The 60,948-nt window shown below is 43.2% G+C and overlaps 1 protein-coding gene across 3 annotated transcripts; it reads right to left on the bottom strand.

Annotated features, from left to right (window-relative positions):
* Positions 1 to 5,808: 5,808 nt before the first annotated feature.
* CCSAP (centriole, cilia and spindle associated protein) lies at positions 5,809 to 27,807 on the bottom strand. 3 transcript variants are annotated; one of them, XM_001146289.7, is made up of 4 exons: positions 27,672 to 27,807; positions 26,844 to 27,273; positions 11,545 to 11,813; positions 5,809 to 10,218 (listed from the first exon to the last, which is right to left on the bottom strand). In XM_001146289.7, exons 2-4 carry the CDS (start codon positions 27,223 to 27,225, stop codon positions 10,042 to 10,044), a joined length of 828 nt encoding a protein of 275 aa, XP_001146289.1. In that variant the 5' UTR covers positions 27,226 to 27,273; positions 27,672 to 27,807; the 3' UTR covers positions 5,809 to 10,041. The 3 variants fall into 3 exon arrangements, with proteins under 3 accessions (XP_001146289.1, XP_054515885.1, XP_054515891.1); XM_054659910.2 differs by lacking the exon at positions 27,672 to 27,807 and having other exon boundaries at positions 26,844 to 27,325; XM_054659916.2 differs by lacking the exons at positions 26,844 to 27,273; positions 27,672 to 27,807 and adding an exon at positions 25,101 to 25,483.
* Between the last annotated feature and the right edge of the window lie 33,141 nt (positions 27,808 to 60,948).

Below are 60,948 nucleotides of genomic sequence, written 5' to 3'. Positions count from 1 at the left end.
TATGCAAATTGGTATTTTCCATAAGACAAAAGAAAGCATAAAGGAAAGCAATGGGCTGTATAAAATATTCACAAAATGTCTATCCGAAGATGGATATCAGATATATAGAGAGACCCTAACAAGATCAGTAAGACAGAAAGAAACTCACTTAAAAAAATCAGTGCGCTTTTCTACGTTTTTTTCCAAAATAAAGGATTGGCAAAGCACATAAGCAGACCATTCATCAAAGAAGTAAAGATGACTGATTAATAAGAAAAAGATGGTAACATCACTAATAATCAGTAAGGCCAGGCACAGTTCATGCCTGACTTTGGGATCCCTTGAACCCAGGAGTTCGAGACCAGCCTAGGCAAAATGGCGAAACCCCATCTCTACAAAAAATACAAAAATTAGCTGGGCGTGATGGCACGTGCTTGTAGTCCCAGCCGCTTGGGGGGCTGAGGTGAGAGGATCACTTGAGCCCAGGAGTTCAAGGCTGCAGTGAGCCGTGTTTGCGCCCACTGCCCTCTAGCCTGGGTGACAAAGTGAGACCCTATTAAAAAAAAAACAGTAAAATGTAAATCCTTGCATTCCTGAGGTTGATATGCATGGCTTCTTTTTTAAAAATGTTCAGTCTTACTAGAGGTTTCTCAATAATTTTTTCGAAGCAACAGCTCCCGGCTTCATTCATATTCCATTTTTGTTTTCAATTTCATTGATGTCTGCTTTTTGTCTTCCTTTGTTCTGCTAGTTGTGGGTTCATTTTACTTATCGTTTTCTGTTACTGTGGATGCTCAGATTATTGATCTGAAACCTTCTTTCATAATAAAAGCACTCAATGCAATAAATTTCCCTCTAAGCACTGCATTATCTGTGCCCACATATTTTAATATGCTATAATTTCACTTTTCTTCCCTTTAAAATATGTTCTCATTTCTCTTGAGAATTCCTGTTTGGTGATTTATTTATGACTATGTTGTTTAACTTCCAGGCAATTTCAGATTCTCCTGTTATCCTATTACTGAATTTTAGTTCAATTCCATTATGGTCAGAAACATACTTTGTATGATTTCAGTTATTTTACATTCGTTAAAGTTTATTTTATAAACCAGGATATGGTCTTAGAGATATGTTCCACGTGGCCTTGGAAGAATATATGTATTACGCTGTTGTTGGGTGGAGTGCTATAAATGTCAGTTACAGCCACTTGATTAATGATACTCAGTTCTTCCATCTTGGCTAGTTTTCTATTAGTTCTATTACTGTTAGGAGTATTGAAGTCTTCAACTGTAATGGTGAATTTGTCTAGTTCTCCTTTCAGTTGTCAGATTTCCTTCACATATTTTGCCTCAGCACAATCTTCTTTGTCATGTTAGCCTTTTTCCAGTAATTCACCTGTCCACCATAGCCATCTGCTTCCTGTCATAACCCTGCTTTCCCTGGGCGTATGGAGAATCCTATGTTCTATTGTTCTATACTGTCTCACTTTTTAGGGATTATGCTTGCCTCACTTACAGTAAGTCCAGCAAGTTTTAGAGAGTGTCGCTATGCTTGTGCACTGTGGACACAGAAGCTCATACACGGTGAAGTTCTGCTGCCAGGTGCGAACACCTTTAAACATGCTGCGTCTTCTTGGTGAATTGACCCTTTTATATAAAAACCCTCTTTATCTCTGGTAATTTCCTTTGCTCTGAAATCAACTTTGCTATTGCTTTCTTTTTTGGTTAGCGTTTTTATGGTCCTTTTTCATTATTTTTATTTTTTTTGAGACAGAGTCTCCCAGGCTGGAGTGCAATGGCGTGATCTCAGCTCACTGCAACCTCCACCTCCCAGGTTCAACCAATTCTCATGCCTCAGCCTCCTGAGTAGCTGGGATTACAGGCATGTGCCACCACACCAGGCTAATTTTTGTATTTGTTTTTGTTGTTGTAGAGACAGGGTTTCACTGTATTGACCAGGCTGGTCTTGAACACCTGGCCTCAAGTGATCGACCCTCCTCAGCCTCCCAAAGTGCTGGGATTATAGGCGTGAGCCACCACGCCCGGCCTGGTCCATCTTTTTCTGTCCTTTACTATTAACCTACTCATATGGTTGCATTTAAAATGAATTTGTTGTAGACATCATATAGCTGAATCATGTTACTGTCTTTTAATTGGTGTGTTTACACTATTTACATTTAATGTAGTTACTAATGTGTGTGGTTTCTTTTTGTTCTCTGTTTTTTGTTCTTTGGTTCCCCCTTCTGTTTTCTTTTGGGTTATTTGAACTTTTTGTTGTGGTGGTGGTGGTGGTGGTGGTGGTTGTTGAGATGGAGTCTCGCCCTGTCGCCCAGGCCGGAGTGCAGTGGTGCGATCTTGGCTCACTGCAACTACCGCCTTCTGGGTTCTGGGTTCAAGTGATTCTCCTGCCTCAGCCTCCTGAGTAGCTGAGACTACAGGCACCCGCCACCATACCCGGCTAGTTTTGTATTTTTAGTAGAGACAGGGTTTCACCACGTTGGCCAGGCTGGTCTTGAACTTCTCACCTCAGATGATCCACCTGCCTGGGCCTCCCAAAGTCTTGGGATTAACAGGCGTGAGCCGCTGCACCCGGCCTATTTGAACGTGTTTAGTATTCCATTTTATCTATTATGATTTTGACTATATCTTTGTATAAAGTTTTCAAAGGAAAACAGCCTATTTAGAACCGTTTTTGTCACTTAAATATGCTTGGAATACAGAAACCTTCCCACCATGTGGGTCCCTTTACTCGCCCCTCTTTCTGTTACAGTTGTCTTATATATTGCATCTACATAGGTTGGAAACCCTATCAGATGATGTTATATTTTTTGCTTTCAACAATCAAACATGTTATAAAAACTCGAGGAGACTAGTCTATTCTAGTTTACCCAGATAGTTGCCATTTTGGTTGCTTTTCTTCATTCCTGATGTTGCAGGTTTCCTTTTGGTGCTGTTTTTCTCTGAAGGACCAGCTGCCTGTGCAGTTCCTTTGAGCAGGTCAGCTGCTGCCATTCCTCTCTGTTTTCATGCATCTGACAATGTCTTTATTTCACTTTCATTCCTGAGGGATACCTCATTGGCTAGGAATTCTGAATTGACAGTTATTTTCTTTCAGCACTTTAAAAAATGGGCCACTTCCTTCTGACCTCCTCGGTTTCTGATGAAAATTCCAATGTCACTCAAATTGTTGTTTCCCTACAGGTAATGTGTCATTTTTCTCTGGCTGTTTTCAAGATGTCTTTTAGTTTTCAGCAGTTTATGATGTGTCTGGGCATTGACTTCTTTGAATTTATCCCGTTTAGGATTTACTTAGCTTCTTGAATCTGTAAGATTTCACCCATCTTGGGAATTTTTCAGCCATTAATTATACAGATGGTTGTAAAGCACTGCATTTTTTTTTTTTTTTTTTTTTTTTTTTTGAGACGGAGTCTCGCTCTGTCACCCAGGCTGGAGTGCAATGGCACAATCTTGGCTTACTGCAATCTCCACCTCCCGGGTTCAAACGATTCTCCTGTCTCAGCCTCCCACATAGCTGGGATTACAGGTGCCCACCACCATGCCCAGCTAATTTTTGTATTTTTAGTAGAGACGGGGTTTTGCCATGTTGGCCAGGCTCGTCTTGAACTCCTGACCTCATGATCCGCCCGCCTCGGCCTCCCAAAGTGCTGAGATTACAGGCATGAGCCACCACTGCACTCTCTTTTATCCATCTGTGACATGACTGTGAGACCTGTCAGTATCATCCCACAGGTCCCTGAAAGTCTGTTCATTTTTCAGTGACTTTTTTCTATTCATATTGGATGATTTTATCAATCTGTCTTTCTCTTGTCATCTCCATTCCATTGAGTCTATCCAGTGAATTTTAAAAATGTTATAGTATTTTTCAGTTCTAATATTTTCCTTTGGTTCTGCTTTATATCATCTATTTCTTTACTGATAATTTCTATTTTAATGTTTCAGGAGTGATTGCGTCTCTGAGCTTTTTATTATTAACTACTTTAAAGTCTATAATGGCTTCTGTTGTCTTTTCCCATTAGAATTATTTTCATGGTTCTTTATATGCTGAATAATTCGGGATTGTATTCTAGACATTTGAATGTTACATGAGGAGACGCGGCTTTTAAGTCCTATAGAAAATGTTGATACTATTGTTTTATTATAGCAGGAAATTGATCTGGTGAGGCTCAGGCCGAAAACTCCAACCTTCTGTGAGTTTTGGTCCCAATGTCACTTCACTTTTCAAAGCTTTTGCAGAGCTATTTGGACTCATCCCATATGGGCCCCATCTTGTGGTCTGAGGCCTGACAGGGCTCACCTGCAAGCTCGGTTCTCTGCTGTCTTTGATATGGACTTAGGATCAGCTCTACCCATAAGCACTGTGAACATGTGAGTAGGTGGGGAAGGGCTCAGGTGTTCATTAAAAACTTTGTGGAGTCACTTTCTTAAGCTCTTCTCTCTCTGCTCTCTCCCTAGCACTTTCTAGTTCCCTGGGGCTCCCCTTTTTTGGTCCTGTGGCCCAAAATTGCCCACTTCTGCAATTAAGCCATATCCTTCAGAGAGAAAAAAAAGCGCATCAGCTCAGCCCTGCGCTCTTGGTGATGCAGCTGTACTCGGTGGAGATGTGCGAGGCTGTCCCTCAGGCTTCCGACTCCTGCAGGCTCCCACTGGCAGCCAGGGGGTGACCTGGGAGCTTCAGCACGAAAAAATGGGGAAAAGGAGAGGTAAGGGGGGCATTTCCCCCACTCTCTGAGCTTCAGCTCTTCCTTCCCCTCCTGTCCCTCGAGCCAGGCTGCTTCTGGATCTCCGCACCACGGTGCTCACGTCTGTGTTTTGGCCTGTGTTAAGGCTGGATGATACATGAAGAAGAAGAAAAAAGGAAGACTCACCACCACTTTAGTGGTCCTTAGAAGTCTAGTGTACCCAATCTGTGCGTTGCTATTTACTTTTCAGAGTCCTCAAATAGCTGTGTGACACAGTCTGTCCATATTTTATAGATGTGTTCAGTAAGAACAAAGTGGGGGAAATGGGTGCTTCCTCCATCTTCCTGGAACTAGAATCTTCCCTAAGATATTAAGGGAAAAAAAAATGGAGAATGTCTATTGTATTATCCAATATTTGTGCAAAAACAAATGTGTACATGTATCTCCATAGATAAATGCTTAGAAAAAAGGTCTGCAAGTTTACACACAAAACTTAAAAATGGTTTTATTCTAAGAAGAGGAGTAGAATTTCGATGAGCAGGGAACTTTCACTTTTAACTCTACACTTTTTTTTTTTTTTTTTTTTTTGAGACGGAGTTTTGCTCTGTCGCCCAGGCTGGAGTGCAATGGCATGATCTCAGCTCACTGCAACCTCTGCCTTCCAGGTTCAAGCGATTCTCCTGCCTCAGCCTCCCGAGTAGCTGGGATTACAGGCACGTGCCATCACACCCGGCTAATTTTTGTACTTTTAGTAAAGACGGCGTTTAACCACGTTGGCCAGGCTGGTCACAAACTCCTGACCTCAAGTGATCTGCCTGCCTCGGCCTCCCAAAGTGCTGGGATTACAGGCGTGAGTCACCACACCCGGCCAACTCTATACTTCTTTTTGAGTTATTTTAACCATGCACTATTACTTTTGTAACTTTCAAAACCATAAGAAGATGTGATGAAAAAGACTGGGAAAAATTATAGCTCAACTCAAAGTGTACATACACTATCTTTTCCCGGACATAACTAATGTGTCTTGTTAAACATTTATCTACTGAAAAATCCATTTAGGAGTCAATATGATCATACATTTTCTTCAAGTCATTTATGTACTAAGCAGAATTACTTCTCACAAAAGAGTCTCAGATTGTAATGTTAATTAACTTTATTCACATTTTTCCAAGTAAATACAATATTAACTAAGCTAAAAACAATACATAGTTCTTAGAAAATACAACCCCGAATTATTGTGTGGCCTGGGCTTTGTGATTATATGTGCCCAGCCTTTGTTCCTCCAGAATTTTAAAGTGAATGCAGTGCTCAAAACAAACTTACAATAGCACAGGGAAACCTTCCCTAAATAAAGTTTTGTTATTAGAAGAGAAATCCAAAAAGAGGCCTCTACTGCCTTCATTCAAGTGTCGAGAATTTCAAAATGGAAATAATATTTAAAAGAGCAATAGATTTTTTTCCATCTCACACTAGTAGGCTTGAAGGAGGCAAATTTGGACCAAAAATCTAGACATAGCTCCTTGCATAGGGTTTGATATTAAGCACACGCTTGCACTGAATAACTCCATATCCACCCTATAGTACAAAAATTCATTTCAAATGCAAACACTGTGCAATGACCAGGTCATATTTTTAAGATCACTCTTTAAAATATCATTTTACTGATCACAAAATTATATAATAAGGATCTTATATGGGTTAGGTATTAAGTTTGATACCAAAGCAACTATAGCATCAAGCTACATAAATATTAGCACCATTTTTTATCTAGTCCAGTGAAATGTAAAACTATCCATCAAACTGTTTTTTACCAAAGCAGTCAACAAGAAAAATTGTTTTACTTCTGATATATGCTTTGCTCCTCCTCCTCTTTGCTAGTAATACTTTTGAACACTTTAAAGAAAGTACAGTCGGCCCTCTGTATCCGTGAGTTCTGCATCCATGGATTCAACCAAATACAAATTGAAAATATTTGGGGGAAAAAAGGATGGTTTCACTTGTGCTGAACATGTACAGGCTTTTTTTTCCTTGTCATTATTCCCTAAACAATATAGTATAACAACTATTTACATAGCATTTACATTGTATTAGGTATTTTAAGTAATCTAGAGATGATTTAAAGCATACAGGAGGATGTGTCTAGGATATATGCAAATACTACACCATTTTGTAGAAGGGGTTTGAGTATCCATGGAGTTTGGCATCCTAAAGGAGGCCTGGAACCAATGCCCCATGGATACTGAGAGGCGACTGTACCATAACATTCCATTTACAAAGTCTGTGCCCAGAACAGCATTATCAACCTGAAAAAGGATAGTGGAAGACCCTACAGATTTTTTTTTAACTTAGGAATTGTGCAGAATTATCTTCTGGAAGTTATGGCTTCTAATAACAGCCATGTTGCTTGCTCTCGTTCTTACAATTTAGTCAGCTGAGTTCAAGTGACCCAAGTATAAATACCCTTCAAGTTGCTAGCAATTGATCTTCGATGAAACACAATGACAAAGATATTACATATGAAATGGTATAAATATGTGCCTCCTACCTAATACGCAAGTAAGATCACCTATAGCCTATTATACATTTATTCATTTTTAAAATGAATCTTTTGAAGATCCATTTATTCACATTTTCCCAAGTAAATAGAATATTAACTATAACTACTAACTATAATCTTTTAAAGATTCATTTAAAAAGTGAATAAATGTGCTTAGAAATTTTAAGGGGGAGTAATATACATAACATACATATAACCAGAGGTGCCAAGTATTTTAACAGCTCCTAACTAAGGGCAGTTAAAAGACAAAGAATCGATTCCTGTTCACTTCTCCTCCCGCGGACTTAATGTCCAGCACAGTGCTAGACAATATTGCTTCAATATTCTATTACTTTTATATTAAAAGCAGTAACAAAATCAAAAAGCATATTTATGACATTGTTTTAATTAAGAAGTTAAAATCAAAATTTTAAAAAGAGTTTTATGTAGCATTTATTTTAAATATCATTGGGTTCTCCGTTTCAGACTTTTTCAACATGAAAGGTAATTTTTAAACTGTCTCACTGTCTTGCAGGTTGTCCCAAGAATTAGGAACATGATTACAACCACATTCATTTCTAGAATGAAAAGAAAGAATTAGGACCATCAGACTGTTAACAACTATCAAATTTTCACAGGTTCAAAAGGTAATTGACACTCTTTAAAAAAGAAAGAAAAGAAACCCTAACCAACTAAGGACTTGGACATAAGATGAAGGCTTATAATTCATACTGATTTATTAACCATTCATGCACTTTAAAAGCACTTTAAAAATCCCATTCATTTGTCTTCCACTTAAAAAGAGGAAAAAATTGGCCAATATTTGCCTTCTACGTTTTATCTCTGTCTGGAGTTTTAAGTAGTAAGTACATTAAATATAAGTTTGTTTTCTAAACAAGAGAAAAGTCTGGCGGTTCAAAGTCTAGAGGAAGTCGGGTTTCTAAGGCAGTCCGTCAGTGTGGGGCCTGCACCACTCTCTAAGGCCGTCTTTCCTAGATTGTCAGCTGCAACACAAGCCTGAGCTGGATAGCTAACACCGAACATGCAAGAAGCGACTTTAAAGGAACAGTTTTCACAATCAGCTAGCTACACCATCACAAATTGCCACATTAAGGTGATCTTTAGGTACCTGTGTCGTTTAAAGACTTTAATAATAGTTAATACCAAAATTCACCAGTTACTAGCAAGGCTGTTTTGGACAACATGTAAAATTTCCTCTTTTGAAATATACATCTCAATGATTAGGAGAGATCTGTAAGGAAACAAATTCACCTCAAAACTATGCAAATATTTAAAAAGTTTTTTTAAGCTCACAATACTTCAGTATGTGTTTTCAAAGCTTAAACAGTTATCATGTGTGAAGAGTTTATGGGGAATGAAAGCAATATGTTCTAAAAATTGACTATGGTTTTCCAAAGACCCAGAGAAAAATACTAAGGTAATACTCAGCCTCACGTCCACTCACACATCTTCGGGTGCCAAGCTGGCATAGGCAGAGCACCGTTATCTCTTATAAGGAACTTAGCACATATCCTTCTAGCAGATTCTTGTCTCCACAGGATGGAGAAGACATCATTCATTTGATGGAAACCAGTGTTTGTTAAAACCATTCTTCTACCCCCAAAGCAAACATACTAAAGAGAAGGAGCACTATTTACATAAATTTGTGCCTACCCACACGCCACCATTCTCTCCCATTAAAGTGTAGATAAGATCTACTGGCTAGGAATCAAAGAGTAACGTATTTCAACCTAAAGTTTGAATACTGTACATCATCAAGACTTTGTTATTGTTAAGTGCTATAAAGAAAAAGAGAAAGTAGGGGTGGGCAGTCTATCTAACAGGCATCTTCACACTGGTCCCCATCCCAGTGGAACAAGCAATGCCAATGTACCAAGTGCAATTCCAGATTGTAAGTTTGAAATGTCATTGCCAGCCATTACAGAAGAGGCAAAAGTCCACAGTGGGTGTATGCCAAAAGGTCAAGTGTGACAAGGGACTGAATCCACAGTATGTATTCTTAAAAAAAAAAAAAAAAGCAATAAAAAAGTAAGTCTTTGACTACTCAAAAGAAACTTTACTACTACTGTACACACATATTGTGTTGTGTGCACTTCGTCTATTGGAATGTACTTGAGCTATTAAACTATTAAATAATAACTGCCTAGATGATCACTGAAAGAGAAAAAGAGACCCTCGCCCAGCCCAGATAATTCTTAAATATCACAATCTACATAAAGATACTGCTGAACTGAAATACAAATAAGTTAAAAATTTTCAGGAACTAGCAAAGTTCTAGTTTCATTATACATGGAATCAGTAGTAGTGCTGACACTCATTTTTGACTTGATATTCTTTCACAAACAAAACGGCATATAAGGAAAACGAGTCTTATGCTGTAGGATGGAATGATCTTATAGCTATGGAATCTGGAAAGTTATTTAGAACAAGATGATAATAGGCTCTACCTAAGCTTATGAAAAGAATACTGAACTGTAAGCATCTGTTGCCATTTAAAGGCATTTGGTGTCAGTATCTTAAAAGATTAAGATGCTTTAAAACAAAAACCTTATAAGAATATCAAAGATTTAGGGAATTATCTTCATAAATAACCAAATGTCTATGGCTTCAACTGTCTGCCCTACTGCCGAGGTAGGTGACCAATATTCATCAAAATAAAACAATCTTTTACAAATTCCCTAAAAAAAACCTTGCATAATCAGTTGGTTTCTTAAACCTGTGTCCAGTTTCTTTTGATGGTTTTTGTTTTGTTTTTCCTTTCAGTCATTTACACTTTTTAAAAGAGGCTGTCCACGCAAGTGTTTCTTTAAGCTCTTGCCGAATAGCACCTCATGTATTCTGTCATCCACGGGTTCTCTGAGGAGGAAGCCTTCATCTTTCTGTTCTTCTCCACATCCACAGAGTGAGCTCGCTGCCTTTGAGCAACCAGTTTCCTTTTTTCCACCTGTCTTCTGTTCTTGGCTCGTAATGCTGATTCATGAATCTAAAGAGAGTTCAAAATAAAGGATAGTAACTTAAGGGGCTATTATACTAATGTTCAACAAAGGTTGCAATGAAGCTGGCTACTGCCAGGTCAACTGCAGCAGGGCAGAGTCAAGCCCTGCCTCTCTATATAGTTCTTCTTTACATAAAACCTTCCACAGAAGAGCCATTCTCACTTGATGCTGTTCTCACTTGATTCATATCAGGGATAATGAAACTAAGCAACAGCAAATTAAATGTTAGACAGAAATGGTAAGCAACTAATTTGCATGTGCCTCTAGAGTTGGCTCTGGAAAACTGTCCGAACTGCTTAGCATTAAACATAAGTATTTAATTAAAGACTTATAAACAGCTCATAAAAAGCAGGGAAAATAAAAACTTTAAATGTTTAACATCAGTATACCAAAGACATCTCAAGAGATTTTACCACCTAAGATGTCTTATACTACAGATAAATCCTGTTAAAATTAATCCCACGGACTTCTTAGAGATCTTTTGTTAAACGGCAGCTTTGTTGTCTCAAATATCACTCCAAATAACACCATCTGCTAGGGTTCAGATGTCTGTTCAGTGAAATTTTCATTATGCTGTTTATCTAGAACTCAAGCAGTTTGCAGTTTCACTTTCTGCTTCCTTAAACGCATCCTTTGCTTTAGGCTATCATAACAGTATTAACGCTAACATACATGTTTTCTGACTACACACATGAAGGTCCTCTCATCTGAAATGTTTCCGGGTCTTGACACAGGAGAGACAAGCTAAGGCTAAGTCAGGGGAGGACTAAAGCTCCTGAGAGTAAAATGCATTCGTTATGGATGAACAGGGGAAATGCAGCCATTTGAATTTAATCAGAGGAACAAAAGGGAGTCTCTGGCAGATGCCAAGCAATCAATCAATCAGACAAACCAAAGATAAAGAAGCGCCAGGTTATCGAAGCTGAAGGAAGCTGAAACAGCTCAAGAGACCAGTGGCAAATCCAGATGGGCCGTCGCCAGCCTTGGCTGTGCTGCTCCTCCTGACCTTCCGGCCCCCCAGGAACTTGTGAACCCCAACTCCATCTACATCTTTGCCTGGCTTGGTGTCACTAAACCCTTCTGGGTAACTCTGAGCCAAAACCCCTCGCTCTGCAGGCCACCAACATGCAGAATCCTCCTTTGGTTCATCAGAGGCTCCATTCTGGAGTTCCCCACCCCACCATGCTATCCCCTAAGATCTCCCATGGGCCCAAAGCACCCAGTGGCCAAAGGACACGATGCCCGATGACAGGCGCATGGCCCAGCTCGCCACTCTCAAAGGGAACACAGAACCACAAGGGCCCAGAGCGCACCTCGTGCACAGGAGCGGACGCACAGACGTTGTGAGTCTTCTGGCTTCCTGTATCCGTCTGTTTTTCTCCCCAGCCATAAAGAGCAAATGGATGCTTGTTTTCTTTTATTTTACTCGATGATCTTTGGGGACTTTTGACCGCTTTCCTGTTTCCTCTAGCAAATAAGGCACTTGGTTGCTGTCGAGGCTCAGTACTGGTGGGTGATTTGTCAGTCTCTCTTGTTCTGGTTTGTTGTTCAGGTTTATCTTCTACATCTTTCACCGGCAGTGCTTTTGAAAAGAGATAAATGAGATGAAAATACTTTGAAATCAGATTTATACATAATTAAAATATTTATGTTGAAAAATCATAATGCTTAATTAAGACAGTAACATTTTCACTTATGGCTCAACTCATACGATGCACTTAAAGTAGAAATACAGGAACAAGTTAGCATAATTTTCAAACCATTTATCTCATTTTAAAATCAACAACAAATATACCAAGATTGAACCAAGCTTATTCAAAAGCAACCACTGCCACTCCGATTCTGAGACTTAGCATCTGGAATGTTAAAAGATAGAGAGCACCACACCCTAAGGGCTTTCTCCGCAATCCCCCAAGATAAATCCAATCATCTCAATTTTGCTTTCCTTCACGGAAAGATCTGGATTTGTGGTCATCCTCCAGCAGCTGCAGGAGGTTGCTGTTTGAGTTACTCCACCCGAAAATGCTCCTTAGTCCTTCCGTGCTCCTCCTGGGAGCCGCTTCCTTCATTCAAAAGCCCCTCCACACAACAGGGAGTGGTTTCCATCGTTACCACCTAGGTGCACAGCCAGGCATTCCCTGTGGGAAGAGTTAAAAATGAGGGCCCCGGCCGGGTGCGGTGGCTCACACCTGTAATCCCAGCACTTTGGGAGGCCGAGGCGAGCAGATCACGAGGTCAGGAGATCAAGACCATCCTGGCCAACATGGTGAAACCCTGTCTCTACTAAAATACAAAAAAAAAAATTTGCCAGGCATGGTGGTGCACACCTGTAGTCCCAGCTACTCGGGAGGCTGAGGCAGGGGAATCGCTTGAACCTGGGAGGTGGAGGTTGCGCCACTGCACTCCAGCCTGGTGACAGAGAAAGACTCCGTCAAAAAAAAAAAAAAAAAAAAGAGGGCCCCAGTTTTAAGGGGCTTCCCCAACGCTTGCAATGGAAATTACTCCATGAAATCAGGCCTGGGTCTGTACCACAGCCCTAAATTCTGGGGAACCCCCGGTGGTGAATGTGGCTGCCCCACCTAAGGGGAACCTCAGATAGCAAGGATGTACTCCAAAAACTATCTATTCCCCTGAATTACCTTTTATGATTTTCCTGTTTATTATTTTGTAAGCCTTTCTTTTTATGAAATCAGTACGATTCAGTATAAACACTTTGTGAGCCTGTGTTTGCTTCCACCTATGGTTCTGCTGAAGTAAGAGTTCGTGACGGGCCTGTGGCTCCACCTGAGGTGCCCCAGTTGTTTAGGCCACAGGAGACCCTTTGTTTCAGATGCTCCAGAGTTTTGCTCTCAGTCATGATTTTATTTTTTTTGTTTCATTTTTTAGAGACAGGGTCTCACGTGTCGCCCAGGCTGGAGTGCAGTGGTGCGATCATGGCTTATTGCAGCCTCAACCTCCTGGGCTCAAGTGATCCTCCCACCTCAGCCTCCTAGGGAGGTGGGACTACAGGAGTGCATCACCGTGCCCAGGCAATTTACAAAAAAAAATTTTTTTTTGTAGAGATGGGTTCTTGCTGTGTTGATCAGGCTGGTCTTAAACTCCTGGCCTCAAACAATCCTCCTGCCTCGGACTCCCAAAGTGCTGGGATTACAGGCCTGAGCCACTGCACCCAGCCATCGGTGATGATTTTATAGATTGCTATTACAATCTATATAAGGTCTTATCACCTCTGTAGGACAGAATTTTGCCATTACTTTCAGTTGTGACTCTTGTCTATTTCTACTTCCCTTTAAAGTTGAGGGAACCGCTGCATGGGCAGTGCATGCAAACTGGCACATACTTGTAAGAAACCTTTATAGGTCATCTGCCACGTCTGCCTTCAGTGATGACCTTGACTCTAGCAAACCATTACATCTATTACTAAGCATTTGAAGGAACAGACACTTCATGTCTGAATCCGGGTGTCATGTTCTGCATTGGAGTGCATCATCTCTTTAAACCCAGCACTGGAGTTGCTGGGGATGAGGCAGGACACCAGCCTTCCATTTCATGAGACGATATCCATTCACTGCTCAAACGTTTATCTGAGTGATGTGTCCACACGCTCTCTCCTCCTCTTCCCTGGTGTTTAAGAAGAGGAGGAAAGAAGAGATCATCAGGACCAAGACTAAAGGGAAAGAGAAGTGGGGAAGTGCAAGAACCTGTGCAGTGGCACAGTGATACTGAGAGAGAGAGAAAAGCAGCCACCCAGGTCATCTTCACTGATTCACTTCCCCTCTCTTCTTCCTGTTCCAGGCGTGTCTAGCCCAGATCTCTCAGAGAAGCCTGCCCATAGAAGGCAATAAGGATTTCATTGATAGGACAATCTGGGGCTAGCCAGGCAGAGAACAGGAAAGAGAATTCCAGAAAGAGGGAATGGCTTCTTCAATGGCATGGAGAGAAGAAGAAAGAGGGAATTATAAATAGTTCAAAATAGCAAGAACATACAGTCTATGGATGAAGGCCTGGGGTAGATAGTGTGGGGGAAATAAAGGCTTTCTATGCCAAACTCAGGCATTTTTATTTTATCTTGGAGATGAAGAATCATCATGGGAGGACTTTAAGCTGAAAACTAACATGGTCCTATTTGTATTTTAGGAATGAGGCCCCTAGCTCCACACGTGGAGGATGGGTGAGATCAGAAATAGGGGCAGAGAGGCCAGTTAGAAAAACACACTGATCAGACCAGCTGGGAGGTGGTGCCAGGATGTTTTTTTTAACAAGGCCCCTCCAGCCAGGTACGGTGGCTCAACCCTGTAATCCCAGCACTTTGGGAGGCCAACGAGGGTGGATCACCTGAGGTCTGGAGTTTGAGACCAGCCTGACCAACATGGTAAAGCCCTGTCTCTACTAAAAGTACAAAAATTAGCCGGACATGGTGGTACATGCCTGTGATCTCACCTATTTGGTAGGCTGAGGCAGGAGAATCGCTTGAACCCAGGAGGCGGAGGTTGCAGTGAGCCGAGATTGCACCATTGCACTCCACCCTGGGCAACAAGAGCAAAACTCCATCTCAAAAAAATAATAATAAATAAATAAAAACAAGGACCCTCCAAAGCAGACAGCCCAGCAACACTGCATCAGACTGACAGGTGGACAGACAGACAGACACCATGAGGACACCAGGAAGGACCATGTGGGCACTCGGTTCTGTGGCTCCTGCAGGTGTTCTGAGTGGATGGTCATGCTGTCCTCTGACATAGGCCCCCTAAAGGATGAGGAAAGGGTGCTTGTCACCTTGGATGCAAGACACTCCTGGTCCCGGCAGCCAGACCTTCAACTGGAGCTCAGGAGAGAAGATGGCATGGAGATGAAAGCCACAGCTCCCGGTGTGGACCAGGTCACCCAGAAGAAACACAGAGCCGGAAGACAGGAGGTGCAAACAGGCCCGGGGACACCGTCATTTAATGCAGAGGCAAAGAAAGGAGAACCCGAGATGGGAGCAGAGGAAGGGTAGCAAAAGAGTAAAAAAGAATAACCAGGAAAGAGGCTGAGCAAAGAGTTTCAGAAAAAGAAAGTGCAGGCTGGGCGCGGTGGCTCACGCCTATAATCCCAGCACTTCGGGAGGCCGAGGCGGGCGGATCACGAGGTCAGGAGATCTAGACCATCCTGGCTAACACGGTGAAACCTCGTCTCTAGTAAAAATACAAAAAATAATTAGCTGGGCGTGGTGGCAGGCGCCTGTAGTCCCAGCTACTTGGGAGGCTGAGGCAGGAGAATAGTGTGAACCTGGGAGGCGGAGCTTGCAGTGAGCCGAGATCACGCCACTGCACTCCAGCCTGGGCAACTCCATCTCAAAAAAAAGAAAAAGAAAAAGAAAATGCAATTAACAGTCCAAAAAGTACAGAGACTGGTACAATAAAGATGAAGAGACTTTGCCTTGTCAGCTCGGTGGTCACTGGTGCCAGAGGGGAGGTGGGGGGTGGGGGAACCAGACCCCAGCTGGCTGAGGACTGAACAGAGTGGAGCCTACCCATCCTGGTTCTTGGGGGCTACTGGACTCACCCTCCCCACTAAGGATGACCTGGAAAAGCTAAATGAAATTCAAAAGTGACCCCAGGCTAACAAATGTCTATCAGGTACCCAACACAAGAAACTAAAATCTTCTCAGGAAACCCTTAGACCTCAAATTATTCCTAGAAATAGCTTTTCCAACACAAAGACCAGTGTGTTGTAAAGATAACCGGCACACAGGAGGGTAGGCAACGAGGGGGACCGGGAGAAGCAAAAGGCCTGAAATCCAAGGAGTCTTATTCAGACTACAAAATAGCTGTGCTTATAGAAAAAGACGGAAGAATTATCTGCAACAGGAGGAGAGAAAAGATGGAAAATACAGAAGAGAAAAGGTAAAACTCATCACCGTAACATTAATATTTATAAAACTCTTTTGTAAAACTCTTGAAATAGTGGCTGGCACAAGAGAAGTGTATATAAGTGTGGTATTATTATATACATGTGTGTGTCTCTGTGTGTGTTCGTTTTTGTCCATAGTTCGTGGCTCCTAACTCTCATAGCCCTTGTTCCAGTCTTTTGTTATAATGTTGGGTGTGTTAAACCTCAGGGGCAGGCCCCCAGAAACCGAATCTCTCCTGCTCTCCTTTCCCCTGCCACTAGGCAGGACTCTAATCTTCCACACCTTCCAATTGTAGCTAAGCTTGGGAGGTTCCTGGAGGCTGGCGAAACAGCATGGAAGCTTCTCACCCCTTTCCCCATATCTCACCCTGTTCATCTCTTCATCTGTGTCCTTTCTAATATCCTTTTCTTCTTCTTCTTCTTCTTCTTCTTCTTATTATTATTATTATTATTATTTTGAGACAGAATGTTGCTCTGTTGCCCAGGCTGGAGTGCAGTGGCGCGATCTCAGCTCACTGCAACCTCTGCCTCCCGAATAGCTGGGATTACAGGTGTGTGCTGCGCTCAAGCAATTCTCTCACCTCAGCCTCCCAAATAGCTGGGATTACAGGCGTGGGCCACAATGCCCAGCTAATTTTTGTATTTTTAGTAGAGACGGGGTTTCATCATGTTGACCAGACTGGTCTCGAACTCCTGACTTCAGGTGATCCACCCGCCTCGGCCTCCCAAAGTGCTGGGATTACAGGCGTGAGCCACTGCGCCCGGCCTCTAATATCCTTTATAATAAACCGGCAAACATTAAGTGTTTCCCTGAGTTCTATGAGCCACTCCAGCAAATTAATCAAACCTAAACGGGGATCATGGGAACCCCAGTTTGAAGTTGGTCGGTCAGAAGTTCCCAAGGCCTGGACTTTCGACTGGTGGGAAGGAGGGGGCAGTCTGTGAGACTGAGCCCTCAACCTGTGGGACCTGACGCTATCTCCAGGCAGACAGTGTTGGAACTGATTGCTTGTTTGCTGGTGGGAAAATAGCCCCACATATTTTGGGGCTATTTCAGAAGTCTGTGTTGATTGTTGTGTGACAACAGAGGAAAGAGCTTGAGAGTTTTTTCCAAACAATAAGTGTATGTTTCTAAAATCCTGTTTGAAAAAATAGTTTAAAATAAAGACTTCTTCAAGCAAAAACAGCATTATCCACCAGTTATGGTGGAAGATTACAATGCCCCTTTCTTAGTAATTGGCAGAACATTCAAATAAAAATAAATTCAGTCTCAATTTATAACTGGCCAGTCCAATACAATAGCCATGAACCACACGTGGTTACTAAATATAAATTTTAATTAATTAAAAGTAAATAAAATTAAAGATTCAGTTCCTCAAGTTACACTAGTTATCGTTCAAGTGCTCAATACCCACATGTGGCTAGTGGCTACCCTGGTAGACAGCGCAAATGGAGAACACGCCCATCATCACAGAGAGAGCTGTACTGAACATCTGATTTTTCAAATGTATTTAAACAGAATTAATAAACTTGACCTAATGGATATATATAGAACACTGAACCCAACAACTGCAGAATATAAATTTTTATCAATCATATATGGAACATTTATAAGAATCTGCATATCCAAGGCCATAAAGAAATCTTAAGATATTTACAAAATTGAAATTATATAGAATGTATTCTCTAGCCACAATGTAATTAAACTAGATACAACAAAAAAACTTCAAAAAATCCCTCCCAGTTTTGAAACTTAAAAACATTTCTAGGCTGGGCACGGTGGCTCACGCCTATAATCCCAGCACTTTGGGAGGCCAAGGCGGGCGGATCACGAGGTCAGGAGATAGAGACCATCCTGGGTAACACGGTGAAACCCTGTCTCTACTAAAAATACAAAAAAATTAGCCGGGCGTGGTGTCAGGTGCCTGTAGTCCCAGCTACTCCGGAGGCAGAGGCAGGAGAATGGCGTGAACCCGGGAGGCGGAGCTTGCAGTGAGCCGAGATCGCGCCACTGCACTCCAGCCTGGGCGACAGAGCGAGACCATCGCAAAAAAAAAAAAAAAAAAAAAAAAAAAAAAAAAAAAAATCTAAATAACCTATAGGTCAAAGTGAAAACAGGGTTGCACAAAAATGTGAAGGTACTTAATGCCACTGACCTGTACACTTCATTTATTTATTTATTTAGAAATGCTCCCGGCCAAACTGGACACTTTAAATCAGTTAAAGAAGGCCAGGTGCAGTGGCTCACGCCTGTAATCCCAGCACTTTGGGAAGCTGAGGCGGGTGCATAGCCTGAACTCAGGAGTTCAAGACCAACCTGGGCAACATGAGGAAACCTCATCTCTACTAAAAATACAAAAAATTAGCCAGACATGGTGGCGTATGCCTGTGGGCCCAGCTACTCAGGAGGCTGAGGTGGGAGGATCACTTGAACCTGGGAGGCAGAGGTTGCAATGAGCCAAGATGGTGCCACTGCACTCCAGCCTGAGTGACAGAGTGAGATTCCATCTCAAAAAATAATAATAATAATTAACAAATAAATAATAAAATGGTTAAAATTGTAACGTGTATTTTATGTATTTCAGCACCATTTTCCAAAATTCCAAGTAGTGGTAATAGAGGGCATTCCTTTCTTAATTCTGATATTATTAGAAATGTTTCTAGTTTCCTCATTGAGCATAACGTTTGCATTAGGTTTTTTTGTTTGTTTGTTTGTTTGTTTTGAGACAGAGTCTCACTCTGTCACCCAGGCTGGAGTGCAATGGCACAATCTCAGCTCACTGTGACCTCCACCTCCTGGGTTCAGGTGGTTCTTGTGCCTCAGCCACCCAAATAGCTGGGATTACAGGCGCATGCCACCACACCCACCTAATTTTTGTATTTTTAGTAGAGATGGGGTTTTGCCATGTTGACCAGGCTGGAATATATGTTTTCTTTAAAAAATAAATATTTCCTTATGTGGATACTATACACAAATGTTAAATTTTATGATTTTTTGTGACTATTTTTAAAAATCATAATGAAAATTTGAAAATGAGTTTGAATAAAAATGTTACATGGCAAAACATGTGTGATGCAGCTAAAGCAGTTATCAGAGGGAAATTTATAGCCTGAAATGAACATATCAAAAAAGAAAGGCAGGGGGCAAAAAAATCAATGATAAGCATCCATCTCAAAAAGTTAGAAAAAAGCAAAATAAACCCAAAGAAAATTAAAGTAAGGAAAAAATAATAAATTAATGAAAATATACAATAAAGAGAAACCACAAATCTTTAATGTGGGGAAAAACTAAACAAATTCACAAACTTCTGGCAAGTCTGATCAAGAAACAGAGAGGAAAGTAAAAATAAAAATCAGTTAAAAAATATAGCAAATTGGAGGGTTCAGGTTAAATATGCACTAAAAACCTGTGCCTTATAGTTCCTTAAAGCTTATAGTCTCTTCCTCTCCAAATCCTACTAAAGGAAGGAAAAAAAGGTATAAAGCCACAAGGACAGAGAGCAAGGGAGGTGATGACATCAGGCAAAAGGCATCAATAAAATTTGGAGGAAAAGAAAAGCAACTGAAGAGGTAAAAATGGCCTCACAGAACTGAGTAGGATGAATCCTAACTGCCAGAGGGGAAAGGCCTCCAGGACAGAAGCTGAGCCCTAGAAAGAATCACATGAGCCAGATGTGGTGGCTCACGTCTATCATCCCAGCACTTTGGGAGGACAAGGCGGGAGGACTGCTTGAGCTCAGGAGTTTTAAGACCAGCTAGGCAACACAGCAAGACCTCATCTCTACTAAAAATTAGAAATAAAAAAATAGCCAGGTATAATGACGCACACCTGTGGTCCCAGCTACTCAGGAGGCTGAGGCTGGAGGATTGCTTGAACCCAGGAGGTCAATGCTACAGAGAGCTTAGATCATGCCATTGCACTCTAGCCTAGGCAACAGACTGAGACCCTGTCTCAAAAGAAAGAAAAAAAAAATGAAAGAGTTGTATGAGGTGCCAGCTTCGTCAGAAGGCTAGTGAAGTGGATTCTCTTTTCCAAAAGTTCAGCATCAATCAGCACCCCAGCCCTCGTGCTCTTCTGACTATAATATGGACGTGCTCTGTTGAGAGTTGGAATCCACAGGTCCTCCCCTTGAACCTGGGCAAACTTTTATATTAGGTTGGTGTCAAAATAATTGTACCAAGTAATAACTTCCCCAGTGAAGGTAAAATGGGGTGAGAAAGGGCCTGCAGAGCTCCTGAGGATAAAAGAGAAAAAGCAACGCAGCATCCACCTGGGTCTCTCTCCGGACGCTGTCCTTACAGGTCAGCCAGTGTGTTCTGAGGAAGGCCAGGCACAGGAAGAGGTCATGCATGTGAGGGTCCCAGCAACAGCCCAGCCGGGTCCCTCCAGCCTGGAGCCTTCCAGTACAGGCTGCAGACAAGGTATCTCACTGCCCAGGGCCAACTTCCAGCCCAGGAAACCAGAGCAGCAGCAAAGGAGGACAGCAGGCCGGGGGCCTCCATATCCAGGGGTTCTGCATCTGCAGGCTCACTCAACCATGAATTGAAAATATTCGGGAAAAATAAACAAAAAATAATACAACAATAAAAAGTAATACAAATTTAAAATATAGTAGAAAAACTATTTACATAGTATTTAATTGTATTAGGTATTATAAGTAATCTAGAGATGATTTAAAGTATCCGAGGGATGTGCACAGGTTATATGCAAATACTACACCATTTTATATAGGGACTTGAATATCCAAGGATTTTGGTATCCATGGGGGTATCTCGAATGCAATCTCTCCCAGATACCAAGGGACAACTGTTTTTACTAGTTTTAAGCTACTAATTTTCAAGGTAATTTTGTTACACAGCAATTGACACTTCTATATTCTTTCCCCTAGCTCATATGCCAGGTGGTCGCTCCTCTCCTACCCAGGTCTGTGGATTTCAGTCTCGAGCGGCAGAAGCAGGGGAGGCTTGGACTTCAGATGACCCCAGGGACAGGAGAAACCAAGGGAAACAGCTTCCTGAAAACAGAATTAGGTGAAAGGCCTCATGGTAAAGGAGACCCCTCCTCGGCACCTTCCTCCACCTCTGTTCCCAGGATGCTGGTGCCAGGCTTATTCCCCATGAGACAGGAGACTGCAGATGCACTGTCTGGGCAGCTCACTCAAGAGACGCTGGCAGGTATACATGTTTGCAGTCCCCAGAGGAACAGCTGGGTCCTCAGCCAATTACAGAAAACAGGCATCCCCTGTGCACAGAACTCCTAAAAAGCTCTTCCAGGCCTTACTCTTAAATATGAGCAGACAGGCTAAGAGCAAACATCTGAGTACATCCTCTATTAGTAAGGAAGAGACCAAAATTATGCAGAAAAAGGCAAGGCAGGGAATGGAAGACAGCTCTGAAAAGATATTTCTGGCCTTTTTCTTTTCTTTTCTTTTTTTCTTTGTAGGTTAAAAGAAATCTGAAAACAGAATGCTATTTTTTTTTAATGTAAAGAACATTATGGATCAAAAATAGATGATCTCTTGGGAATTTAAAGCTAAGGTGAGAATTTAAAATTTCAATAGAAATGTTGGGAAATAAAATTGAAGGGTTCTCCCAGAAAATAGAACCAAAAAGTCCAAATTCCAATGTAGAAACATTTTTAAGTAAAAATGTTAGGGGACTGATCCAGGAGGCACACCATCCAACTAAGGATAATTATAGAAAGAGAAAATAAAGCATATGGAGCAGAGAAAATTATTTTTAAATAGAAAAATAGGAAATATCACTGAACTGAAAGAACCTTCCAGAATGAAAAGGGCCAGCCAAATGAATGAAAAAAGACACACACAGGCACATCACAAAATTTCAGAACACCTCCTAAAAAGATATAAAGAATCTCCTAAAAGTTTCCAACAAAACAACAAAAACAAACATAGGGGGGTCACACACACAAAGCAGGTGTCAGAATGGCATGGTCCTTCTCAACACTATGACCTGAAGCTAGGATTCAGTGTTATCGTAATGCCTCAAATGCTGAGATTTCCAATCTAGAATTATCTACCTTGCCAAAATATCAATCCTGGATATAATAAAGGCATTTTCAGATATGCAAGGTTACAAAATTTCTAATTCCCACGCAATATTTTACAGGATCTACAGAGGATGTGTTCCATCAAAAGGAAGGAACAGGCCAAGCAAAAGGAAGACTTGAGATTACAGGCAGGGGATCACACAAAGGAGGGAAATGGTAAAGAAAGCCCAGTTCAGCAGCTGTGCCAAGGCTGGACAGCATAAAATCTAGACTGGAACAAGATCATGTATATATATATGTGTGTGTGCGTGTCTCCAAGGGAAAAAAAAATCAGATGAATAGAACACCTAATATGTCTGACAAATGGCAAGTTTCATAGTACTATCAGGCCATTTCAGGCATTAGTGATAGCTAAAATAAATAAGAAATAAGAAACTGTGATAGGCAGTGATAGGTAGCTTACTTTTTAATAAACCTATTACTGGAGTAGAAGCAAAAAACAAAAACAAAATGAGCAAACAAAAAAGTGGAACAATTATTAATTTCAGGAAAACCATAAATTTTAACAAAAAAATGTAATCAGAATATATTACGTGGCTCACCTGCAAATATTTACACAGCCATAATTCAAACACAGAACAGAGATTAAACAAAGCAATCATATAGTTAATATTGTGGGGATATGGAGAAGAGGAAATGGGTGTTGGTATGTGTCGGGGGGTAGAATAGGGAAGGCAGAGCTAAGATCCTGAGCTAAATCTTCATCTCCCATAATGGGAAGTCAGTAGATAATGTTCACAATCAAAAAGCCAACAGATAAGTTTAAATAAAAAGAGGGTGGCCAATGCTGAAAGGAAAGCGAAACTGAGTGAAAGGAGCAAGGGGCATGGGTGGGAAATGGGGCAGGATCATGTTTTTTTCATTTTAAGCAAAATGTTTTAAATTACTGCACATGTAAACTTTGCTAAAAATAAAATCTAACCTAAAAAGAAAATGTGACTATGAAGTAAGGAATCGGAGACAGTCTAGACCACTCTTCATAGCATATTGGCTATGGGAGGAAAAGAATCCCACGGTTCGCAAGCACTTCCACCCCCAAACCCCAGCACACACACACACACACACACACACACACACACACACACACACAGAATTTCCTAACAGCTTTTTAGTATCCATCCCTTAAATAAGAATGAGAAACGAAGGATCATTAGACATTTGAGAAAAGTGCCTAACATGAAAATAGAGAATTACCAGCAAAAAGAAACAAAGAGGCAGAAGTGAAAGATTGTGCTGAAGAAACACAGAAAGAGAAGAAAACAAACAAAAAATTCTAATATATATCCTCAGTAAGATAAAACCCTACATGCATCAATCAGGAACCAGATACTGTGTTGTAAAAAGAAATAAAAAGGGACGGAAAGGAGGGAGGGAAGGGAGGGAATAAATGGCAGCCCAGAAAACAATTCAAGAGCTCTTAAATTTAAAAGAAAAATAGGATCCCTCAAATGGAAAATGTAATAAGAGATTTAGAAGATACAGCTGAGAGTATCACCCAGAAAACAAAACAATAAAAGATGAAAATCTGTCAAGAAAAAACTTAGAAAATTAGAGGATAAAATGATAAAGTCTAATATCCAACTAAGGACTTCAGAAAAAAAAGAAATGGGAAAAAAAACAGAAATAAGAAAATAATTCCAGAAAACTTCCGGGAATTAAAAACATGAGTTTGTCTATAAAGACCCGCCAAATGCCCAGCAAAGCAAAGGAAAACAGATCTAGATCAAGGAAAAATGTCAGAACATAAAGGCCAAAGAGAAGACCCTGAAAGCTTCCTGAGGGGGACACATCACCTACAAAAGATCAAGATCAAGAATCATAACGAGGGAGGCTGTAACATCAGCAGTCATAACACATAAGGAGGAATGCCCCCAGAGTTTCTACGGACAACTGTTCTAACCTAGAATTCCATGCCCAGCCACACTCACCAAATTGTAAGGGTAGAATAAAGCTATCTCTTGGCATTCAAAGAAAACTAACCTCTGAACCATCCTTTCTTGGGAATCTACTAGAAGATGTGCTCCACCAAGAAGGGGTAAACCAAGAAAGAAAATGACATGAGAGGCACACGACAGAGACTCAAACCCAAGAGAGAAGCCAAGAAAGGTCTTAGGAGGATGGCCAAGGGCCCTCCCAAGATGCCAGCCAGGCAGCAGCCCACAGGAGCAGCAGCCAGCCCAGACAGAAGTAGGTCAGGGGCCCTGGGAGGGGCGTCTTAAGATGACGAGAGTGATAGTGAACCTGATGTGTTGGTTGTATTGTGAAAGAAAAAAGGGAATCATGGGAAATAGTATGGGTCAGCTTTGAGTAACTTTTTCCATGGGCACAATACGGTATATACTAATTATGAATCCAACAAACTCTATGAGGACTGTATTGAGCAGGTGTGGAGATGGGCCGTGTATGTGTGGGTGAGGAGAGCAGTAAAAAAGAATTAGTCAATAGATAATGTTAAAAACTGAAAAAAAAACAATCAAATGTCAATAAAAGCCATGTTACTTGGAGATACAGAAATAAATACCAAAGGAAAAACCAGGGTGTTATGTATGGCATAGGGCTGATGTGCTTTTGTAATAAGTCAGACAGAACTACGTGATTCTATGTGCATCTATGGCTTCAGGGAAAGTAAAAAATTTTATATTTTATAGAAACTCAAAAGAGTGCTCATTGCACTAGTATTTAAAACCATCCACTTAAAAACCAGGATATTTAATCTTGTGCAAGCAACACAGGAGTCAAGAGGGCCTTACAGGTAGGAGCAAAACAAAAGATGCTGCGATTGAGTCCTGAAAGCAGAAAACATCCTTTCTTCTTCCTGATGCCTAAACCAGAAATGTTAGCAGGGAAGAAATAACGAGAGGACGCTATATTTAAGGAAACCAAAATAATCATGAACTCAGAGCTTACCTGAGCTGGTAAATACAGGTACCATCCATATCACAACGCTGCCTAAAAATTGTATTTATATTGCATGCAAATATTTGACAACTCCATCACAAACAATAAAAGATCGGGGAGAGAAAAGCCATTTAGCCTGATAAAGTACATCTCAATTTAGCTAGCAGATCAGTACCCACAGGAATAATCTGGAAGGCATGTTCCCTACCCCCTCCACCTTCTGTTATTTGCATTTCTAGCAGTGATCACTGAAGCATCAGGATTTGTGGGGATTCACAAGTAACATCATGATGGGAGGAGGCAGCCCTGCCTCCGATGATGAGCTGAAAATAGCTGAAGATGGTAAAACCAAGAGCAAAGCAACCCGGCTCATAGCCGAAATTTCATCTCCTCCTCAGCCTCTCACAGAGAAGCCAGGAAGAGTCTGATTGGCTTGCAATCGGGTAAACAAAAATAAACACATAAATGAATAAAGTCACTGATCCTGAGCTTCCGTTTTTTCATCTATAAAACTGAGATTAGGGCCGGGCATGGTGGCTCACTCCTGTAATCCCAACACTTTGGGAGGCCGAGGCGGGCGGATCACGAGGTGAGGAGTTTGAGACCAGCCTGACCAACATGGTGAAACCCCGTCTCCACTAAAAATACAAAAATTAGCCGGGCATGGTGGCGCGTGCCTGTAATCCCAGCTACTCGGGAGGCTGAGGCAGGAGAATGACGTGAATCCGGGAGGCAGAGGTTGCAGTGAGCCGAGATCGCGCCACTGCGCTCCAGCCTGGGCCACAGAGCGAGACTCCGTCTCAAAAAAAAAAAAAAAAAAAAAAAAAAAAAAAAAAAAAAAAAAAAAAAAAAAAAAAAAAAAAAACCAGATTACAGCATGGTCTCTTTTGGGATTGTTTTGAATATTAAATGACAACATACATATTCCCAGATCAGTGACTGAATGTCTAACAGGCTCCCAATACATTTTCCATGTTTTCCTCACTCGAGCCTTTTTAAAATCCAGTGATCTGGAAGGAACCATTGGTTACTCCAGGCTGTACTGAGGCGTTCAACTGGGTCCCCAGCCCTGCAAGCCTCTGGGCAGGAAAGAAGGTGAAGGGCCATGGCTTGAAAACACGCGCAGCGCCACCGGCGCTTTCGGATCTGGAGAGGCGAGGGAGGATGGGGAGGGACGGAAGGGGAGAGGCCCTAGCACTTATAAAGATGCTCTCACAGCCAAGTTATTCAACACTCCACGTAAACAAATGCAAAATATTCTTTAGGGACAGCGTAGCGAGGTCGGGGAGTTAATACGGAAAACAATGGCCCCATTCATCAGACAAAGCTTAGCTCTGTGGTTCTTAACCTTTTGGGTTACCTTTGAGAATCTGATTAAAGCTGGGGCTCCTCTGATCAAAAATGGGCGCCTAGAAATAAGCAGATGGGACTCAGTGGTTCGCCAAGAAATAAGATGGGATTCAGAGGTTTGCCAAGCCGCAGAGGCCCGCGAGGAAAGACCCCAGACTCAGCCAGCGGCGCTTCAATTGAGTTCACCGCTGGCTCGACCGAAAGCCACCTAATTAAGGAAATAAAGGGTGGCAAAGGCTGCCACCTTCCCTATTTTGTCAAGAGAGACGGATTCTGTCAACCGAAAAAAAAAAAGGAAGAGCCAGCCCCGAGTGGCGCAAGAAATAAGAGATCAGCTGCTCAGAGCTTAGAGCAAACCGTCCCTGCGTGCAGGCCCCTCGCGCTCCCCTCCGGGCCCGGTACCTGGCAGAGCCGCGTCCTCCGCGTCCTCGGCCTCCGCGTCCCCGGCCTCCGCGTCCTGCTCCTCCGGGGCCCCGCGCGCCCGCCGTTCCGCCTCCTCCTGGGCCGCCGGCTCTACGGGCGGCGGGGGCGAGGGCGAGGGCGGGGCGCACCGGGGTGCGGGGCCCGCGGGGCCCCCGGCGCCCGACGACTCTGACGACGCCGAGTCCTCCGAGGAGCCCGCCGGGCCCCAGTCGTCCCAGAGCCAGGGCGCGTGCGCCTGCTCCAGCAGCCGGCGGCCTAGGCGGTAGTGCAGCAGCTCGCGGTAGCACGGCCCGTACTCATCCCAGCGCGGCTCCTGGTAGCGCTTCATGTACTCGCTCTTCACCCCGCTCCCCGGGGACATGGTGCCGTCCGCCGCCTCGAGCGCCAGCCGCTTCTCGCTGCCCGCAGCCTACGGGACCCGGTACACGACACAGAGGCCGCCCCGCCCCTCCGCCGGCCCTGCCCGCCGCGACATTTAAACCCGGAGCCCCGCCCGGACGGGAGCAGGGGGCGGGTCCAGGCGAGGGCGGGGAGGGGGCGGGGCGGGGGCGGCCTCACCCGGCGGCCGGGACCAAGAGCAGAGGCGGGGACTGGGGCTGCTGGGGTCGAGGGGCGCGCCGCCGGGGAGGGCTGCTCAGAGGGCGGAAGGCAGGGAGGCTGCGGGCTGGGGCGAGGGGACCGCAGGAGAATGGGGCTGAGCGGGAGGAGGAGCGAGGTAGGGGAGCGGCGGGGCCCGTGATCGGGTGGTCCTGGGGTCTCCGGAGGCGTCCCCTGAGCTAGGCGTGCGGTCCCGCGGGGCTGCCTTACCTCCTTCCCGCCGCGCCCGGCCGATCCTCTGCGCCCAGGCCCGAGGCGCGCGTGGCGCAGCAGCTAAAGCGCAGCTCGCTCTCCCGCGCGCTTTCCTCCTGAGCAAGATGTCGCCGCGGCGGCCCGCGCTCCAGCTGCAGGCGGGAGGCGGTGGCGCCGCCTCAGTCCCGGAGCCTCCACGCGCGCTCCCGGCCCCCGGGCCTCCGCCCGCTCCGTGGGGGCGGCTGCTTCCGTAAAGAGCGCGAGGCGCGGGGGTGCGGGCGTGCCTGCCAGTCCGAGGGGCCCAGGCCCAGGTCCCTGGCCCACTTATTTGAGGTGCCCGTCCACCCTGATCCCAGCAGACGCTGTCCCAGGCACGCGTCACTCTGCAGGAGTCGTCAGTTAGGGGCAAGAGATGATCCCTCCAGATATGCAGCCCCCCAGGCTGCGGCCGGGGGCGACACTCTCTGTCCTCACTCGAAACCTACCGGTTCTTCCTCTCTGTGTTCACAACACCTGTTACTCTGGCTTTAACTCCCTTTTATATCTACACTCCCCAAATTCTTTTAGATTTTGATCAAAACCATTTCACTCGCTCAGAGATCCGTTTGCACATAAAAGCTTGACAGATTAACTTACGTTGTGCAGAAGTATACAAAGTTGTCCCATTTGTTACAGTTTCAAAAGTGGCCCCACACTATTTTCCCTTTATACACGTAAAACCTTCACAGATCCAGTTACTTTGTGCAGAAGTATACAACGTTGCCCCATTTGTTACAGTTTCAAAAGTGGCCCCGCACTGTTTTCCCTTTTTGCTCATAAAACCTTCACAGATCCGGCTGAGCGCTGTGGCTCACGCCTGTAATCCCAGCATTTTGGGAGGCCGAGGCGGGTGGCTCACGAGGTCAGGAGATCGAGACCATCCTGGCTAACACAGTGAAACCCCATCTCTACTAAAAAAATAAAAAGAAAAAGAATTAGCCCGGCGTGGTGGTGAACGGCTGTAGTCCCAGCTACTCGGGAGCCTGAGGCAGGAGAATGGCGTGAACCCGGGAGGCGGAGCTTGCAGTGAGCCGAGATCGTGCCACTGCACTCCAGCCTGGGCGACAGAGCAAGACTCCGTCTCAAAAAAAATAAAAAATAAAAAATAGAAACCTTCACAGATCCAGTTACATTGTACAGAAGAATACAACGTTGCCCCATTTGTTACAGTTTCAAAAGTGGTCCTGCACTATTTTCCCTTTCTTAAAAAAAGAGCCTTGATACAGTAGCTGCAAAAAGATTTGAAAGGAAAAAACTTTTGGAAAATCTAAATATATATATAGCAGTTAAAAAGCAGGCCCAGGCCGTGAGTAGCGCTCACGGCTTCCACGTCAGGATTCCCACGAATTCACCTACTTTCTACGTGTCCGCATCCTGCCTCCCACCACCACCGCCCACCTCATCATAGCTAAATGATTCAGAGGCGGCTACTGGCCCAAATGGGGCGGGTCAGACCGTCTGCTCTGAAAACTTGAAGTTACTAGTCCAATCATTAGCACGGGATTGTGTTAATGGCAGTTTTCTGGACGGAAACTCCAGGATACCCTGCTGCTAATGAGTCCGCGGACGCCATGATTTCTCCCCTTCCCAACTTTATTTTCTGTTCCTTGACTTACATTAGGGACATTCTAATGCACTTTCCTTTTGTTTAAGCTGGCTGAGGTTGGTTTCTGATGTTTGCAACCAAAGTAGCCTTAATAAAGATTGAATAAGGTGGGGAAATGGTTATATGTAGTTCTATGGGACATGTAGGACACCATCGGTTTCAGCTTTTGCTGCATAATTCACTCCAAAACTCAGTGGTTTAAAACAGCTAAGATTTATTATTTCTTATGATTCTGAGGGTTAGCTGGGCAGTTCCTCCGCAGTTGGATTCTGATGGAGAGACAGCAGGGCTGGAAGTTTCAAGATGACCTCCTGATATAGTTGGGATAATTCCTCCAAATCTGAAGTTGAAATTGATCCCCAATGTTGGAGGTGGGGCCTAGTGGGAAGTGTGTGGGTCATGGGGGCAGATCCCTCATGCATGGCTTGGTGCCATTCTTCAGTAACGAGTTAGTTCTCACTCTTTTAGTTTGCATGAGAGCTTGTTGTTCAAAAAGAGCCTGGCATGTCCTCCTCTCTCTCTCTCACTCCCTTTCTCTCTCCATGTGACATGACAGCTCCCCTTCCCCTTCCACCATGATTGGAAGCTCCCTGAGGCCTCACCAGAAGCAGATGCTGACACTGTGCTTCCTGTATAGCCTGCAGAACCATGAGCCAAATAAACCTGTTTTATTTATAAATTACCCAGCCTCCGGTATTCCTTTATAACAGCACAAAACAAACTAGTACACCTCCCTTACATAACTGGCAGTGGGGTGGGCTGTGGGCTGGGCCGTCTTGGTCACATCCTCCAGAAGCCTGGACTGGCATCTCAAGGTCATATACATCTCCTGCTGCATTCTCACGTTCAAAGAAATCACAAGGCTAAGAGTCAAGGGAGAGAAATGAACTTCCCTTCTGCATAAGAGGAGCAGCAAATTCACATTCCAAAAGGGATTGCATACCGGGTGAAGGAATTTGCGGGCATATTTTACAATCTTCAACACAACACACACAAACACACACACACAAATATAAGGGCACTCTGGGAGGCCAAGGCAGGCGGATCACCTGAGGTCAGGAGTTCAAGACCAACCTGGCCAACATGGCGAAACCTCATTTTTACTAAAAATACAAAAATTAGCTGGACTTGGTGGTGCATGCTTGTAGTCCCAGCTACTCCGGAGGCTGACAGGAGAATTACTTGAACCTGAGAGGCAGAGGTAAGCTGAGATCATACCACTGCACTCTAACCTGAGCGACTGCACCCTATTTACAAGGGAGGCTTGCAAATATCTGGCTTTTCTAGGTTCTACACTGGCATGGGAATTCATAAAAAGTGTCAAGTAGATAGGGGATGTCTCCTGAGTATGTTTGTATTTGGAAGGGGCAGTCAGGGGCTGGGGAACAGGGGGAGAGAGAGGGAGAGAGAACAGCACCATCCAGAGACAAATGGGAAGGAGAGGGCAGTGGACGGAAGGAGCACTGTGTGGGAGGAGTGGGTACAGAGCACGTGAATTGGGGAGGAGTCAGGAGGAGTGGGTACACAGCACGTGAGTTGGAAGATCAGCTTTTTCTCAGAAGCAAGGAAGAGGGAAGTTGAGGAAGCCCTCGGAGGATGGCCTCCCCTGGCTCAGAAGAAGAAAATTATTGAGATAGGATGGGCTGGCAAGCTGAGGGAGTGATAGTGCCAGAGGCTTAGGGTGGAAGGGCTCCAAGAGGTTCAGCCACACCCCCCAAGAGGTGGACAGCCTTCATGTCCCTGTGAGGCTGCCTGTTCTGCTCCTGGCCAGACTCGGTCGCCAGCAGATTTTCTTATGTGGAATCTGTATGCCTGTGTGGCAAATATCTATTGTTTATCTTTCAGGAGTGCAGCTCCAGACCCTTTTTTTTTTTGGAGATGGAGTCTCACTCTGTCGCCCAGGCTGGAGTGCAGTGGCGCGATCTTGGCTCACTGCAACTCCCCTTCCTGAGTTCAAGCGATTCCGCTGCCTCAGCCTCCTGAGTAGCTGGGACTACAGGCACCTGCCACCATGCCCAGCTAGATTTTGTATTTTTAGTAGAGACAGAGTTTCACCATGTTGGCCACGCTGGTCTTGAACTCCTGACCTCAGGTGATCCATCTGCCTCGGCCTCTCAAAGTGCTGGGATTACAGCATGAGCCACTGTGCCTGGCCAGATCTTCCTTTCTATTGGCTCCCCAATCTCCATCAGGGGAAGATGCCCCTCCTCGCCCAGGGCTGCCTCCCATCCAGGGCTTCCTCTGCCGAAATTGAGGGCACAGATCCTCCCTCTCCTGCCTATGCCTGGATCTTGCAGCCTGGTTTCTGGAGTCCCCTTGGTTTCTCTTAAATTTCCACCCTTTCCATTTTTTCTGTGAGCCTCTTAGGCCAGGGGTTCTGGTACCGTCCATGGCCTGTTAGGTTCTGAGCCGCATTGCAAGAGGTGAGCGGCATGTGAACAATTACCACCTGAGCTCAGCCTCCTGTCAGATCAGCAGCAGGATTAGATTCTCATAGGAGTGTGAACCCTTTTTATGAACTGTGCATGCGAGGGATCTAAGTTGCGCACTCCTTATGAGAATCTGTCTAATGCCTGATGATCTAAGGTGGAACAGTTTCATCACTAAACCACCCTGCCTTGCTGCCCCACATCTGTGGAAAAATTGTCTTCCACGAAACTGGTCCTTGGTGCCAACAAGGTTGGGGACCGCCGCCTTAGGTCATTCCTAAAAGTTCCCTCTAGCTTAAGAAACCAGTCCCAAGCCAGTAACATTTGCCACTGTTCTGTCTTTTAATCTTTGCTCATCGGTCCTCATCTCATCTGCAGAACAAATTGACACCCTCGTCCATTGTGGCTGTCCTTCAGTACTGTATGAACAAGGGATCCTCTGGAGGGAGGCTTACCTCCTCTGTTCTAGAAATACGATCTTATAGGTTATGCTTATGACTATAGTAGATTTTTTAACAGCTAGACCTTACTTATGGTCAATTATGTCCCAGAGAGGAGTCCTTCCCACCCCATGAGTGCTGTCCAGTTTGGTCTTTCTCATCAAGTTCTTGTTATTTTAACACAAAGGCAAATGTATAAATGGACATGTATTGCTTCATCTGCTCACTGCTCTTCCCTGTCCCCCTGTGGTTCTCCGGGGCTGTCAACCCCAGCCTCCCACTCTGTCCCCATCTATAGGGAAAGGGAAGTGACCTGGGCTTGGCCAATCAGATCATCTTATGCCCCTGGCAACAGCTGCGCATGTGATGGAAGAATCTTTGTCTATAATTGGAATACCAAGAAGTTCTCTTTTGCTGGTGGTCTTTGGCTCAGACAATATAAGCTTGAGGCTATTAAGTGGCACTTTCTCCAGCTATAGGGAGGAAGTCCTTTTCCAGTGGGAGAAGAAGAGGCCAGCCTTCAGCAGGAAAGCAGAGCTCAAAGACAAAGAGAAGGAAAGAGAGTCCCAGTGACATTGGTTGAACCCCTGGCTCTAGCTCTGCCTGAGCCCACAAATATCCTTTCTGTTTAAGCTAGTTTGAATTTTTTTTGTCACTTCCAAGCGGATAAGTCCTGACATAATAATATGCTATTAGCTCATGTGGGAGCTGGCTGTTTAAAAGATCTTGGCATCCCTCTTGCTCCCTTTCTTGCCATGTGACATACCTGTTGCCTTTTCCCCTTCTGCTATGGCTGTGAGCTTCCTGGGCTCCCCCACCCAGAAGCAGATGCCAGCACTGTGCTTCTTGTACAGCCTGCAGAACCATGAGCCAAAAAAACCTCCTTTTTTTTTTTTTAAATAAGTTACCCAATTTCTGGAATTCCTTTATATCAACACAAAATGGACTAGTTTACAGAAGATAAGACATATTAAATATCTTAATTGGAATCAATATCTAAATGTGCTTAGATTCATTTTGAATTGAGGAGGAGTATAAAGAAACCATAAGAACGGATACAAATTAAAATAAAAGAATTTTTGTTTCCATTCTTTCTGTGGTAGCTGCTATTATCTTAAGTCCTCAAGCGAAGGTAAGGCAAAGAATGCTAACATAGCCCTGCCACATCAACAGTTGCCCCCTGCGCCCTTCTGCGAAGTATCAGCCAGCAGTGACGGTCACAGTTGTGCAGTTTGGGGGATGTAATCAGCACCCTTTCCCAATGCAGCATGTGAAGTACTCAGCTTTGAAATGTTGTTATTGGACTGAAGAAGTGATTTCAGAAAACTTTTCACAGTGGGCATCTTTGTGTGGAATGAAGACAGGTGACAATGTCAGGAACCCTACTGTCCACAGCCTTGACCCAGCTGCTACGTTCCAGTGAGGATTCAATTCCATGCACATCAGTGAAAGCTTGCTGTATCCCTGGCTATGCTGAGGGCAGGAAATATAAAAGACGCAGGTCTCAAACTTTAGGCTTATTTATTTATGTATTTATTTATTTATTTTTGAGACAGAGTCTTGCTCTGTCACCCAGGCCAGAGGGCAGTGGCATGATCTCGACTCACTGCAACCTCCGTCTCCCTGGGTCAAGCTATTCTCCTGTCCCAGCCTCCCAAGTAGCTGGGATTACAGGCTCACGCTGACATGCTGGGCTAATTTTTGTATTTTTAATAGAGACGAGGTTTCGCCATGTTGGCCAGGCTGGTCTTGAACTCCTGACCTCAGGCGATCCGCCTTCCTCAGCCTCTCTAAGTGCTGGGATTACAGACATGAGCCACCGTGCTGGGGCCCTTTTAGACTCATTTAAAGCTCAGTGGTTCCCAACTTTTGGGGGTCATATACTCTTTTGAGAATATGATCAAACTTATGGACTTTCTCCCCAGAAAAAATAAATGTACACGCAAAACATTTGCCTGCCTGTAACCCTCCCCCATGCTGGCTTATGGATCCCAGGAAAAGAACCTAGGTGCTCTGTTCCACAGACAAACAACATATAATTAGATGACTAATAGTACTAGCATCCAATGCCTTCTCAATGTCAGGCATTTTACTCATATCAGCTCAATTAATTCTCATAGCAACTCTGTGAGAATTAGAAATAGAATCTATTATGTGCCCATTTTACAGATGATGAAATTGAGGACTAGACCTAATAAAGAATAAAGAACTCGATTAAGATTACACAGCTAGCAGTGGTGGAATTGGAGCTCAGAGACGGCTGACTCTGGAGTTAATAGTCATGTGAGGTTGGCTGAGGGATAATTGGCCAGGCTCTCCGAGGCAAAAAATAGAGAAGGTGGAGACTGTGCAGTCTGCCTCAAGGCAGAGCCAGACTGCCTGAGTTTGAATCTTGGTTTTGCCACTAACTACGTGACTTTGGTCAGGTAACTTCTCTATGCTTCAGTGTCCCTAGGCATGAAACAGAGATAATAACAGTTCCTGTGAAGACCAGATAAAATTGCAGCTTATGAAGTAGTGAGAACTGTGTCTGCATTGAATAAGCAATCAATAAATGGTAGCTCTTTTTATTGTTAAGCAGGATGACCCCAGTGCTTTGAGGATGGCTCCACATACGAAGGAAGAATGACAAAGAACAGATGTATCCAGAAACACAAGCAGAGAACTGGCTTAGGGTCTTCAAACTGCAGGTGAACAGTTGTCACTAGTACTATGTAATTTAGGATAGTGAGGAATGAAGAAAACTTGGGTTCCACAGTAGAATAGTTTGCTGGTGAGTTTCAAGAATGAGGTTTTGCCAGCCACGGTGGCTTGTGCCTATAATCCCACTACTTTACGAGGCCAAGGCGGGAGGACCACTTGAGGCCAGGAGTTCAAGACCAGCCTGGGCAATGTAACAAGACCCTGTCTCTTAAAAAATAAAAGATATTACCCAGGCGTGGTGGAGCATGCCTGTAGTCCCAGCTACCCAGGAGGTTGAGGTGGGAGGATTGTTTGACCCCAGGATGTCGAGGCTGCAGTGAGCTATGATCACACCACTGCACTCCAACCTGGGTGTCAGAGCAAGAACCATCTGTTTAAAAAAATGAGGTTTTGGCTGGGCGCAGTGGCTCATGCCTGTAATCCCAGCACTTTGGGAGGCCCACGGGGGTGAATCACCTGAGGTCAGGAGTTCAAGACCAGCCTGGCCAACATGGTGAAACACCATCTCTACCAAAAAATACAAAAATTATTCAATCATGACTGGCGCATGCCTGTAGTCCCAGCTTCTCTGGAGGCTGAGACATGAGAATGGCTTGAACCCAGGAGGCAGAGGTTGCAGTGAGCCGAGATCGTGCCACTGCACTCCAGCCTGAGTGACAGAGTGAGACTGTGTCTCCAAATAAAATAAATAAAAATAAAAAATTTAAAAATGAGGTTTAATAAAGTGAGAGGGTAAACGTGAAATCTGGGAAGCTAAGGAATGTGTGAATAGTGAGGAAATGAATGTAGCTGGTATAAGTCACTCATTTAAAAAGTCTAATACAGAACCAGGCTTGTTATCATGCTGATCCCGTCATTGATGGATTAAAATAAATCAGGCCAGGCAAGGTGGCTCACACCTGTAATCCCAGCACTTTGGGATGCGGAGGTGGGCGGATCACCTGAGGTCGGGAGTTTGAGACCAGCCTGACCAACAGGGAGAAACCCCGTCTCTACTAAAAATACAAAATTAGCCAGGCGTGGTGGTGCATACCTGTAATCCCAGCTACTTGGGAGGCTGAGGCAGGAGAATCCCCTGAACCTGGTAGGCAGAAGTTGTGGTGAGCTGAGATGACACCATTGCACTCCAGCCTGGGCAACAAGAGCGAAACTCCATCTCAAAAAATATATATATATTTGTGTTTGTAAGAGAGTCATGTTGATAACTTTTTGGGGAATTATACTGCATTAGTATGCTAGAGCTGCCATAAAAAAGTACCATAGACTGGGTGGCTTAAACAACAGAAATTTATTTCTCACAGTTCTGGCTGTGAAGTCCAAGAGCAAAGTGCCAGCATCGCTGGTTTCTGGCAAAGAGTTTTCTTCCTGGCTTGTAGATAGCCCCTATCTCCCTGTGTCCTCACATGGCTGAAAGAGAGTTCTGGGGTCTCTTCCTCTTCTTATGAGGGCATCAGCCCTATCAGATCAGGGCTTAAGTCTCATGACCTCATTCAACTTTAACACCTCCTCACAGGCCCCATCTCCAAATATATAGTCACATCGGAGGTCAGGGTTTCAACATAAGAATTTTGGATTAGCGCTTCAACATATGCAATTCAGTTCATTGCACATACTTTGACAGTTTTGGATATCTCATTGAGATGTCTAAGTGGACTCAACTTCCGGAACCAATTAAACTTAATTAACCGAAAAAGTGCACTTCCTGGCCAGGTAAGCCCAGTAGCACCTTTTCTTGGCTCCTGAAGTGAGTCACAAATGCCAATAGAATTTATCTTCCTTGACTCTGTTTCTCTGTGCATCTCACCACCCGCTCCCCGCTGCCACCCTATCTCATTACTTTTGCTTCTGTTTCTGGTCCTTAGACAAATTTGTTTCCAGTTCAGATTTGCGCATGGCCAAGAATTTATTCCCCAATGGTGGCAGCAATGATTAGGAATGTAGTTTTATGGTCCAACCATTTTGTGATATAGCAGGTTGATGTGAATCTATTCTCTGCCATGTGAGATACAACAAAGAATTGGGTAAAAACCTTGCTCATTTGTCTGTCTATGAGTTCACGTGAATTGAGAAAGTACTTCATGGACGCTGGTAAGGAAAATGATGCTTTGTGATATGGACTGGCTCTGCTGTAAGCTACAGATTCTAAAACTTAGATCTACAACAAAGAAGGACTGTCTCAGAGTGTCTGTGGAAAGGACTGTACCAGATACTTCTAACTGCTGATGTCTCAAGGAACGGATTTATGGCTATAGACTTGCAAGCTGATGCGCCTAGACAACTGTCAGGATTCGGGACTGAGTGGGGATTTCCAGAACTCTTATTAGTGGTTCTCAACTGGTGTTGATTTTGTGCCCCGGGCAGCATTTGGCAATGTCCAGAGACATTTTTGGTTGTCACAGCAGGGGAGGGGATTTCTACTGACCTTGAGTGGAAAGACAGCAGGGATGCTACCACATACCCTATGAGACACAGGACACTGCCCACAACAAAGAATTATCTGGTTCAAAATATCAGTAGCGCTGAGCCTGAGAAACCCTGTTCTAGAGGCATGTGCCTTTGGTTATTCCTTAGGAAATTTTAAATTCTGTAAGGATTGGTTTAACTTGTAAAATGCAAATGATTTTTTGTTGTTGTAGTAGAATATATATAACATAAAATTTACCATTTTAAGAAAGAAAAAAAGAAAAAAATTACCATTTCAACCATTTGTAAGTGCAGAATTCAGTAACACTAAGCGCATTTATGTTGTTGTGCAAATATCACCAATGTCCACCTCCAGAATTTTCCGTCATCTCAAACTAAAACTGTACCTATTAAATGATATTTCTCCATTCTCCTCTGCCCCAAGTCCCTAGTTATCGCTATTCCATTTTCTGCCTCTATGAATTTACCTACTCTAGGTACCTCATGTAAGTGAAATTATACAGTATTTGTCCTTTGTGTCTGGCTTATGTCACTTAAAATAATGTCTTCTAAGATTCATCCATGTTGTAGCAATGTGTCAGAATTTTCCTCTTTTTAAGGCTGAATAATATTGCATTATCTGGATAGACCACACTTTGCTTATCCATTCGTCTGTCAACAGATACTTTGGTTGCCTCCATATTTTAGCTATTGTGAATAATGCTGCTATGAACATGGATGTACAAATATCTCTTCCAGACCCTGCTTTCAATTCTTTGGTATATGCCCAGCAGTGGAATCACTGTATCATATGGTAATTCTATTTTTAATTTTTTTTGAGGAACTGCCATACTATTTTTGACAGAAACTGTACTTTTTTTTTTTTTTTTTTTTTTTTTTTTTTTTTTGAGACGGGGTCTCGCATCCAGGCTGGAGTGCAGTGGTACAATGTCGGCTCACTGCAACTTTTCCCTCCTGGGCTCAAGTGATCCTCCTACCTCAGCCTCCCAAGTAGCTGGGACCACAGACACACACCACCATACCTGGCTAATTCTTGTATTTTTCGTAGAGATGGGGTTTCACCATGTTGCTCAGGCTGGTCTTGACATCCCGAGCTCAATCAATCTGCCCACCTCAGCCTCCCAAATTGCTGTGATTACAGGCATGAGCCACCACACCCAGCCACCATTTTTATCTCCACCAGCAATGCACAAGGATTCCAATTTCTCCACATCCTTGTCCACACTTGTTATACTCTGTTTTTTTAATAGTAGCCATCCTGATGTGTGTGAAGTGGTATCTCATTGTGGTTTTGATTTGCATTTTCCTAATGTTAGTGATGTTCAGCATCTTTTCATGGGCTTCTTGCTCTTTTGTATATCTTCTTTGCAAAATGTCTATTCATGTTATTTGCCTATTTTTGAATTCAATTCTTTGTCTTTCTGTCATCGAATTTTAAGAGTTCTTGGTGCATTTGAATACTAATCCCTTTTCAAGTATATGATTTGCAAATATTTTCTCCCATTCTGTAGATTTCCTGTTATTCTACTGATAGCTTCTTTTGATGAACAAATTTTAAAATTTTTTTGTAAGGCTCAATTTGTCTATTTCTTATGTTTTTGCCTGTGCCTTCAGTGTTATAGCCAAGAAATCACTGCCAAACCCAATATTATATAGCTTTTGCCCAACATTTTCTTCTAAGAGTTTTAAAGGTTTAGGTCCTACATTTAGGTCTTTGACCCATTTTGAGTTAATTTTTGTTTATGGTGTTAGGTAAGGGTCCAGCTTCATTCTTTTATGTGTGAATATCCAATTTTCCTAGCACTATTTGTTGAAAAGACTTTACTTTTCCCATTGAATGGTCTTGGCACCCTTGTCAAAAATCATTTGACCATATATCTGAGGGCTGATTACTGGACTCTCTATTCCATTGGTCTATATGTCTGACTTTTTGCCCATACCATACTATTTTGACTACTATAGCTTTGCAATATGTTTTGAAATCAGGAAGTGTGAGTCTTCCAACATTGTTCTTCTTTTCCAGATTGTTTTAGCTATTCAAGGTCCCTTAAAATTCCATAAGCATTTTAAGATGAGTTTTTCCATTTCTGCAAAAAAAACTGCTAGGATTTTGATAGAGATTGTATTGAATCTGTAGGTCATTTTGGGTAGTAATAGCATCTTATTAAGTCTTATTAATAGCATCTTATTAAGTCTTCCAATCCATTAACATGAGATGTCTTTCCATTTATTAGTATCTTCTTAAATTTCTCTCACCAATCTTTTATAATTTTACCTGTTTTTTTAAAAGACAGTCTCATTATGTTGCCCAGGCTGGTCTCAAACTCCTGGGCTCAAGAGATCCTCTCACCTTGGCCCCTGAGTAGCTGGGACTGCAGGCACACACCACCATGCCTGGCAACAATTTGTAGTTTAAATGTGCAAGTCTTTTGCATCCTTGATTAAGTTTATTCCTAAGTATTTTATTCTATTTGTTGCTATTGTAAATATAATTTTTAAAAATTTCCCATTGGATTGTTGATTGTTAGATTATAGAAGTGCAACTGATTTTTCTATGTTAATTTTCTATTCTGCAACTTTGCAGAAGTCATTTATTAGTCCTGACAGTTCTCATATGTGTTGTATGTCTTTAGGGTTTTCTATTTATAAGATCATTTATCTGCAAACAGGTAATTGTACTTCTTCCTTTCTAATTTGAATGGTTTTTATTTCTTTTTCTTACCTACCTGCTCTGGCTAGGACTTCCAATGCTATGTTGAATAGAAATAGTAAAAGAAGGCAACCTTGTCTTGTATCTGATCTTGGGGGGAAAGCTTTCAGTCATTCAACATTGAAGGCAATGCTAGCTGTGGGGTTTCATATATGGCCTTTATTATGTTAAGGAAGTTTACTTCCAATCCTAGTTTTTTTCAGTTTTTCAGTTTGTTTTGGTCACAAACAAGTGTTGAATTTTGTCAAATGATATTTTTCTGAATCAATTAAAATGTTCATAGGATTTGTTTCCTTCATTCTGTTAACATGGAGTATTACATTGATTGATTGATTGATTTTTTTTGGGGGGGGATAGGGTCTCACTTCCATCACCCAGGTGAGAGTACAGTAGCACACTATCACAGCTCACTGCAGCCTCAACCTTCTGGGCTCAAGCAATTCTCCTGCCTCATTTTTTTATTTTTTTGTAGAGATGAGGTCTCACTATGTTGCCCAGGCTGGTCTTGAATTCCTGGGCTCAAGTGATCCTTCCACCTTGGCCTCCCAAAATTCTGGGATTATAGGCATGAGCTACTGCACCTGGTCAGATTTATTTTCATAGTTGAACTATCCTTGCATTCTGAGAGTAAATCCCACTTGGTCATGGGGTATACTCCTTTTATTATGCTGCTAATTTTGTTTCATAGTGTTCTGTTGAAGCTCTTTTTTTTTGCATCAATATTTATAAGTACAGATTTGTAGTTTCTTGAGCTGTCTTTGGCTTTGGTGTTAGAGTAATACAGACCTCAAAGATTAAGCTAACAAGTGTTCTCTCCAACATTTCAGCAGAATGTGAGAAGGATTTGGTGTTAAATCCTCGCTAAATGTTTGGTCAAATGCACCAGTGAAGCAATATTGTCCAGAGTTTTCTTTGTTGAGAGGTTTTTGATTACCAATACAATCTCCTTACTACTTAAAGGTCTATTCATATTTTCTGTTTCTTCATGATTCACTCTTGATATCTTGTGTGTTTCTATGAATTTTTCTCACTGATTTCTTTGAGTTCGTTGTAGATTCTGGATGTTAGTCCTGTGTCAGATGTATAGATTGTGAAGATTTTTCTCCTACTCTGTGGGTTGTCTGTTTACTCTGCTGACTGTTCCTTTTGCTGTGCAAAAGCTCTTTAGTTTAATTAGGTTCCAACTATTTAGCTTTGTTTTTATTGCATTCACTTTGAAGTTCTTGGTCATGAAACCCTTGCCTAAGCCAATGTTTAGAAGGGTTTTTCCAATGTTATCTTCTAGAATTTTTATAGTTTCAGGTCTTACGTTTAAGTCCTTAATCCATTTTGAGTTGATTTTTGTATAAGGTGAGAGATGAGGATCCAATTTCATTCTCCTACATGTGGCTAACTAATTATCCCAGCACCATTTGTTGAAAAGGGTGTCCTTTCCCCACTTTGTGTTTTTGTTTGCTTTGTTGAAAATCAGTTGGCTGTAAATATTTGGGATTATTTCTGGGTTCTCTATTCTGTTCCATTGGTCTATGGGCCTATGTTTATACCAGTACGACGCTGTTTTGGTGACTATGGCCTTATAGTATAGTTTGAAATCAAGTAGCGTAATGTATCCAGATTTGTTCTTTTTGCTTAGTCTTGCTTTGGCTATGCAGACTCTTTTTTTGGTTCCACACAAATTTTATAATTGTTTTTTCTAATTCTATGAAGACTAATGGTGGTATTTTGATGGGAATTTCACTGAATTTGTAGATTGCTTTTGGCAGTATGGTCATTTTCACAATATTGATTCTACCCATCCATGAGCATGGGATGTGTTTCCATTTGTTTGTGTTGTGTATGATTTCTTTCAGCAGTGTTTTGTAGTTTTCCTTGTAAAGGTCTTTCAACTTCTTGGTTAGGTATATTCCTAAGGTTTTTGTTTCTTTTTTTTTTTTGCAGCTATTATAAAAGGGATTGTGTTCTTGATTTGATTCTCCACTTGGTCACTGTTGGTGTATAGAAGAGCTACTGATTTTTGTACATTAGTCTTGTATGTGGAAACTTTGCTGAATTCTTTTATCAGTTCTAGGAACTTTCTGGAGGAGTTCTTAGGGTTTTCAAGATAAATAATCATATTGTCAGCAAACGGTGACAGTTTGACTTTCTCTTTACCAATTTAGAGGCTCTTTATTTCTTTCTGTTATCTAATTGCTCTGGCTAGGACTTCCAGTACTATGTTAAAGAGGAGTGGTAAGAGTGGGCATCCTTGTCTTCTTCCAGTTCTCAGAGGGAATGCTTTCAACTTTTCCCCATTCAGTATCATGTTGGCTGTGGGTTTGTCATAGATGGCTTTTATTACATTAAGGTATGTCCCTTGTATGCAGATTTTGCTGAGAGCTTTAATCAAAAAGGGTGCTGGATTTTGTCAAATGCTTTTTCTGCATCTATTGAAATGATCGTGTGATTTTTGTTTTTAATTCTGTTTATGTGGTGTATCACATGAATTGATTTGCATATGTTAAGCCATCCCTGCATCCCTAGTATGAAACCCACTCGATCATGGTGGATTATCTTTTTGATATGTTGTTGAATTCGGTTAGCTAGTATTTTGTTAAGGATTTTAGCATCTATATTCATCACGGATATCGGTCTGTAGTTTTCTTTTTTGGTTATGTCCTTTCCTGGTTTTGGTATTAGGGTGATGCTGGCTTCATAGAATGAATTAGGGAGGGTTCTTTCTTTATCTTGTGGAATAGTGTCAAAAGGATTAGTACCAATTCTTCTTTGAATGTCTGGTAGAATTCTGCTGTGAATCCATCTGGCCCTGGACTTTTTTGTGTTTTTTTGGTAATTTTTAAATTACCATTTCAATCTCGCTGCTCGTTATTGGTCTGTTCAGGGTATCTAATTCTTCCTGATTTAAGCTAGGAAGGTTGTATGTTTCCAGGAGTTTATCCATCTCTTGTAGGTTTTCTAGTTTATGTGCATAAAGGTGTTCATAGTAGCCTTGAATGATCTTTTGTATTTTGGTGGTGTCAGTTGTAATATCTCCTGTTTCATTTCTTAGTGAGGTTATTTGGATTTTCTCTCTTCTTTTCTTGGTTAATCTTGGTAATAGTCTATCCATTTTATTTATCTTTTCAAAGAATCAGCTTTTTGTTTCATTTGTCTTTTGTATTTTTTTCTTGTTTGTTTCAATTTCATTTAGTTCTGCTCTGATCTCTGTTATTTTCTTTCTTCTGCTGGGTTTGGGTTTGGTTTGTTCTTGTTTCTCTAGTTCCTTGAGGTGTGACCTTAGAGGGTCAGTTTGTGCTCTTTCCGTCTTTTTGATGTAGGCATTTAGAGCTGTGAACTTTCCTCTTAGCACCATGTTTGCCATATCCCAGAGGTTTTCATAGGTTATGTAATTATTGTCATTCAGTTTGAAGAATTTTTAATTTCCATCTTGATTTCATTTTTGACCCAGTGCTCATTCAGGATCAGGTTATTTAATTTCTGTATATTTGCATGGTTTTGAAGGTTCCTTTTGGAGTTGATTTCCAGTTTTATTCCACTGTGATCTGAGAGAGTGCTTGATATAATCTCAATTTTCTTAAATGTATTGAGGCTCATTTTATGGCCTATCATATGGTCTATCTTGGAGAAAGTTCCATGTGCTGTTGAATAGAACAGGTATTCTGCAGTTGTTGGATAAAATGTTCTGTATATATCTGTTAAGTCTATTTGTTCCAAGCTACAGTTTAAATCCATTGTTTTTTGTTGACTTTCTGTCTTGATTACCTGTCTAGTGCTGCCAGTGGAAGATTGAAGTCCCCCAATATTATTGTGTTGCTGTCTATCTCACTTCTTAGGTCTGTTAGTAATTGTTTTATAAATTTGGAATCTCCAGTGTTAGGTGCATATATGTTTAGGATTGTGATATTTTCCTGTTGGACAAGGCCTTTTACCATATATAATGTCCCTCTTTGTCTCTTTTAACTGCTGTTGCTTTAAAGTTTGCTTTGTCTGATATAAGAATAGCTACCCCTGCTCGCTTTTGGTGTCCATTTGCATGAAATGCCTTTTTCTACCCCTTTACTTTAAGTTTATGTGAGTCCTTATGTGCTAGGCGAGTCTCCTGAAGGCAGCAGATAGTTGGTTGGTGAGTTCTTATCCATTCTGCAGTTCTCTGTCTTTTAAATGGAGCCATTAGGATATTTACATTTAATGTTGGTATTAAATTCAACATGCATTCATCATGCTCTTTGTTGCCTGTGTGCTTTTGTTTTTGGTTTTTTGCTCTTGCTTTTTAACTTCTATTTTTGCTTTATAGGTCCTGTGTGATTTATGCTTTAAAGAGGTTCTGTTTTGATGTGTTTCCAGGATTTGTTTCAAAATTTAGAACTCCTTTTAGCAGTTCTTTTAGTGGTGGATTGGTAGGGATGAATTCTCTCAGCATTTGTTTGTCTGAAAAAGACTGTATCTTTCCTTCATATATGATGCTCAGTTTCACTGGATACAAAATTCTTGGCTGATAACTGCTTTGTTTGAGGAAGCTGAAGATAGGACCCCAATCCCTTCTAGCTTGTAGGGTTTCTGCTGAGAAATCTGCTGTAAATCTGATAGGTTTTCCTTTATAGGTTACCTGGTGCTTCTGTCTCACAGCTCTTAGGATTCTTTCCTTCGTCTTAACTTTGGATAACCTAATGACAATGTGCCTAGGTGAAGATCTTTTTGCAACGAATTTCCCGGATGTTCTTTGTGCTTCTTGTATTTGCATGTCTAGGTCTCTAGTGAGGCTGGGGAAATTTTCCTTGATTATTCCCCCAAATATGTCTTCCAAGCTTTTAGAATTCTCTTCTTCCTCAGGAACACCAATTATTCTTAGTTTTGATCATTTAACATAATCCCAGACTTCTTGGAGGCTTTGTTCATATTTTCTTATTCTTTTTTCTTTGTCTTTATTGGATTGGGTTAATTCGAAGACCTTGTCTTCAAGCTCTGAATTTCTTTCTTCTACTTGTTCATTTCTATTGCTGAGACTTTCCAGAGCATTTCATGTTTCTAAATGTGTGTACAAAGTTTCCTGAATTTTGTATTGCTTTTTCTTTAAGCTATCTATTTCCTTGAACATTTCTCCCTTCACTTCTTGTATCATACTTTGGATTTCCTTGCATTGGGTTTTGCCTTTTTCTGCTCCCTCCCTGATTAGCTTAATAACTAACTTCCTAAATTCTTTTTCAGGTAAATCAGGGATTTCTTGGTTTGTTGGATCCATTGCTGGTGGATTAGTGTGATTTTTGGGGGGTATTGAAGAGCCTTGCTTTGTCATGTTACCAGGATTGGTTTTCTGGTTCCCTCTCATTTGGGTAGGCTCTGTCAGAGGGAAGGTCCGGGGCTGAAGGCTATTGTTCAGATTCTTTTGTCCCAAGGGGTGTTCCCTTGATGTAGTACTCTCCCACTTTTCTTATGGATGTAGCTTCCTGAGAGCCGAACTGCAGTGATTGTTGTCTCTTTCTGGGTCTAGCCACCCATCGAGTCTATCTGGCTCTGGGCTAATACTGGGAGTTGTCTGCACAGAGTCCTGTAATGTGAATCGTCTATGGGTCTCTCACCTGTGGATACCAGCACCTGTTCCAGTGGAGGTGGCGGGAGCAGGGTGGGGAGGGGTTGTAATTGGCCTGTTATTTTTCTTCTCTTTTTATTTGTCTCTCCTGTGATTTTTTTTTTCCTTCTGCTCGTTAGCTGTGGGTTAAGTTTTTTCTTCTTTTTCTTATTCCTTAAGACATAAACTTTCGAGATGGATTCTCACTCTGTTGCCCAGGCTGGAGTGCAGTGGCACTATCTCGGCTCACTGCAACCTCCACCACCTGGTTCAAGCGAGTCTCATGCCTCAGCCTCCTGAGTAGCTGGGACTACAGGTGCCCGCCACCATGCTTGGCTAATTTTTTTGTATTTCTAGTAGAGACGGGGTTTCACCATGTTGGCCAGGCTGGTCTCGAACTTGTGATCTCAGGTGATCTCCCTGCCTCCCAAAGTGCTGGGATTACAGATGTGAGCCACGGCGCCCAACTTGGCTGACTTTAATCTGTATCCTTTCACTGTAGTAAACTATAACCAGCCAGGTGCAGTGGCTCACACCTCTAATCCTAACACTTTGGGGGGCCAAAACAGGAGGATCACTTAAGCCCAGGAGTTTGAGACCAGTCTGGGCAACATAGCAAGACCCTGTCTCTGCTAAAAATCAAAATTAAAAAAAAAAATTAGCTGGGTGTGGTCATACGTGCCTGTAGTCCCAGCTCCTTTGGAGGCTAAGGCAGGAAGATCACTTGAGCCTGGGAGACTGAGGCTGTAGTGAGCTATGAATGCACCACTGCACTCCACCCTGGGTGATAGAGCAAAATCCTGCCAAAAAAAAAAAAAAAGAATTACAACAAAAACAAAAATAAAACAAAACAAAAAAACTGTAACTATGGATATTTCAGCTTTCAGTGAGTTCTATGAGTCTTCCTAGAGAATTATCAAACCTTGACAGTGGTCTTGGGAAGCCTCAAATTTGTAATCGGTGTTTGAAGTGAGAGTGGTCTTGTGAACCATGCCCCCTAACTTTATACTGCTACAGACTAAACAAAAGCACACAGTCGATGTGGGAATCAGAGGTTGAGAAAAAAGTATCTGAGGCTTCTGATCATATGACAAAGTTAGGTTAGAATTCCTGTTGAAGAGGTCGGATATAACAAATCCTTTTTCGTGGACCATCTGAAATTCAGAAGCTGCTGAGATAATGGTTCCTCTACATCCCCTTAGTCTGGAAAGCTGAGATGGCAATTTTTTTTATTTTTTTTATATTTACTTATTTATTTTTGAGACGGAGTCTCATTCTGTTGCCCAGGCTGGAGTGCAGTGGCGCAATCTTGGCTCACTGCAATCTCTGCCTCCCAGGTTCAAGCAATTCTCCTGCCTCAGCCTCCTGAGCAGCTTGGACTACAGGTGCATGCCACCACGCTCAGCTAATATTTTGTATTTTTAGTAGAGATGGAGTTTCTCCGTGATAGCCAGGATGGTCTCGATCTCCTGACCTTGTGATCTGCGCACCTCGGCCTCCCAAAGTGCCGGGATTACAGGCGTGAGCCACTGCACCCAGCCGAGAATGCATTTATAAGGTCCTAGTGAAGGTGAGTTTCCCAAGATCAAGCATTTGATCTTGGGAATCAGAGCTGAGACTAGAATTTGTCATGAATGGCGTCATGTTAGTCATTCACACCGGAAGAACATACATTGTATTTTGAGAGTGTGCACCTGATTTAAGCCCCTAGGATGATTCAGGGGGAATACTGCTGTCCATGATTCACAATAAAGGTGTTTCAAACACACAATTTAGATCTACAGGATGTTAAAAGACCAACAAGACTATAGCCTATAGCATCAGGGGGGCTATGGATCCTAGAACCGATGGCCAATGCCATAAGCATTCCTTGCTAGGATGTTGAAATGCACTATTTTATAATAATCATTGCTGTTACATAACTCTTTTCTCTGCAGTGGAAAACTATAATATCTGGAAAACTAGAATATCTTTCCTTTTCCTAGACAAATACTTTGTTTTCTTAAAATGGAAAGACATATACATAACACAGTAGTCCCAGTATAGGAAGAAATAAATGACTCTAGTCATGAAGCATTTACGAGAGTCCCGGGAGGCAGATTTTCCCTTTGGGTAAAGAAGAACTTTCTTACAAATTAAAAAAGACCAGAGCTGTGATTGGCTGTTCTTCCAGGTAGGAAGTAAAAGATCCTTGTTGAAGATTCGAGCCTTCAGTGGACGACTGAATTAGACCAGTGGAGTCACTCAGGAGTTAGGAGCAAGCGCTCTGCAGTCACAGAGCTGGGCTGAAACCCCGGCTTTCCCTGGCCATTCCCAGTGTCACCCAGATTAGCCATCTGCCTCTGTAAGACTTGGTTTCCAAACCTGAAAAATGTGGATAGTGACAATATCTACATCACAGAGGTGTTATGAGGAGTAAGCCAGATAACACACACTGAGGGCTTTACTGTGAGCAGGTGGTTAACCAGCCTCCACTGACACCAGCTAATTTCATTTATTTTATGCCTTTTTTTTTTTTTTAAAGCAAATGAATCTTTTATTAAAGACAATCTGATTGGCCAGGTGCAGTGGGTCACACCTGTAATCCCAGCACTTTGGGAGGTCGAGGCCTGTGCATCACGAGGTCCAGGAGTTCGAGACCAGCCTGGCCAACATGGTGAAACCCCGTCTCCACTAAAAATACAAAATTTAGTAGGGCATGGTGGTGCGTGCCTGTAGTCCCAGCTACTCGGGAGGCTGAAGCAGGAGAATCGCTTGAACCCGGGAGGTGGAGGCTGCAGTGAGCCGAGATGACACCACTGCACTCCAGCATGAGCAACAGAGCGAGACTCCGTCTCAAAAAAAAAAAAAAAAAAAAAAAGAGAGAGAAAGAAAAAAGGAAAATCTGATCAATAAAGCTTAAACAAGTGTGCTATACTTTGGATGTTTTTTTCCTCCAACTCTCATGTTGGAATATGGCCCCCAAAGTTGGAGGTGGGGCTGAATGGGAGGTGTTTGGGTCCTGGGGATGGATCCCTCATGAATGGCTTGGTGCTGTCCTTGAAATAAAGAGTTCTCACTCTATTAGTTGCTGCAAAAGCTGATTGGTAGAAAGACACAGGCACCTCCCCTCTCGCTCTCTCTCTGGCTTCTCTTGCTATGTGATCTCTGCGCATGCCAGCTCACCTTTGACTTCCGCATGAGTGGAAGCAGCGTGAGCCCTCACCGGATGCCCAGGATTCCGGCCAGCAGAATCATAAGCCAAATAACCCTTTTTTTCCTTACAAATTCTCCAGGCTCAGATATTTCTTTAGAGCAACACCAATGATCTAAGACAAAGTGAGATAGATAGAAAAAGTGTTGTTTTAGATAAAACTGAGGTGAGAATGCTCACTCTCTAGAAAGGTAGAGAAATCTACATGAGGTTTTTACTTTTTGTTCATCTCATCTGGATAAGGACAATGCCTGTGAGCATTTTCTACTCGGTCAGTGTATCAGACAAGTGTATTCACCACCAGCATCTACAGAAGGCAATTCCAGATTTATTTCTCACCCAGACAAAGAGCAGGCTCTCCGCCAGGCAGTGAGTCAGAGATCCAGGACCCCTTCTTGTCACACGGCCATCCCAACATGGCCATCCGTGGTCCCAGGGAGGAGACACACCAGCTCTTAACATCCTTGGCCAGGAAGTATCACGCATCATTTTTAGATCTGGTCACATGAACTCAACTGAAAAAATGGAAAGTGCAAGGGAGCCTGTGGGTTTACTCACTGAGCTCTGTCTCTGCCAAGGGCAGCCATCTGGGCCTTCCAAAGCGGGATGGGCCACCACACTTCTGAGATTCTGTCTGGATGCGCTGTTCCCCCTGGAACCCCCTTGTCCTGGTGTCAGGTGGCCGGGCTGTGACTTGTCGTTAAACTCAACTCAGGAATTCATTCCTCAAGACCCTGACCAGCACCAACTCTGAGGAAACACGGAGCACTTCTTCTCCCAGACGATTTTTGGCACACACTTGCATTTCAGGAATTACCTTGTGGAATCCTTGTTGTTTGCCTCTCCCTACCAGACTGCAAGGTCTTTGAGGCAGGACCTGACATCCACTCAACAGATACTGATGAAGCCCCTACTGGGTTCCTGGCACCCGTGTAGGGACAGAAGGTACAGCATGAACAAGATCTGCCCTCCAGGAGGACACAGAACAAACAAGTGAAAAAGCAAGTAGGATAATTGCTGGGATTGAAGGACATATAAACTGGGGGAAGACTTCTCTGAAGAGGGGACATTTGAGAAGAAACTGGAGCTATGCAAACATGGCAAGGAAATGAGCCCCAGGCAGAGGTGACAAAAATGAAAGGCCTGAGAGAAGAAATGCCACAGCTGGCTGGGAGAGGAGGAAGGAGAGTGGTCAGTTTGTGATGGGACCCCCGTGTCTTCCTGATTCCCACCAGCCTGTGACGCGTGTGACATTTGTGAGAGAGCAGGATTCAAGAGCTGTCATCCATGCAGTTATCCTCACTGAACTTTATCCAAGAGTTCTTAATTTCCAATCTTGCAGGAATACCAGCATTTTCAAAGCAAATCACCATCTTAAAATCATGGCTGATATTGAAATCTACTGAGAATTCCTTATCACTGAAAACTTAAAAGCAGAAAGGACAAAGCAGGAAGAAGGCCAGTAGGAGAGGAAAATTTGTGAAAAATTTTGAATTATAGTATTTTTAAAGGGTTATATTTTTCTGGATGTTAGTGCAATGTATAATGCAAATTAAAATGCATCTGGATACAGCTAATTAATTTTTTCTCCTTAATATCCACCTTTTTATTTTTTTATTATATATATTGATATGGTTTGGATTTGTGTCCCCATCCAAATCTCATGTTGAATTGTAATCCCCAACGTTGGAGGAGGAACCTGGTGGGAGGTGAGGCAATTGGATGATGGGGGTGTACTTCCTCCTTGCTGTTCTCGTCATAGTGAGAGAGTTCTCACGATATCTGGTTGTTTAAAAGTGTGTAGCACCTCCCCCTTTTCTCTCTTCCTCCTTCTCTGGCCATGTAAGACTTTCCTTGCTTCCCCTTCACCTTCCATCATGATTGTAAGTTTCCTGAGGCATTCCCAGCCATGCTACCTGTACAGCCTGTGGAACTGTGAGTCAATCACACCCTCTTTCTCTATAAATTACCCAGTCTTGAGTAGTTCTTTACAGCAATGCAATAAGGGACTAATACATACTTTTTTAATTTCAATAGCTTTTGGGATACCAGTGGTTTTTGGTTACATGGATGAAATGTATAGCAGTGAAGTCTGAGATTTTGGTGCACCCATCATCCAAATAGTGTACATTGTCCCCAATATGTAGTTTTTTATCCCTCACTCCCCTCCCACCCTCCCCGTTCTGAGTCTCCAAAGTCTATTATACCACCCTGCATGCTTTTGTGTACCCATAGCTTAGCTCCCCTCCCACTTTTAAGTAAGAACATATGGTATTTGATTTTCCATTCCCAAGTTACCTCACTTAGAACAGTGGCCTTCAGTTCCATCCAAGTTGCTGCAAAAGACATTGTTTCATTCTTTTTTATGGCTGAGTAGTATTCCATGGTGTATATATACACCATATTTTCTTTATCCACACATCAGCTGATGAGTATTTAGGTTGGTTACATGTTTTTGCAATGGTACAGCTAATTACAGGACTAATTAATGAGCATAACCAGGCTTTGACAGTTAGACATCATTATGTAGTGGCATGCTATGAAAACAGAAAACCTTTCATATGTATACATGTGTAGTTAGACCAGGAACATGAAAAGGTATAGCAATGGTCTTCAATTTATTGGGGTCTCTTTGAAAAAGTCTTGGTATTGTCAGGCACACAGTGGGTCATACCTGTCATCCCAGCAGTTTGGGATGCCAAGGTGGGAGAATCACTTGAGGCCAGGAGTTTGAGATCAGCCTGGGCAACATAGTGAGACCCTCATCTCCACACAAAAAAATAAAATAGTTAGCCAGGCATGGCAGTGCACACCTGTAGTCCCAACTATTCAGGAGGCTGAGGAGGATGGCTTGAGCCCAGGAATTTGAGGCCGCAGTGAGCTATGATCACACCACTGCACTCCAGGCTGGATGAGAGTGAGACTCTGTCTCAAAAGAAGAAAAATTCTTGCTATTTAATAACTTTTTTCTTTTTTATGTTTAAAGTTTTGAAAATGCAGAGGAAGAATTATTTCAACACCTTTAGCGTTGAGTAAGAATTTCTCTTCTTTTCTTTATGAGACAGGGTCTCACTTTTCACCCAGGTTGGAGTACAGTGGCACAATCACAGCTCACTGCAGCCTCAGGCTCCCTGGGTTCAGCTGATTCTCTCACCTGAGCCTCCAGAGTATCTGGGACCATGATGCACACCACCACACCTGGTTAATTTTTGTATTTTTATTGTAGAGACAGAGTTTCACCATGTTGCCCAGGCTGGTTTCAAACTGCTAGGCTCAAGCAATTCACCTGACTTGGCCTCTCAAAGTATTGGGATTATAGGCATGAGCCACGGCCTGGCAGGAATTTCCTTTCTCAACAAATGCAGTTTTTTAATAAATGGTGTCTGGATTAACGAGGCTTTTTTTGTTTTGTTTTCAAGACATAGTTTCACACTTGTTGCCCAGGCTGCAGTGCAATGGCATGATCTTGGCTCACTGCAACCTCCGCCTCCCGGGTTCAAGCAACTCTCCTGCATCAGCCTCTCAAGTAGCTGGGATTACAGGTATGCGTCACCAACTGTGGCTAATTTTTGTATTTTTGGTAGAGATAGGGTTTCACCATGTTGGTCAGGCTGGTCTCGAACCCCTGACCACAGGTAATCCACCCGCCTCGGCCTCCCAAAATGCTGGGATTACAGGCATGAGCCACTGTGCCCTGACAAATGAGGCTTTTGTAGGGGTTGAGATTCAGGAATTTAGAGGAATTTTAGAAATCTTCTCTTAGCCGGCCGGACATGGTGGCTCACGCCTGTAATCCCAGCACTTTGGGAGGCCGAGGTGGGCAGATCACCTGAGGTCGGGAGTTCGAGACCAGCCTGACCAACATGGAGAGACCCCGTCTCTACTAAAAACACAAAATTAGCCAGGCGTGGTGGCACATGCCTGTAATCCCAGCTACTAGGGAGGCTGAGGGAGGAGAATTGCTTGAACCTGGGAGGCGGAGGTTGCAGTAAGCTGAGATAATGCCATTGCGCTCCAGCCTGGACAACAAGAGCGAAACTCTGTCTAAAAAAAGAAATCTTCTCTTAGCCAAACTGAAAGTGACAGGTGATCATTGGTTTACCCCATATTCGTGTACTTGACACTTGACAAGTTGTCTTAGTCAGTTTGCGTTGTTATAAAGAAAGACCTGAGACTGGGTAATTTATAAAGAAAAGAGGTTTATTTGGCTCACAGTTCTGCATGCTGTACAATAAGCATGGTGCCAGGATCTGCTTCTGGGGAGGGCTTCAGGCTGCTGCTATTCGTGGTGAGAGGTAAAGGGAAACAGTGGTCATAAGGTGAGAGAAGGGGAGCAAGAGATAGAGAAGGGAGGTGCCAGGCTCTTTTTAACAATTTGCTCTCAGGGAAACTCTCGTGGGAACTGGTAAAAGGAAAGTTCACTCATTACTGTGAGGACAGATGCACCAACGTGATCATGAATACCTCCCACCAGGCCCCACCTCCAACACTGGGATTAAATTTCAACCTGAGCCTTGGCAAGGCCACACAAACCATATTCAAACCATAGCACAAGTAGCCCTCTCTAGTTTCGGAAATAGAGAGTAAAGTTTTCTTGGTTTACTTAAGTGTCACCTCACCCACTGATGGGGTTTCATCTTGTGGAATTCAGAACAGCATTGCTCAATCTGCTTCCTTTGATAGCCTCAGAGCCTTTCAGCTGTTGGAGACAGCCATATCCTATCAGTAAGTCATTCAATCCTAACATGAGAAGGGTCCTAACAGACCATCAAGTCAAACCCTTTGCATTAGCGATGAGGAAATGGAACCTCAGAAACCAAATCCATGCCCCTGAGCCCTGGCCAAGCTCACTCCTCACCTCCCCAGCCTCATCTTTGCTCCTTTACAAATGGCTTCTCCTTGGTGGGAATATGGGCATTTTCTTCTATACCGCTTCTTTATTTTTTCCTGATTTTTATAATATGCATTTTGTTGGTTTTCTTAAAGTAAAAAACTAAAAACATACATATGTTTTAAACATTAAAAAGTTTCTGGCTTGGCGTGGTAGCTCATGCCTGTAATCTCAGCACTCCAAGAGGCCAAGGCAGGAGGATCACTTGAGCCCAGGAGTTTGAGACCAGCCTGGGCAACACGGCAAAACCTCATCTCTACCAAAAATATTTTAAAAGTTGACTAGGCATGGTGGTGCACCCCTGTAGTCCCAACTACTCAGGAGGCTGAGGTGTAAGGATCCCTTGAGCCCAGGAGGTCAAGGCTGCAGTGAGACGTGATGGCACCACTGCACTCCAGCCTGGGTGACAGAGTGAAAACCTGCCTCAAAAAAAAAAAATAGTTTCTTTAATTTTGACTCCCCAGTTCTTTTTCACGTGAATTGCCACGATGTTTCTCCCATGGTTAAAAATCTGAATCCAAACTTGACATTTCTCTGGGCTGGCTTTTGACTTATTGGTCTGAGCCCATCATTCCAGGCCTGTCAAGCTTCTAAATTGAATTGGGTCATTGACATACTAGCTTTCCCTGTAAGTTTTTTATTATTTACAGATTTGGCAGCAAGATTAATATTTCTTAACATTGACATTCAAGAATAGACTAACTACTTCATTCTCCAGGATAATACTGGTCCAGTTTTTTTTTCTTGTATTATATAATTTATTATATATATATAATTACACTTGCCCCCATGCAAATTTAGTGAGAAATAAAAATACAGCAAATCTTCAAAAAGGAATGTGGAAATGACATATGGGGTAGACATATTTAAATCTTGAGAACTCTAGGATTCTAACCACATTGCAGTATTTTTGACAGTCCCAAGGTGGTTTTCTCCTTTTAAATTTACATTGTGAATAGATGTTCTGTGGTTGGAAGGGAATGTAGTGATTAAAATTTAACCTACCCCAAACTAAAATCTCTTATGCAACCACATCAAGAGATCCTTAAATATGACCCATGTTCTTGCCTTCAAGGGTTTTCTCCTCTCTTATTTTATTTTTTATTTTTAAAATTGATATATCATAGATGTATATATTTTGGGGATACATGTAATATGTCGATACATGTGTACAATGTGTAATGAGTAAATCAGAGTAATTGGGACAGTGCAGGTTATTTACTGTAGTTGTTCTTTTACCTATCCAATTGTGCTACCACCCAGACCATAGTTCTTTATTTTATACATGGGATTTTATGTCAAATGCTGTATAAAATGTTAAAATATGCTTTCTATGGGATTATTCTGAGGTATGAACCAAGTACCACCCTCTAAACAAGGAACAGTGTGAGTTTGGCATGACCTGCTCTTCTGAACTAGCACAGATTCCTGGCAATCTCTGTATTTCTTCCTAATGTTCATAAATCATATGCTCAGCAATCAACCCCAGGGGTTTTCAGGAAGCTATGTCAAGCAACCCGAGAGTTTCTTATGATCTACTCTATTTTCCTTTTCAAAAAAATAAAGAGATGCTTACCCGATTCTAATCTTTTTGGTACTTCTACCATTCCCTGTGATGCATTAAAAATCATTTAAAAAAAAGTTTCAAATTATATCCAGGAGCACGGAGCACCATCGGAAAGCCCAGTTCTAGATCATCTGGGCCTGGAGTCTGCAGCTTGGTTAAAATATCTCACTCTGCCCTGCACTCTGCTGTTACCTCAGAGGACAGCTCAGGATGCTGGGGCTGTGGGAAACTCCGGTCTCCATCGTAACTCATGAAAACTTCTCTGGGGGTATGAATTGACACAGAAAATTGAGTGCCAGTGAGTTCTCCACGCCCGGTGCAAGTTACAGCTGCAGACATTTTCAAACCAACCAGCTGGGGTCCTCAGGGACTGAACTTTCCCATGGGGCTCCCTCAAGGGCTCAGATGGCATTCCCTGGGCAGCAGGCCAGGGCAGATTAGAGGGTAAATGATACCATGTCCTCCTCCCTAAACATCCAGTTCTGGATGATGCACTTGCCGAGCCCAGCATCATCGTGTGCCGCATTTATAAATAGCTCCCCACTTCTCTGCAGTGGCTTAGGAGCCTTCCTGCACACACAAAAAAAGGGCACTCACTGGATAAGAAAGGAGAGAAATTTTACAGTTCTTTTTCGGCAGGCAGTTTGCATGAAATGAAAGTAGCAAACCAAGCACTTTACAGAATCAAGGATTTTCAGATTAATTTCCTTTGGGATTCGGATTTGGGGTTTTCTGACAACTGCGGATTATTCAGCATGTGATGGAAAAATTCCTTAGAGGTTGGGGAACTAAGTTTGAGGGGGAGATGTAAAGAATTGAGATGGAAAATAGAATATTAATATATGACTTAGTTCCTAAAGACACTGATGACCTAATTTGTTTGAGAAGCTGGAAACCCTTTCTAAGCTTTCTTTCTTTTTTCTTTTTCTTTTCTTTTTTTGGATACGGAGTCTCATTCTGTCACCCAGGCTGGAGTGCAGTGGTGCGATCTGGGCTCACTGCAACCTCCACCTCCTGGGTTCAAGCGAGTCTCCTGCCTCAGCCTCCCAAGTAGCTGGAAGTACAGGTATGTGCCACCCACCTGGCTAATTTTTGTATTTTTTTTTTTTTTAGTAAAGATGGGGTTTTGCCATGTTGGCCAGGCTGGTCTCGAACACCTGACCTCAAGTGATCCACCAACCTTGGCCTCCCAAAGTGCTGGGATTACAGGCATGAGCCACTGTATCTGGCCCCTTTCTAAGCTTTCTGATTTGCCATTGCATTCAGCCCAGTCCTCTCACAACACCTCAGTGGAGAACTCAACAGCATCTTCTCACAACCACTGACGGAGGACTAGATCCAGCTTGTCCTGAGAAATAGGAATGGAATCTACTTGGAGAGTGCCCGGCAGAAGTGATTCAGAGAGCAAACATCCTTACCTGGTGGTATTCCACCTAAACCCGGGCAGACGGTGTCCATCCACAGCTCGTAGAACACCAAGGGCTGTGGTTTGAAACACAACACATGTCACCTGACAACCGAAATGAGGGACTGAGGCGTAGGTTTATTCAGCCACTTTAGGGAACATCTGGAAAAACACAAGCCACAGACACATCTGTGGCTGTTTTTCCAAAGAGGCTTTCAGGAAGTTTTGTATTTATACATTTACTTAAAGGAGGGTAGGGGCAGGCGTGTAGGAAGAGGGGCAGACAAGTGGGAATAGTTTTATAGTTAGGTTGGTGCAAAATTACACGTAATGGCAAAAACCACAATTAGTTTGCCCCAAATTAATATATTCTTGTGAGACTTTAGTTAGTGCCTAGTAAATCTACATTTTTACATAAGAGAAAAAAGAGAGTAAAGGAAGAGTCAATTGTGCATGGAAGGTGGAGGAAGGACTCTTGACTTTGTTCTGCACCTGGGAAGACAAGCATGTAATCCACATTCTCAGTATGGAAGGAACAGACTCATTTTAGGAGCTAGACTTGGCTTGTAGACCTCAAGTTACAACTGGCATGTCCTCTTTTATGGGAGGCCAGGAAATAACTCCTTTATGAATGATCTGTAGAGGTGGAGCCCTTCTGGTCCTTCACAGATGCCTAAGGCCTTCCCTTTACCTTTCCATGGGGACCTGGCTGATGCCTAATGTCAGTAACTGCTGTTCATTTGGAAGAGGATGTTGCAATGACTCGGCCTCAGGGCTTAATCTTCACTTTTGCCTAAGTTTGGGAGGTCCTGAGATCTTCTTTTTTCCTTTACACAACCAAATTGCAGAGCTAAGGCATCCAAGATGCTGACCCATCTACTTAGCACTCTGCATGATCAGGAGTGTGAGCTCAGGGCAATGCTGCTCTAAGGATTGATTTTCTCCTGCAGGACACCACCACACTGATGCCCTTATCAACACTTACTGCTTACCACATCCCAGACACATTGTATTCCTAGGCCACTGAGCAGTGTTCTCTGCCCAGGGAGCATGCACTCCAGAGCTCAGGGCTTGAGGGCCAAGGCTCAGCAGCAAGAGGGTAGCGGAGCCAGGGTCCAGTTTGTGCTGCCCACCTGCAGGCCCACAAGAAGTGACGGTGCAGCTGGGTCAGAGCAAGGTGGGGAGCCCGATAGAAGCCCCCAGGAAGGATGAGGCCACCCAGGGTTCTGTGATCCCTTGTCCCTCTCCCTGTCTGAGGGGTGCTGTGGGGTAGGGTTGGGGTAAGCCCAGGCTTACAGGAAGAGTAGTAAGTATACTGACACAGTCTGGGCTTCAGGTCCCCACAGAACAGTACAAAACCAAGGAGTCATCTCCCTCTTGGGAGGAAGAGTGTTGATTTCTAAACAAGAGGCTGGAAATTCTCTCCTGCCTACAGTGGGACAACTGGATAATACACAGCAGAACCTCCTGCCAGAGAGACAGGGATCCACCACCTGGTGTCCACGGGGATCCCAGCTGCATGTGTGAGCCGGCTTGGTCTCTCAGGCTGACCCCGACCCCATCCACTTCCTCCCGCTCTGCCCCAGCTACACTTTAAATCATGATTATCACCTACCTATGTAAGGATCTTGGTTTCCAAACTCACCTCAGGAATCCATGAAAATACCTTCCCTGTGTCTGCCCCTCACCCTCAACTCCAACCCTAAGAGTTGGACTGTGAGCCGGGCGTGGTGGGCATGAGCTGGTAGTTTCAGCTACTCAGGAGGCTGAGCCTGGAGGATTGCCTGAGGTCAGGAGTTCAAGTCTTGCCTGGGCAACACAGCAAGACCCTGACTCTTTTTTTTTTGTTTTGTTTTTGTTTTTGTTTTTGTAGAGATGGGGTTTCTCCATGTTGCCCAGGCTGATCTTGAACTCTGGAGCTCAAGTGGTCCACCTGCCTTGGCCTCCTAAAGTGCTAGGATTACAGGTGTGAGCCACTGTGTCCAGCCAAGACCCTGACTCAAAAAAATTAAAAAAAAGAAAAAGAGCTGGCCCTGTTTTAATCCAAGCTCAGGAATCTGGGCCCTCAGACTTTACCAAGTCCTCTGAACAAACCTGCTGGCCCCCTCTGTGGTCTGCTCCTTAAAACTGCCTCGCTGTTTGGGAAACTAGGAAAAGTGGTCCTGTTATTCTCCACAGCAGCCCCCAGCTTCAAGCCTTTGGGCCCTAATATCTGAGTGTGAAGAGACATTATGAAAGAAGGCTCTAGAAGAGTGAATAGTGTTTGACTCTCTAAGTGGTCAGGCCAAATCCAGGCCTTCTCTGGCTCTGTGGTCTGCTGCACAGGCCATGCTCAGGTAGACTCAGGAACGTAGCTTGGGACAAGATGTCCTGGGTTCTGCAAGTTTGGGTCTCTGCATTATGGTGTGAGCTTTTCAAAGCCTGGGCCCATGTCTTTTACTCAATTCAACAAATATTTGCAGCAAATATTCACCAATGTAGCTGCACAGTAAAGCTAATTAAGCTTCAGTTTTAGGGACACTCATTTGCACAGGTCCCTTTCAAGACTCTGGGAGGAACTTTTCAATGCTTATGGAAAAAGTCAGGTTTTGGTGAAGTTTGCAAAAGTAAGATATCTTCCCTACCACTTTCCCTTAATTACACTTCCCTCTACATGGGATAGGGGTAGCCACAGGGGATTCAGGATCTAGCTAGAGGGACGTTGGGATGGAGATCCTTTAACTTGGATTTGGCGGACTGTTTGATGATGAGCAGGAACTGATAGTCACTTCCACATGTAGCCATCTTGGGGACAGCTCCCACGCCTCCTCCTGCCCACTGTGCTGACTCGTTGGGCGCCCGGAGGCCACGGTGCAGCACAGGGGGTGTGCCATGGCCTGAATGTCCCCTACTGAGCCCAGCACTGGGCATGTGAGCAAAGGTGGCACAACAGAGTGGAAATCAATGGTGCCAGAAGCTAGTCTGCAGACAAGCACTACGGAGACAGGCAAGTGAGCTAATTCACAAAAAGATATGTGATTGTCCTACATCTTAGGATAACATGGCTTGCAAGGCTTTTTAAAACCTGCAATTGTTATGATTTTTCACTCCAAATAAATTATTTTGAACCTTTTTTTTTTTTTTTTTTTTTTTTTTTTGGTGTTCCTTTTTCTTTTTCTTTCTTTTTTTTTTTTTTTTTTTTTTTTTTTTTTTTTTTTTTTTGAGATGGAGTCTTGCTCCTTCACCCAAGCTGCAGTGCAGTGGCCCAATCTCTGCTCACTGCAACCTCCACCTCCCGGGTTCAAGCAATTATCCTGCCCCAGCCTCCCAAGTAGCTGGGATTACAGGCACACACCACCATGCCCGGCTAATTTTTGTATTGTTTAGTAGAGACGGGGTTTCATCATATTGGCCACACTGGTCTTGAACTCCTGACCTTGTGATCCGCCCACCTCGGCCTCCCAAAGTGCTGGGATTACAGGCATGAGCCACCGCACCCAGTCTCCTTTTCTTAAAGAAATCCTCCAGGCCAGGTGCGGTGGCTTACTCCTGTAATCCCAACACTTTGGGAGGGCCAAGGTGGGCAGATCACCTGAGGTCATGAGTTCAAGACCAACCTGGCCAACATGGTGAAATCCCATCTCCACAAAAATACAAAAATTGGCCAGGCGTGGTGGCACATGCCTGTAATCCCAGCTACTCAGGAGGCTGAGGCAGGAGAATCGCTTGAACCCAGGAGGCAGAGGTTGCAGTGAGCCGAGATTGTGCCATTGCACTCCAACCTGGGTGACAGAGCAAGACTCCGTATCAAAAAACAAAAAAGAAGAAGAAGAAGCCCTCTAAAATTGTCTGTGCTGTGAGCCTATGGAAGCTGGATATGTCTCTAACTGCATGTTCAATCTGCAGACATTCTTCCAGGCAGTGAGCAAAACAGATAAGACACCTGCCCATGGGTACTACCAATGCCTGCGACAATGCTGGCACTGGGCAGATGCCTCGTGAATGTTGATGTAAAGCCAATGGCACCCTACAAGAGTCAACTTCTCGGGGCGGTCCAGGGCTAGTCCCAACAGCATTCCAGGGTCACTGGGTGTCTTAGTCTGTTTGTGCTGCTGCTGTAAAGGAGTGCCTGATGCTGGGTAATTTATAAAGAAAAGAAGCTTATTTGGCTCACGGCTCTGCAAGCTGTGCAAGAAGCATGGCGCCAGCATCTGCTTCTGGTGAGGGCTTCAGGGAGCCTCCAATCATGGTGGAAGAGGAAGGAGAGCCAGCTTGTGCCGAGATCACACGTCAAGAGAGAAAGGAAAAGATAGAGAAAGGCCGGGCACAGTGCCTCACGCCTGTAA

The sequence above is a fragment of the Pan troglodytes genome, chromosome 1 (genome assembly GCF_028858775.2).
Source record: "Pan troglodytes isolate AG18354 chromosome 1, NHGRI_mPanTro3-v2.0_pri, whole genome shotgun sequence".
Classification (NCBI taxonomy): Eukaryota; Metazoa; Chordata; class Mammalia; order Primates; family Hominidae; genus Pan; species Pan troglodytes.
Note: the sequence above shows the minus strand (reverse complement) of the source record. Positions and strands in the feature narration are given on the sequence as shown.

What these genes read in the sequence shown, in the direction of transcription:
- CCSAP (XM_001146289.7), bottom strand. Translation starts at nt 27,225, where the DNA reads ATGTCCCCGGGGAGCGGGGTGAAGAGCGAGTACATGAAGCGCTACCAG. An exon ending in GGAGGACGCGGCTCTGCCAG is followed by an intron (nt 11,814 to 26,843) that starts GTACCGGGCCCG and finishes TCTTTTCAAAAG; the next exon opens with CACTGCCGGTGAAAGATGTA. An exon ending in CGTCCGCTCCTGTGCACGAG is followed by an intron (nt 10,219 to 11,544) that starts GTGCGCTCTGGG and finishes AACTCTCTTTAG; the next exon opens with ATTCATGAATCAGCATTACG.